The sequence below is a fragment of the Tyto alba genome, unplaced genomic scaffold (genome assembly GCF_018691265.1).
Source record: "Tyto alba isolate M040663 unplaced genomic scaffold, T.alba_DEE_v4.0 Super-Scaffold_100000100046, whole genome shotgun sequence".
Lineage (NCBI taxonomy): Eukaryota > Metazoa > Chordata > Aves > Strigiformes > Tytonidae > Tyto > Tyto alba.
The window spans coordinates 14,487-86,575 of NW_024881263.1; positions in this window are offsets into that span (position 1 = coordinate 14,487).

The window sequence follows — 72,089 nt, forward strand, 5'->3', positions numbered from 1 at the left end:
ACAGTACAAGCTATGTTAGGCCGGGGGTTACTGTTAGTCAGGTACGACCAAGTATCATTGAGTGGTGGTGTCCTGTTTTTACATGCACAACCCAGCCGTAATAACTTTGCCGCACGTTAGAGCCTCTGTATTTCTGGATCTGTAGAGTTGCAAGTAAAGATCTTTCTACAGTCCCAGTTCCTGTTTACCTTACCTCCTGGAATATTGTTTAAGTTTATATTCCCGTATCTGACTGGCACTTGTAGAGGGTCTTCAGGCCATCCAAGCAGTCCTTCAGATCTCAGGCACCATTTTATGTCCTCAATATGATCCCATTTTCACTTCTGAGGCCCTTTCCAGATTGATGGAAGCTGACAACCCCATGGTGTATTTGTATGTTCATCTTTCACAGGACGGCAAGTGATTTCCTTTGTCCATGGTGTAGGGGATTTAGTTATGTTACAGTCCGCAGTAGTACCGTTTACTCTTTTGAAATTTGCCTTCCTGATTGTTTCACTTGAGACTGCTCACTTTCCCTTGCCACATACGCTGCTATGTAGCAGTAAGGTTAGTAGTAAGAATTTCCCGAGGGACTGGATTTTGTGCTGATTTAGGGAACAGTAAACCGGCAGTTACTGATGACACATTCTGAATCTGCCCAAAGCCCTGCATTAATTTTAAAATCAGATTATCGTCAAGTGTCTCAGATCTATTCACACAACATGTAACCAACAACTTTATTTTAACAATGTCCTGCATAGCTTCTGACGTCATATTTTCAGCTTCAGTGGTCCTGAAGATTCAAATGTCCGTTGCTGACTAGGAGCCTTCTTTATCCGGGAGTAATGAATCCAAGCAGGTTGTTCTTTGACCTTGATTGCAGTGAAGGTAGCCAGCAGTACCTGGTACGGTCCATTCCACTTCTCCTATAGCGGATCACATGAAAAATTCTTAACATAAACCCAGTCCCCCGGGTTGAAAGGATAGGTAGGATGGTCCAGTCCTTTACTCTAACTCCCAGTACGCTTTTGTTAATTTGTTCCAATTGTTTCCCCAATGCTATAAGATAAGCTTGCAGATAAAGATTTCCTAATTCATCAGGCCTATCCTGGAGTATGAGCTACTGTGATTCCAGGGAAAGCCAAGAATGCACCTCCTATAGTAACAGAACTTGTCTTAGTTGGTCAGGCAGCATATATCCACCGTGTGTTCCTCATGCGGTGTTGAGGGGGCTCTCGAGATAGACAACAATTAAAATAAAATTTATTTAAATACAGTCAGTTGGCACTCTGGCAATCATTCACAAAGGGCAGATCTGAGTGTCAGGGAGAGGAAAAGCTATTGCTGCACAAACTCCTGGGATTTAACGACAATCCAAAGCGCTTGGTCACTCACCTAAAAAGCGAGGGCTCTCAACCGTGGGGAATTTCTTCGGGCGGCATCCCGACCCAAGGGGGGAACCTCAAGGAGTTTCCTTGGGCAGCGTCCCGACCCAAGGGGACGGTCCTCGACCTCAGCTGTGCTGCTCCAGGGGGGACTAGCTCAAAATGGCTCCCCCCGGGGGCTCCGTTTCTACCCTCGACAAATCTGATCTGTGGTCAATAATCAGCCCTTATTGGCTGAGGGCCCCAATTCCCATAAAGCCCTGAGAACAAGGGCACCAAAAAAAAAAAAAAAAAAATCAATGGCCACTATATTTCAGCAGCCAGGAAGCCCCATTTCCAGCAGGTGGGTGCACCTGCCACACGTGGTTTCCTTTTGCATGTCAAATAATTTAAGAGAATTTTTGCCTGTTTTATCGATTGACTTTGCTCTGTGAGGACCCTGACAGAAAGTATTCCCTTCAATTACACATGAAGAGGAAATGGAAAAGTGAAAACTTCATCTTTGCCCTAAACCCAAAGTGACCCATTAGCCCTGGTTAGTGCCTGGTTAGTGCCAAAGGGGGCTCCAGCCTGGAAGCTGACTCCGGGAGGGCATCTTGCACTTGCCTCGAGACTGAAATCCCTCGCTCCATCAGCATCATCCTGAGCTGTTGGTAACAGCACCCGAGGAGGTCAGAAATCCCTTGCCTGCGGTTTCCTCCTCTTCGGGGGGACTGGGAGCTCCTCGCTGCCCCTGTGACAGTGCCCGGAAAGCAGGGCAGAGCTGTGGGCTCAGCCCCGGGTGGGACTGTGTCCCAGCCCTTGGACGGAGCTGCCCGAGGGGACGTGTTCCCCTCTCCGGGAGGGCAGCTCCCCCGCCTGCGCTCCAGCGGCTCTCCACGAGCGCCCTGAGAGACGTTCCCACGCAGCCTCGGCCCGGCTGTGAGGTCACAGTGGGGCTGTGAGGTCACAGAGCCCTGTCATGTCACGACGGCCACAAATACGGATTGCTCAGCCCCCGGACCCCACTGCAGCACCAGCAGCGGCAGCGGCAGCAGCGGCAGCAGCGGCAGCAGCAGCAGCACGGTGCAAGCACAGGGCCATGGTCCCCACCCACCGCCTCCTCCTCATCCTCCTGCTCCTGGTGGCCCTGCATGCCAGGGCTGCCGGGACGGCTCTGTGGAAAGCGTGGGGAACAGGTAAGTGGGGGACGGCTCGTGCAGCCTTTCACGGGCCAGAGGGCTCTTCTCCCCAGGAAGCGTGGAGGATGACTTTCTCCCTCCGGTGCTTTAGCACCGGCTTCCTCTCTCTGTGTGTGAGCTCTCCCGGTCAGAAAGCCCCGAGGGGCCGTATGTTGGTCCATCTGCTCCTAGAGGTGCTGCACATGGCCTGGAAGGAGCAGCTACCTTTTAACTTTTTCTTTCCGTGTGAAATGCAAGTTGCTCGTTCTGCGGCCGACGCGCAGACGTGCAGAAGAGCAGAGAGGGAAAGGGTCGGGCTGAGTGCCGTGCCCCAGGGCGCTTTCCCTTGCGAAGCTCTTTGCCGGCCCCTGGGAGCCTGAGCTGCTCCCTCCCGGTGCCAGCTGCCAAGCCAGTGGGCTTCTTGGCGCTGACTTCAGAGCTGGTGCGAGCTCCAGGGAGTCCTTTCTCCCAGCGGCTCCACGCGTGGTTCATTTTGTCCCAGCGTGGTGCCACTGCAGGCACACGGTAACTCTTTGCACCAAGCTCCTGAGCGGAGGGGAGAGAGGAGTGCCGTGGAGTAATCCCGTCTTTGCCCGGCGCTCCTGAGCTGCCACTCCGATCTGAGGAAGTATCCTGGACTGTGTCACCGGAGCCGTTCTGTCCTGTGCTTCTTTGCAGAAGGTGATGCAGCTTTGCAGCTGGGTTCCGGGTCGGCGACTGCGGGAGATGGCACGGGTACGTCCTGGCTTTTCCCTCCCCTTCAGAGCTGCCCACTCACAGCCCAAAGGTCAGCCGGCCGGGCGCCTCTGCAGGTGGGAGGACGGAGACCTGCCCGTGGGTGCCCTCTCCTTGCGTGACCCCCTCACCGCTCCTGCGATTCGCGTCTGCCAGTGTAGATGACGGGAGCTTCTCTGGGTGATTAATAATTACAGGTGTTCCCGACGGGAGGACTTTTCCAGCTCCTCGGCTGGATCCGGCGCAAGAGTCTGGCTGGCATCCCAGGGGTGAGTATTCTGTCCTCTGCTCACCTCACAGGCTGTGCACTGGTTTTCTGCAATTTATTCATGTGGAATCGTACCAAATACGTTCTGTTAAGGTCCTCCAAGAGCTGAAGGAGGAAAAAACTCCGGGAGCCATCAGAAGTCATTTAGCAAATACTAGAGGAGCTGGAGAGAACACAGGGTGGGTATACTTCACTCTGCCTTAGCCGTGAGATTCATCAACTGGAGCTCTTAGATCCGTGTCCAGACACGCCGTCGCCTGCCCAGCAGGCAGGGGTCGAGCAGAGCCTCGCAGCAGCGATGCTGGGTCTCACGCCTTGCAGGCGCTGGCGAGCCACAGAGATGGGGCAGAGCCTCTGCTGCCAGTTGTGGCTCAAGCCAAGTGCCAAGGGCAGCTGGTGCCCCCGTTTTACCATCACGGCTCACAGCTGGCTTGTGCAGATGTCGGCAGGCAGATTTATTTATCTAAACCTTACCGATGTCTTTGAGAAGCGTTGCCTCCTGGAGGTGCCACCGCCCTGATGGGGAACGGTTCCACCTGACCCAGCTGTCCCATTTTCTTTTTCAAGAGACCGACGCAGTGGACTGTGCAGGAGTCGGCGTTTCCAGGAGGAAGCAGTGGCTCACTGCCTGCCTCTGCCTCAGCAAGGGAGGCGATGCAAGCAGCGGAGTAAGAGCAAAGAGTCAGTGATTTTCCCCCCACTGCTCCCTTGCATGGCTGCTCGTGGGCCGTGCTCTGGAGAGGAGTCCCTGTGTCCATCCTGCAGCCGAGTGCCTCAGCGTCCTCCTCTCTCCACAGACATGCCCCTGCACCTTGGGGACACCGGCTGGAAACCGGCGGGTACCCCTTGCGCCCGGTCAGCCCCACCAGCCACCCCGGCATCCCTGACAGCTGGGACCAACACCAGCAGCCGCAGCCCCCGCCTGAAACACCGGCACGTCCACCCTCCATGGCCCCCACTGCCCCTGGTTCCCCCAGCCCAGGCCCCATCTGAAAAGGCACCCCTAACTCCCGAGCCCGCTGGTCCGGCCCTCTGCCAAGGGCTGGAGGCGGCCCCGCCAGGGTAGGGGTTGAAGGTGGGGAGACAGAGCCCCCCACCCACAGCTTCGGGGGGCAGCCCTTTCACCCCCCATGAAGAGGGAGAGGCTACTCTTTTAGTGCCAGCTTCCCAACAGTTACTAATTTGTGGTGGGACAATAAATCGTGCAGCAGACCATATGTACTACTTGCCTCTCATTCTGTTTACCTTTCAATGTGGCTTTCTGTTGTTTGACAGAATATATAGGCAGCACGTATGGCTGGGAAAGGAAGGCTGAACGTCAGGAGATAGTGCTGTCATTTATTCTGTCAGCAAATCTGTGAAATCTAAATTTTCACTAATGCTAGTGTTTGCATTAGTGCTGCAATGCGGGGGAGGGTGGCTGCATTTTCAAAGTGATCTTTGTTGATGTCGTTTGCATTCTCCAGTTGCTGCAGTTCTTGTTTGCGGACGTGGCGATCGGGACTCTCATCTGAAAAAAACAAAGGCATTGGACATTCTGAGTGATGTGTTTGGCTAGGTTGGTGGTACTTGAAAGCGTCTCCTGGCACGCAGTAGAGAGGTGATCCTTGATATTATTTCCTCTGACGAGCTTTTCAAACTACTGTTGCATTCACACGTTACGTTTTGGTGGGTCCTGATTAGAGGCTCTGCCTTTTAGTTCTCATTTCTCTCTTTCCCTTAAGCCTTCTGTCCTCCTGTGGAAATTGTACCAAATTTTCGTGCTGTTCCAGGAGGGATTCTGTTGGTGCCCACTGAGATCAGGTCATTGAAGCCGTGCAGATGAAACCTTGAGGAGATTGTAGCATGACTGAAAAGGGGCAGCATTTGCAATCCCAGAGGGTAATTCCCAAATGCCCCTGCTATTGCACACCCAGAAAGAGTGAGCTGCCAAACTTGTTACTTCCTCCTTCTTCTTTCTTTTTCCTGCCTTGCCCTGGTGCTGCCCCGTTGTGCCACAAAAGCTTTGCTGCCCTGCTCCCACCTTCCACACAAACCCCGGCCTCCCACTGCCTGCCTCATGACCCTTGCTCCTCGGGCATGACTAATTCCTGCTGCCCTGACTCAAGGGAAAAGACTAACTCACTGAGATGGTGAGTGATGGCTGTTGCCATCCTCACGGCATGGCAGGGGCGATGGTCCCCATTCACATGGCCACTGGGATAAACCTCACAGTGGCTGCAATAGCCTTTTGCCCAGAAAACCTTTCCCTGCCAACAGGTCCCTGTCTGAAAGATGTATCCCTCCGAGATAGCACTTGTTTGAGAGGATGTGTAGGATTAAGAGAAAAGGTCATGATTGTTTCTTTTAGGAAGGATGGGACAGAGGTGAGAATGGTGTAAATCATCTCACCAGAGGCCTTCAGGAGGAGCTAGGCAATGCAGATCTGGCCTCAGGGCGGTGGTATGAACAGAAACCTCTCCAGCTCCCTTCTCCAACTGCCTATGTCTCAGCTATTTCTGTTTAAGTCGCTCTGTGCCTGGAGCTACAAATGAATTTTGTAATTAATGGTCTCCAAGGTCTTCATCTGGGGCATTTGAGAAGCGCTTGGAGGAGAGGTGGTGCCTGCTGTAAATGCTCCTGCTTGTCAAATGTCACTCGATACACAAAAACAAAAGGAAAAGGCTCAGTTCCTCAGAGGACTGAAAATCTGCATGTTTTTGTTAATGCCATTGCAGAGTCACTAAGAGGTTTCTCTTAACCTCAAAGTGTTCTCTGTGTGCAGAGGAATCCCAAGTTCAGGGGACAGCCAGCAGAAGCTTTCTGCGTTTTTAGGAACACCTCTCTCTGTAAACTCCCATTGTTTGTTTACATCTTGACTCCACAGTTGTAGAAAACACTCTAAGTGTAGCATTAAATAAGAATCAATTGTTTGCACGTTCTTGATTGCTCTAAGAAAAAACCTGAAAAGCACACTCAAATAAGGGAGATGAGAAACATTTGAAAAGATTTCTGAAAACAAATCAAGCCCTTTCATACTTTGCAAAATGCTGTGCTTTTTCAAATTAATTTTTTTTATGACATTCTTGACCAAAAAATTTTACAGTCTTCATCAGTTTATATTACCATGTTTTTAATGGCAGTTATTTTTCATGACCGTTTTTAATTCTACAGCGAATAACAGAATTAATTCAGGTACTTTCCTATCAATCTTCCTATGTTTTGAATTCACTTAGTTGATTAATAGTCAAAGTATCATTATTAGTCATGCTATCATTATTCATGTTATGCAAGGCTTACATTTTTGAGTGTTCAGTATAATGTGACTTCAACAAAGGGTCACAATTATTTTAATAATGACAGTATAATCAGTAAAATTGTGATTTATTAGAAATGATAATTCAAAGTTCACTACATTTTAATAACCTTTTTTAATGAAAATCAAGGATTGAGCTAACATCATATATAAAGGATATTACTTAAGATTATGATCTGGGGAATGATACAGGTCAGATTCTTATCTGTTGTAGTCCTGGTTACAGGTCATAGAGTAATGCCGAATTATTTGAACTGAGAAACTGGCACACAATTAGAAACTGTGCTCTGGATTTATGGATCTGGAAACAGAAAGGGACCTAATTTCTCTCAAAAGTTTCTGTGGTGATTAATTTTGACTGATTCATTAGCTGCTATTATGATCTGCTATTATGATTATATTACGGTAGATTTTTCAGTGCTTATATCCTATTTGAGGCTTCCTACTGTTGTCTTATGAACAATATTAATCCTCTGTTGAGTCAATGTTTAGATCACCCTGTTATCTTTTTTCCTGAATACATGTAACATTTATAACAAAGAGGTTAGTATTCCTATTACTCACTAGTTTGCAGTAGTGCACAATCATCAGAGTATTTATCTGATATTTCAAGGTAAAGGAAATACTAGAGATGCCTTGAATAATCTTTGTGTCATGTATGTATTGTCTGATAGTCTGAGTTATCCTACCCTAGAGCACCCTCTGTAGTGTACCTAATCCTAACATCAGTTCCATGCAGACAGCCTGTGGTCGTGCCAGGACAATGCATAGGAAGACCAACTGCAGAAACTGGGACAAGGGGAGAGGAAGCTGGTATGGGAGAGGTTCCAAAACATCCACTGCAAGACCTAATGATTCTTTTCTCAAGACTCTCGTTGCAGGAGCCTGAGATGAAGATGGCCCCTGCAAAAGTCTGTTATGTATATGTGTGTATATCTATATATAATGAGTTCCATAATATTTATGAGTTCCTCAATGCACATCTGTTTGCCATACAAACTATTGCTGGTTGCTTACTGATCAGGAGCTATAACTGGGTTTGGACTACCCAGAGCTATTTTCTCTACATGAAAAGTACTGAGGTTGGTAAAAAGTAATTATATTTCTCCTTGGTAGTGTTCAGAAGCACAAAATACTACATTGCTGCCCCAACCCTTGTGTCCAAGTCATCTATACCCAAGGCTGCGTTATGCAAATTTGCATGAAAAACTGCAGACTAGATTATTTCCCTTTAGGCTGTCTTTTAGAAGGGTTTCTCTGAGATATGTGAACATGATATCACACTAGTTGTTGATAAGTGTCACTAAATCTGGGAGGGAAAGGTCCAGGGTCAGTCCTGGGACTTTCACAGCTCTGAAGCAGTTTGTAATTGAATTTTAGCAGAAAGGAAAGTAGGAAGATATATTATGCAGGACAAGTGAGGGTTGGGTCTGGTGCATTCTTCTCCATGAGTGATACTACTGGCACTTCTCCATGTGTCCTTGCAGCCTGCTTTGGGTGCAAATGGATTAAGAATTTCTTGCTACTTCAGATACCATATCCCTCATTAATAAAACAGCCTAGATCACAACATTGGTGTTGGAGAATGGCTAAGGGAAAAGGGACATGGATCTAGAGATCCTCTTTGCGACGAGAGTCTCTTTTAAGTTAGCATGAGTAGGCCTCAGTCAGCAAGAGTGAACAACAGCAAGAGTGAATCCCGTGGGAAAGTACTGACTAAGGTTTTGAGCTGAAACATTCTCTATCTCGTCAAGGTTGGGAAACATTCCTTGTTCTTCTTTAATCAGTGGAGGATGGAGAAATGAGCATTCTTTGTTTCTCCTAAACTAACTTATCTGGGTCTTTCCCAGGGCTTGGGCCAACAAGCCCTGGCACGGCTTGCTTGTATTTTACCCAATCAATGATTGACTAGTAGGCATAATTAAGCAGAAGGATTATAAAAGGCTGTAATGAAAATCAATAAACTGAAGTATGCTTTATCACTCATATTGAGTCGGCTGCGTTCTTCCTCCTTAGCCTGGATCCTCGGCTCGCCCAGCCCAGCATTTGGCGCCCGAACAGGGACCCTCGAGAAAAAGGGTCAGCCAGGAACAAAGGGACTCTCGAGAAAAAAGGGACCCTCGTGAGGCGAGAGCAAAGGGAACCTCGAGTAAAAGGGACCCTCGTGAAAAAAGGACCTGGCTGAAGGAAAGGAGCAGTGCGCCGGGAGCAGCGACCGGCGGGCAAAAAGAGCGACCAGAACATCGCGTCCTGTGGTGTGTCGTCTCCGGCCTGAACCGATTGAAGTTCACCACTGCAGGGGCTACCAGCTGAGGGCTGCAAGGATATCGTAACAGGCATTAAGGTACATGGAATTTGAGGTAGCCCTAGATTTATTACAGAGCTTTTTAGAAAAGCGTGGGATTGATAGTAGTTGCATTAAACAGCTAGCTGGTCTAGTAGCAACGGGGAAAACAAAGGGGTGTTTTAAGAACTCTGATTTGTTGTTTGATGAAGAGGAGTGGAGGAGATATGGAGATATATTATGGGATATGGTAATAGATGAGGATAAACTTGCTAAGAAATTAATGAAACCTTGGAGGGAGGTAATCAATAACATTAAGCGCCATAAGGTTGAAAAGAACATGGCTGCTGTGGCTTCTCAGAAATTAGGACACTCAGAGCCATCTGCCCCACCGCTAAACGCGGGAGTATCTAGTTTTTTGAGCGAACCTGCCGCGCCAAAACCGGAGAATGATTTGTTGTTTAGTACAAGCAGGGTACCAGCGCCACCTTTCTGGCAGTCCGTACGCGTTACAGAGAATTTCGCGGAAGAAGTAAAAGGGACCGGTGAACAGATAGAAGCAGAAACTGTTAAGGAGCAAGTGATGTCGGAAGATGTCGGAGGGGAGCATAGTAAGAGTGTTGGTGGTAGACGAGTTACAAGAGTGAATTGGAGAAAGGTTATGGAAGATGCCGTTGATGCGGGGGATTTTTCTCCCTCTGCATTTCCAGTCATGTTTAACAGAGATGAACATGGTGATCTGCAGGGGCAGTATAATCCTATTAGTTGGAAATTGTTGTCGCAGTTAAGACAGACAGTATCGGAATCAGGCTTGCATGGAGAACCTGCAAAGCAGTTTTTGAATTACATTTGGGGTAGTACGGTTCTATGTCCTGAGGATATTAAGGTCATTATGCGAATGATTATGACTCAGTCGCAGTTATTGTTGTGGCAAGCACATTGGCAACGGTTTTGTGAAGTGTCAGTTCAACAGCCAAGGAATCCGAATGACCCCTTACAGGGCAGTCACGGTAGAGCAATTGATGGGATCAGGACCTTTTGTGGAAGTACGAGCACAGTTGCAATTAGGTCCTGAACGGTGCATAGAGGCAATGCGAACTGCTAGGGAAGCCTTAGAACATGTAAAAATGTCACAGCCATCTCCTTCTTATATGAGTGTAAAACAAGGAAGGGAGGAGTCGTTTGCAAATTTTGTGGATCGCATTACGGCGGCCATAGAACAGTCAGATGTACAGCCTTGGATGAGGGCTGCTTTGTTAAGACAATGTGTAATTCAGAATTCCAATAGAGTTACGCGGGGAATTTTAATAACAGTACCCGCAGATGCCACGATTGAATTGATGTTGGACAGAATGAGTCGAGTCCCTGTAGGACCTCAGGCTATGTTAGTAGAAGCAATGAATAAGTTAGGGAGTGATATCCTTCAGGCTCAGCAACAAGCCTTTGCAGTGCAACAACGTGCACAACAGCAAGTTTTTGCCGCGTTGGCGCCTCTTCGAGCTGGCGTTGTAGAATCAGACGGACGAGCGAGGGCCAGTGACGGCAGAAGGAGCATCAAGTGTTACCGATGTGGCCGAGAGGGGCACTTACGCCGCGACTGTCGTGTGAAACGAGTCTGGTGTGAGACCTGCAATTCCAACAGCCATAACACTGAGGTTTGTCCAAAAATCGGAAAACGGGAGAATGAGCGCGTCCAGCCGCCGTGCTCTGACAAAAGTAGCAGCCCCAGCCGTCGAGGAGCACCTGTCTCCAGTGACAACGGCCTCCAACCTGCAACCGTCGGCAGCCTCGGATTGGATGTGGCAACAGCAATAAGTATTACCTTACTCGACCAAAAGCCACAAAAGGTCCCTACCAGGATAAGAGGGCCACTGATTATAAATGGGCAATCACATGGAGCATTATTAATAGGAAGAGCCTCCAGCAGTATAAAAGGACTGAACATTATACCAGGACTTATTGATGCTGATTTCACAGGAATTGTCCAACTTATCCTGCAAACATTGTTTCCACCTTTGCATATTCCGGAAGGAAGTAAGGTTGCTCAGCTGGTACCGTTGAATCAACTGACCTGTGGTATAACTCCAGCTACGTCCAGAACCAGAGACGACTGAGGTTTTAGTTCCACAGGACCAGCTGTAATGCTGACAATGTCAATGAATCGCAGGCCAATGGCAACTGTATGGCTTGAAGCAAGAGGACATTTTCTAACATTAATCATGTTATTAGATACAGGAGCCGATCTGACACTTGTGGATGAAGCAGTATGGCCTACTGCCTGGCCGGTCAAACCAATGGCTAAAGGAGTCGAAGGAGTGGGAGGTCATTCTGCAATACAGTGCAGTATCGATCGTATTTGGCTGACCATAGATGGAAAAAGAGTATCTATTCATGTTACCGTTATGCGTCTGCCTTCAGGAGTGAATGGCCTTGTTGGTCGTGATGTGCTGGATCAGCTTGGGGTTGTACTTACAACGGACAAGCCTTTTTAGGAACGGTCACTGCAGGATGGGCTTTCCCGATTCCACTTCGATGGACATCTAATGATCCGGTGTGGATCGAGCAGTGGCCGTTGAAACTGGAGAGCCTTACAGTCGCCCATCAGTTAGTACAGGAACAGCTCGACCAAGGACACCTGAAATTGTCCACGAGTCTGTGGAATACTCCTGTTTTTGTAATAAAAAAGAAGTCTGGTAAACATAGACTGTTGCATGACTTAAGGGCCGTAAATGCACAAATGCAGCCAATGGGAGCGTTGCAGCCAGGTCTACCTAATCCATCAATGCTACCTGAACATTGAAAGCTTCTAATAATTGACTTAAAGGACTGCTTTTCACTATAAAACTACATCACCAAGATACACAGAGATTTGCTTTCACTTTGCCTGCCATAAACAAAGAGGCACCAGCACAACGCTTTGAATGGGTGGTGCTACCGCAAGGAATGAACAATAGTCCAACGTTGTGCCAACTGTTTGTAGACAGCGCTCTGCGCCCCTTGCGGACTGCATGGCAACAGGTGTTCATTTATCACTATATGGACGACATTCTCTTGGCACAAGAGCAGGACTTTATGAATCAACAGGTTCAACAACTGCACGATCAGCTACAGAGCGCGGGACTTATTATAGCCACAGAAAAGGTACAACAGCGCAGCCCTTGGTCGTACCTGGGATGGAAGATAACAGATTCCGCGATTAGTCCACAAAAGCCGCAGATAACAACAGAAATAAAAACTCTGAATGATGCTCAGAAATTGATGGGGGACATTCAATGGCTCCGACCAGTGACGGGAATAACCAACAAACAGCTTGATGTGCTGCGACCATTACTACGAGGGACAGATCCAGCATTGCCCGTCTATCCAACAGCAGAGCAGCAAGAAATGATTCAGATCATAGCAGACCAGATCACCTCTCGCTACTGTGATCGACGGGATCCCGACCTCCTCATTGATCTTTCTATATTTCTTACAGGAGAACATTTGTTAGGAGCATTGACTCAATCCAAAAAGAAAAACGGGGAGGATAAGGACCTCAAAATACTAGAGTGGATCTTTCCCAAAATTCAGCCAAAGAAATCAATACAACCCAGAATAGACACGTTAGCAGAATTAATACGAAAAGGTCAAAAAGGGTTTGGCAGGTCACAGGGCAAGAGCTAAGTCAGATATACGTCCCTATGCAGAAAAACACAATAGACTGGTACCTTATGAATAGTCAAGAACTATGTGAATGTTTGCTTTCTACAGATGTTAATATCTCTGTACTGCCACACAAGGCACCAATAATACAGTGGATAAGTCACAATGAATGGATCCGGAGGCCTCTGTACAGTGAAGTACCTTGAAAGAAGCCCAAACAGGTTTCACTGACGCAGGCAAGAAGTCCAAACAAGCTGCGATCACATGGACTGCCAATGACGAATGGCACCACCATTTGTTAGAGGCAGTTCCAGGTGACTCGTTGCAAACGTTGGAATTATCTGCGGTCGTATGGGTTTTCGGTACTTGGAACGAGGAACGGATCAATGTAGTGACTGATTCCTTGTATGTGGCAGGAGTAGTTCAACGCATAGAAGATGCCCAGATTAAAGATACCAGAAATCTTAGGCTAGGACAGCTGTTTAGACAGCTAAGGTCCTTACTACAGATGAGGCAACACCCTTATGCTATCATTCACATCAGAAGTCATATGTGGAATCATGGTTTGGGAGAAGGAAATCAAAGAGCAGATGAATTGGTAATGATGTCAGCCCCAGTCAGTGATTTTGTAAAGGCAAGGGAGTCTCACAGTAATTTTCATCAAAATGCTCGAGGGCTAAGAACGCAATTTAACCTGAATGCAGAAGAAGCGAACGGTATAGTGAGAGCATGCCCTCAATGCAGCCATCATGGGCCAGGACTGGGTGCCGGGGTAAATCCCAGAGGTTTAAGTTCAAATGAAATATGGCAGATGGATGTTACACATGTTCCTGCCCTGGGTAGGCTGAAATATCTGCATGTTACGGTAGATACCCATAGTCATTTTGTTTGGGCCACTCCACAAACGGGGGAAAAGGCAGGTCATGTAACCCGTCATTTGACAAGTTGTTTTGCAGTAATGGGGGTGCCGCAACAAATCAAAACTGACAATGGGCCAGCCTATCGCAGTGAAAAGATGCGGAAGTTCTGCCAATTGTGGGGAATTCAGCATGTTACCGGTGTCCCGCATTCCCCAACAGGACAAGCGATAGTAGAAAGAATGAATCAGACTGTAAAGGACTATCTCAAGAAGTTTGAGGACATTACAGATGCAGTAGAGAGGGTAGCAAAAACACTGTCTGTATTAAATTACCTGTGTCTGTTGGGTCCAATGAGGAACCTCCTGCAAGAATACATGCAGGTATAGGAGCAAAGAAGCCAATACAAATGAGGGTCATGTATCGAGATCCAGAATCAGGGCAATGGTTGGGGTCCGCAGAGGTACAGTATATCGGTAAAGGGTATATGTGTGTACTTACCCCTGCAGGACCAAAATGGATACCAGCGAAATGGACACGCGCAGCCCTCGGAGAGTGATTCTACTTCTTTTCGGACTCGTGACGACCTGCTGCGCTAATCCTCACCATTTGATGAAAGACACCAACATATGGCTTACCTGGGCAAATTAAACCGGTCACACCGATTTCTGTTTAAGCCTTGCATCCGCTGCGGATCCATTCAAAACTTGTCTTGTCGGGATACCGTTATCTGTAAATGAAACTGTAGACAAGCTTGATGGGTATTATAATGTTACTCAGTGGGGAAAATGTAACTGTTCTAATGTGTTTGAAGAGAAGAGAAATAGTGGGGAATGTATAGCTAACTTGCCATTTGCATTTGAATCTTGCCGGCTTCAATGTTTAATCATTGCTCTAAATGCTTCCGCTATTGCTCCAATTCAAGAGTTAGATCTAATGGCTTCTATGGGGCCAGCTAGTATTGCAAACGTCACTCATATAACCAACTGTTCTAACATGTCTTCCGCATATCAAGCAGAGAATGGGACAGGTGCAGTCTCTTTTGGGGATGATGGACATTACTTTAATATATCAAACAAAGAACCTCTATGGCAGCAGTTCATGAATGTTACAGCAAAAATGAACTGGTGGAATCTGACCGCGACAGGTGGAGGGGTATGGCCAGTAAATGTCACAGGGGAAAAAAGCCTGCCGCCAGGTTTCTTTCTGATTTGTGGGGATCGCGCCTGGCCAGGAATCCCCTGGAGACCAGTGGGAGGGCCATGTTATATAGGTCAGTTAACCATCTTTGCACCAAGTAAAGCACAGATGATCGGGAAGTTCAACCGAACAAGACAAAAAAGAAGTATTTTAAATGAAAAATGTGATGATAATGTCCACCTTCCTTCTAGAACAGAGGCTTTTTTCGCATCATTCCTTACACTTGGAGTCATGGCCGCATGGAATGCAGCCAATCTAAAGAAATTGGCATGTTGGGCAGCCAAACAGTCTAATTTGACCTCAGCCATTCTGTCAGAATTAACAACCGATGTTGAAAGTATTCGCCATGCTGTTCTACAAAATCGTGCCGCAATTGATTTCCTGCTTTTAGCGCAGGGACATGGGTGTGATGAATTTGGTGGTATGTGTTGCTTTAACCTTTCTGATCACAGCAATAGTATCCACAAACAGCTTGAACACTTGCGAGACAACCTTAACAAATTAAAAGTAGATAATGATCCTTTTGCAGAATGGTGGAAGTCCTTGGGATTCCCATCTTGGCTCTTAGGATTTATTAAGCCAATTTTGGTAGGATTTCTTTTTATAATAGTATTACTTGGCATTGTATTATGTTGTTTTTCATGTATTCAGTGCCTCTGTCTGAAAATTTTTGAAACCAGCATCAATAGGAGCATCTTGTTGGCCCAAAAAGAAAAAGGGGGAATTGTTGGAGAATGGCTAAGGGAGAAGGGACATGGATCTAGAGATCCTCTTTGCGACGAGAGTCTCTTTTAAGTTAGCATGAGTAGGCCTCAGTCAGCAAGATGAACAACAGCAAGAGTGAATCCCGTGGGAAAGTACTGACTAAGGTTTTGAGCTGAAACATTCTCTATCTCGTCAAGGTTGGGAAACATTCCTTGTTCTTCTTTAATCAGTGGAGGATGGAGAAATGAGCATTCTTTGTTTCTCCTAAACTAACTTATCAGGGCTTGGGCCAACAAGCCCTGGCACGGCTTGCTTGTATTTTATCCAATCAATGATTGACTAGTAGGCATAATTAAGCAGAAGGATTATAAAAGGCTGTAATGAAAATCAATAAACTGAAGCATGCTTTATCACTCATATTGAGTCGGCTGCGTTCTTCCTCCTTAGCCTGGGTCCTCGGCTCGCCGTGCCCGACAAGCTTTAATACATTACAAAAAATGAAGGTTTCCCGAAAACTTGCTATTTTTTTAATTCACAACAGACTTTACATTCACAGGAAACCACTTCTAAAATGCACCAGATTGCAATATTTTCTGTGTCAGCTATTTAAAGTGTTCCCAAGAGCTTTCCTTTTGCTTACCCTCCAAGTGTCCTTCTCCCAGTTCAGCCCTGAACTCCATTAAAATTGAGCTGATCCAGTTTTTGCGCAAACCACTTTCACCACTGGCAGTCACTAGCCTCATATGAAATAACTTTGTGAAGTTGACAAAAACTGGAATTTGATCTCCTATGCAGGTCCGTTCTTTCCAAACACATTCTGGTAAAAGTAGGAAAGATTGCATCATTAAAAACTGAAGTCAATTCAAAAACTTTTCTCAGCTCTGCATCACATTTTGTGACTTCGCAAAGAAGCATTCAGAAATTTCACACACGGTACAGCCCAAAAGTTGCCCATTTCCTTCATCATCATAGGGTGGAATTAAAAACTTTTGGCCTGGATGCATAATAGGCAGCTGCTTGCAATTAACTGGAGTGTTACATCCATTTCTTAACTAACTTCATAACTGGATAACTACAGTATGAGCAATATACCATGAAAATTTGACAGCATGTTTAACTTATCTGCATTTCTGGTGGTTTCTGTACCTTGCCCTTATTTTTCCAGTCTGCTCTCATATTCTCTGACTCCTAGCATTCCCACCCTGTTGTAATATGGCTGCTCAAAGATTTAAGCAAGATTTTTGTCAGTCTTTACGTAGATGTGCAGCTCTGTGACAAGACATAGGTTGCAAAACTAACGCATTTGATCTTTCTAAAAATAGCATTAGCGTCTGAGCAGAAAGCCAGTGGTATCATGTTTTTATATACTGCACTTTCATTTCCCTTGCTAAACTGAGGTTAAGTCCCACTCATCTCGCTCACACGAATAGTCTTACTGACGTGGTTTTGCGCAGAAAATTAAGAAACCATTTTCACTCTTTCTTCCAAGAGCAGAAACAAAGTGAACAGTACTTCTGAAGAAGCATTTGCATTTGCTACCCCTTAAAAAAATATGTCACAAATTAAGAGACAGAATATGACTTTTCTCAAAGCATTTGTAACAGAAACACATCTAAGTTCAAAAGCTATAAATTTTGCAAATGTATGGGTACTAAAAAATATAATATAGATTCCTGCTTCCCATTTGTTACTCTGCTCTACTGGAAGGCACCAATATCCATAGATATATCAAGGACCATAGTATTAATGCAACTGGTCTTAAGGCCACTTCAAAGAGCAATAAGATGTATGAGAATCTATCGTGTTCAACCTGTGAAAATCCATTTGCTGAATTTCCTTTCCCTGTCTAAAATAAACAGTTTGGGCCCTGACAATTTTACTATCTGCAGAAGAACAAAGTGGGAAAATGTATCATACAGACCAAGGACAGGGTGAAGGGTGGCAAATATCTCATTCCTTCTGCGGACTCGAGGAAAGCACTGGAGGGTGTCATTTAAGGAGGACAGGGGGACCAGTTTGATATGACAGTTGAGGTAAGGTGAAGGCGGAAGGACAACACAATAAACTGGGGTAGAACAAGCAGATAAAAGGTAGAGCAAGTTACTCTGAGACACCAGGCAACAAACCCTGGAGTGTTCGTGTGTACTGTGGGTTCCCCCCGTGGATTCTTGCTGTCTCCACAGCTGTTTTACAGGGAAAATTGCTGAGCAACAGCCCTACAGAGGCAATGACCATGAGGGCTTCTTCTCACTCTGACAGATCTGTCCAAATGATCACATGAAATACCAGGATTTTTTGTCTAATCGCAGGCAGCAGCTCCCCCAGTGATATGGGCTCGTATAAGTTGGGGAGAAAGAGATAGAAGACAGTGGACTTTGTAAACCCTTCCCAGCGTTAGGGAAAAACATCTGAAGTTTTCAATGGGGATTAATAAGGGAAGCATATTCAGTGTGGTGCTGGGACAGGAAAGCATGCACTTAAAAACAAGCTGATACTCCTTATATTAATAACGTTTAGACTTTATTAACATTTCTCAAAACTACTCAAAATCAGAAATTTAAGTCTACCTTGACATCTCACCTTCTGACCAAACTCACAAGCCAAGAACAGCTGATACATTCAGAGTGTAAAACGTGTTTCTGGGTCTGTGTGTGGAAAAGAGGGGGGGAGATAATCAAGGCTATGAGCATTTACTGATCTCTCATTCTTAATTTTGTAGTTTACAGAACTGTCTTTTCAAAGATGGGCTTCCTAAAACCCACACGTTTAAATTATATCTTTAACCAAGGATTTCAAATACAGGTTCAAAATTTCATAAACTAGATAGTTTCCAGATTTCAAAGAATTTACTCTCTGGTATCCAAACTGTCATCTAATTAAAGTCACTGATAAGCTTGTGCTGACAACAATGGGAACAGGAATTAGTTTTTCTAAGACAAAAGGGTCAAAGAAGCTATCTTAAAAGAGCTAACTTCAAAGGAAGGAGGCCAAATAAACTGCTGTCATATAACACATCATTACATGGGCATTCTCCTTGGCTCTTGAATTTAGACTTTGCAGAGAGGATAAGGATACTAAAAACTAAGGTCTTGGAGTTTCCACTTCCTATTGGTAACTGTGCTTTACTGGAAGGAATTCATATCTATAGCTGTGTCATGGGATGCAATATTACTGATGTTTTCAGTTGGGAAGAACCATCGCATGTCTTTTCCCTCTCCCATCCCTACACATATACTCTGTGACACAGGGTTTTCTTTCTTTTCCCAAGAGCACATCCCCTTTCAGAGCCTATTTGTTAACTAAGAAAATCCCAGCCTTCAGACAGAAAATCATGCTGTATCAAAAAGCTTTCAAAAGCGCATTCAAAATCCCTAGCCAACATAGAAAACAGAACAAGTTTCCTTCAGACAGCCTACCATGACCCACCCCTGAAAGTTTTGGTTGCCTTGACATAATCATGCAAAATTAGTACCAGAGGCAATCTCAGAGGTGATTTTATGTGGCCAAAATGGAAATAAATCAGTTTGAATATACTTCTGTGCCACATGAGATCTGTATTTTTAGCACTTTAGTCTCCCTCATCAGATTGCATCTCCCATAGTGTCCCACGTCCGTGGCCATCCTGCACCTCAGGAGCAGTGGTCCGGCTTTTCAGCAGCATCAACCTTTCCTGTAAAGGAGCATAAGACACGTAAGGTTATAGCCACAATAAGCATGTCGGATGCCCAAGTTTGCTACCAACTAATTGCCCGGTGCGTTGTCTATCATGTGCTCCCTTGGTTTCCTAAATTTGATGTCTGGTTTGCCTGCTCCGCACCAACGACATGGTGGCTCAGAGAATCCCTTCGCAGCCCATACATCCAAAGTGTCAGAACCAATGCCCAGACACGCTCCTGTCACCTACACAAAATCCTGGAGGAGGGAAGGAAGCCATTTGTTATGCCCATTCCCACCTTTTTTAATATCACAGGCTCACTGTTAGAGCACAGATATAGACTGCTGGGGATGGACACTGTGTTGCAATCCCTCTTCCAGGGACTTAAATTTGTTCAAAGCAAGTGCCTAAATGGAGTTTGCAAGGCCACTATCACATCATGGTCTGACGAAATCGCATTCAGGTGAAAGTGCCACAAGAAAAATAAAAATATTTCAATGCATAACTTTAGCCTTTGTTATTGGTAACCTAAGTAATTTTCTCACCTAACCTGCTGTGGGTTATGAATCCTACCTGTGCACGATGCAAGGCAGCTTATGTATCTAATGCCTTATTGCAGTCTTATCCAGGGAGTCTCTTGAGCTTTTTTTTTTCTTTTCCTCCCCTCCTTAAATATATGTTCTGATATTAATATAGTGGACTATGAGGACTCCTAAGCTTTGGTGTGGAAACCATTATTGTAGAACACACAAGCAGGGACCTATTAGCAAGCATCCACTGTTAATATGCCAGCCAACTGGCCAGGTTTCAGAGAGGTTTCTCTCTATAGTGTGAAAAAGAAAATGTGCAAAGCAGCTACGAGAGAAGGAAAGCCAAAGTCAAGGCAGTTCCCAGGAGCTCTACCCATTTACAAATATGGAGTAAGCTTGCAAAAAGCTGGAATGAAGTTAGTCTAAACATATGTTAATGTAACTGAGATTGGAAACTGTCTCTGTATGCACCTCTGTAGAGATACCATACTTCTAGGACAAATGTGAGAAAAAATGTCCTTTGATAATTATCATCTCATTGTTAGGCAGCAGATTTTACCACAAAACGTTCGATGTTTGTCACTGGCAAGAAGGTTTTATCCTTCTCACATGATGTGACACAGTCTCTGGCCCCAGACTCAGAATATATCAGCCGATGTCAACACTTTCTCCTTCCACTTTCTAAATATTGCTGATCAGGCCAAGTTTCATTTCACTCAAAAGGCCACTTTCTTTCCTGGCTGGGTGGAAGAAAGGGTTCAGACATGGCAGCTGCACCTCTGTCAGTTTAGACTGCAACCTCTGCATGCTTCAGCTGAAAACTACCCTAGATCGCAAGCGTACAAGGCAGCAAAAGGTGAATTTGCTGTTGGGGTACAGGCGCTTGGGATGTTCTTAACGGCACTGCCTCTTCTGTGACCGCCCCTTGCTTGGGACCATTCTGCCAAAAGAGGTACTCCTGGGAAGTGCTGCAAGAGTGAAAGCAGAAATCTTTATAAGCATTTTGCTGAACTAAAAAATAAATTTCAAGATGCCATGCCCACCTTCTTTATGTCAGGTTTGTAAAAGCATTGAGTGGAAGTTTATGCTAAACACATCATTAGGATAAACATTTTTTTTTGAGTTGAAGCTGAAACAGAGCTCTGCCATAGCAATCGATGATGTTAGGTGCTAATGATACAACAGGGTGTCTGACAACCACTGGCTTCTGTCTTCTCTGGCCCTATCTAACACACATGGTATCCACCCCAGAGTATTCAGCCCATACTTATTTGGTTTCGTTCAGTGTCTTTCTACACAGCTGTTCACACACTTATTTTGTCCTTTATCTCTTCTTTATCAACGAGTCTAAACCAAAAGATCTCCAGGAAAAATCAGCAAGTACTTTCCATGCGTATGAAGCTGTCTGTCATCGGCAGTGTTTCCACTTGAAATTCACATTTTTCATGTTCTATGAGTGCCTCCTTCACATGTCCTCCTCCATCTCTCCATCTTTCCTACCTCATGCTTCGTGTTCTGTCATGTCCTCAGGAATTGCTGCCACTATGCTAACAAAATCTTATTTTTTTTAACTTGGGACATTAAAAACATTGTGTTCCTTCTCATGAAAAGATAATTTGAAAAGAGAGAAAAGTATGTCCAGAGAGTCAAAAGCGATGGCCCTGATAATGCACTGGCTACACTGAAGAGTTAAAATGGCTTTGGTTGCAGAAATGGTAGCCTGCTCCAAGAATATTTCTGTCCAAATAAAAAAAACTTTAAAGCACAGCAAAACATTTGAAATTGCAAGATGCTTCAATGGAAAGTCCCTTTGGTGGATAGAGGACATCCAATTCTACTTTCTTATTCAATTAAGCTCTTTATTTGGGGCCAAACAGCAAATATGATTTCACTCAGGGAATTTCAAGCTGGTCCTTTGGAGAGTTATAGGCATGCTCTGCTCTTGACAAAAACAAACAAGGGGGTGGAGAAATGGGATAGTGTAAAATGGTAAAAAACAGTTTTGTGTTGTTTCCAGAAGCAAATGTCAGATACTCTGGAGTGGCAGGTAAGCCACAGTCGCTTTCGGTTTAGACCCCATGCTTGCCTGGGATGTTATCTGGATGTAACCAAATCCCTTTCCCTCACTGTGAATGCCGTGTAACTCAGTAGGGCTCTAAAATATGTCAAAGTAGGAGAACAGAGCCAGAGGACTCGGCAGGGACAGAGCAGGGAGAGAAGGAGAGAGAAGGTGCAAGGAGGTGGCCATGGGGTATGAGCGTGGAAAGGGGCACGAGAAAACAGCAGACAGAGTGTGGTCACAGACATTTAAGCTCGGTCTGGTGCTATGGGATGGGTGAAAGGGCCTCCTGGCTGGGCTAGTCTGGATCATCCAGTGACTGAGGCTTACTAATAAAGGGAAAAGTCTCCACGGTAAAGGAGGCCTTCCACTGGGGAATTCCCTAAATGTCTGCTCTGCCCAAAGCTTCCCTTTTCTCAAGGTGCCAAAAAAAAGAAGGGAGGGGGAAGGGAAACACAGACTTTCATTATTTCAGTCATCATTAAGGACTGAAATGCAATATACAAATTTTGTTCTCCTTTCCAGTTCCCACACCTTTTTTGATTGCCAGATAGAAACTTCAGGCTTTGGTGCTACCAGTAGACTTTCTCATCACCTGATACAGGCTTAAGGTTTCACAGTTTGTAAAAATCAATGGAAGTTCTCCCCTCGCCAGCGGCCCGGGCCAGTTTAATGAGTACCCAAACAGAGAGGCGGCCTGCCGAAGGGGCAGTCACCTTTCGCCGGGCAGGAGGAGCTGCGAGGGCCGGGACACTGGAGCACATTGTGTCCCCGTGCGAAGGCCTTAACCAGCAGTGACGAGATTTCTTCTCTGGGTCCAGCTTCCCGGCCCCCGCCCAGCCTGACTGTAACCCAGAGGGGAACCTGCGAGGGGACGGCCGACTTCTGCCGCAGGGTGCAGTTGCCGGGGGTGAGGGGACTTCACGTTTCCTGTAAATGGCTTTCTCCTCTCTCCCTAGGACAAGCACTTCGCAGGGAAACTCCAAGCAGCTGCTGGGCAATTTCCTTTCAGCTCTGTCCCAACATTGCTGTTTGCAGTTTTATGAAGGCAGCTCCGACTGCCCCTTCTCCTCCTCTCCTCCCACTTGTTCAAGTTTGGCGATACCCGATCCATGAACATTTGTTTCCTCCTTCCCTGGAGGAGTTTTGCGCTCCGCTGGCCTCAAGTTCAGCCCCGGAGAGGCTGGCAGGAGGGCTCAGCTGGCTCTCGTTTCCCCACTTGCTGCAGTCCCTGGTGTTGGACAAGCAAAACCAGTGTAATTCAAGCAGGGGGAACCCTTCCCTTGCCAGCTCCTCACACCGCCCCCAGCTCTGGTGCTGGGAAAAAGTTCACCCGCCCCGGTCCCAGCGCAGGGAGGTGAACCCCCCTCCATGGCTCCATCCACGGAGGCCACGGGTGCTGGGGGTGTACAGGCAGGTCCGGCCCCTCGCCCCTGCTCCGGCTGCCTGTAGCTCTCTTCCCTGGTCTGCGCCGCTCCATGCTGCTCCGCACCGCTCACTGCACCGCTCACCGCTCACCGCACCACTCACCTCACCGCACTGCACCGCTCACCGCACCGCTCACCGCACCGCACTGCACCGCACGCCTGCGGCCTCACCGCACCTTCCCCAGGTGGGTCCCAACCTCGAGGCGCTGCTGTGGGTGCACGGGGGTGAAGCACTGGGGGATGGCAGTGGGATGGACAGACGGATGGATGGATGGATGGATGGACGGACAGAGGGACGGCCGTATCCCTCCCCTCACAGCTTGATCTCCAGGTGTTTCCCCTCCCACCCTGTATCAATACCCTTCAGCATCAGACCTCTCTTGCCTCACCTTCCCCCCCCCCCCCCCCCCCCACTTCCCTCTTTTCAGCAGTGACAAAGCCTTTTTCTTTAACCCGTTCAGGCTGTCCGCTGCAATTCCCCCGAAGATGGATTGAGGAGGGGGGTTCAGAGGTCGGGGCTTTCTGTCTGTCACCAGCTGAGCGCTGCTCCGCGGGCGGGCAGCGGCGCGGAACCCCCACGGAAAGCGGAGCACGGGGGGGGGGGGGGGGCAGGGATTTCCCCCCAACTCACCCGCGGATAAATGAGCCCGGCTCTCCCACGGCGCCCGCGGAGGGGGCGCGCAGGCCGGGAATGGGCGGCGAGACGGGCTCGCTGGCCGCGCAGCGCAGCTCCGCGCTCGCCTCCGCAGCCCGGCGCGGAGAACCGCGCTGTTTACCCCCGCGCGGAGCCATTTCGGCGCCGGCCCCACGGCACTCGGGAACCGCTGCCCCTCCGGTGGCTCCTTCTGCGCCACCGGCCACCCAAATGTTTAGGAAACGCCGGCATTCGTTGCTTTCTAATTAGCGGCGCCCGAATCCGTCTGCTTTGTCTTGTTCTTCAAGACGTTGCTGCTACGCGAGCGCACATCAAACAAGGAAAACAGTACCTACATTTTAATTAAATTCCCTCGCCCCGCTCGCGGGGAAAAAAAACCCAAACCACACATTCTGGGAGATAATCTCTACTTTCTGCTCTCCTCTGCCCGCTTTGCCCACGGTTATTCATTCCGGTTGTCGCGGTTATTTACTTGCGTGTATTCGCAGTAAAGCTGTTTACACAAACTACAGCAAGGGAACCGAGGCAAAAAGATTTTGGGAAGGATGTGAAAATGAATGTGGTTTGATAGTGCCAGGACTACGGCGAAGCTCACATTTAAATAGCATTCTTCACCCAAGCGCTTTGGATGTGCGTAAAAAAAAAAAAAAAAAAAAAAAGGAAAAAACCACACTCTCCTCGGAATAATGTACTTTTTTTTTTTTTCCTCCCTGCTGCCGAGGGGCGGATGGTGGAAACCTGCCCGGGTTTGCTCCGCGCCGGCCCGGGGAAAGCAGAGCCCCGGTGCCGGCAGCTCCCGCCGAGGCCGCTCAGGTGCGCGGAGCGGCGCGGAGCGGCGGGTGGGGCCGGGTCGGGCCGGTCCCCCCGCGGACTGGGGCCGCGGCGAGGCCTCTTTAAAGAAGAAGCGGTGCGAAGGCAGAGAGATCATTAACGCGGCGCTAATTGATCCGCTCCTGCGCGCCCGTCCCCTCTCTCCGCCGCTGCGGCGCGGCACCATCGGGGCACATCTCGCAGGTGGGGTGCGGGGTCTCGGGGAGCCCCTCCGGCCCCCCCTCAGCGTCCCCGCGGCCGGGCCGGGCCGCTGCCTCCACCCCAAACCCCACCGGGCTGCTGTGTCCCCCCCCCCCAACCCGCCCCCCCCCCAGCCGTGGGGCTGCCCGGCCGCGGCTGCCGCGGAGCCCTGGCCGGGAGCTGCGACAAGCGGAGCGGTCGCTGGCGCGCTTTGCCACCGCCCAGCCCGATCTGGGGCTGGTTTTAATTTTTTTTTTTTTTGCCTTCGCACGGCCCCTGGTGCAATAACCGTGCGCCTCCCCCGGCACAGCCGAGGGCTTCGGTGGGGAGCGAATCCCGCACCACGGCCAGGGAACTTCTCGGTGGTTCCTGTGCCGGAGGGTGAATCAGCCCCCGGGGGGCAAGTCCTGATGCTCAGGAAACGCACACGGGCCGGTGTCGGGAAGGAGAGTGGGCATCTTTTTTTTTTTTTTTTTTTTTTCTTGCTCTTCTTCCCGCAGGTTTATGTGAAAGGGAAAAAAAAAATCCCTTTAAAGTGCATGATTTTATGATAAAACAGGAAGTCCTCGGCAAAGGTTTAGGTTCAGTCCGAAAAGTTAACTCGTTCCTCCGCGCCGCGATGCCGGGAGCGGGAGGGGCGGGAGGTGAGCCGAGCCGAGCCGAGCCGAGCCGAGCCAGCCGAGCCGAGCCGAGCCGAGCCGAACCGACCCGAGCCCAGCCCAGCCGAGCCGAGCCAGCCGAGCCGAGCCCAGCCGAACCGACCCGAGCCGAGCCCAGCCGAGCCAGCCCAGCCGAGCCGAGCCGAGCCCAGCCGAGCCGAGCCGAGCCCAGCCGAGCCGAACCGACCCGAGCCCAGCCCAGCCGAGCCGAGCCCAGCCGAGCCGAGCCGAGCCCAGCCGAACCGACCGAGCCAGCCCAGCCGAGCCGAGCCCAGCCGAGCCGAGCCGAGCCGAGCCGAACCGACCCGAGCCCAGCCCAGCCGAGCCGAGCCCAGCCGAGCCGAGCCGAGCCGAACCGACCCGAGCCGAGCCGAGCCGAGCCCAGCCGAGCCGAGCCGAGCCCAGCCGAGCCGAACCGAGCCGAGCCCAGCCCAGCCGAGCCGAGCCCAGCCGAGCGAGCCGAGCCGAGCCGAGCCAGCCGAGCCCAGCCAGCCGAGACGAGCCGAACCGACCCGAGCCCAGCCCAGCCGAGCCCAGCCCAGCCGAGCCGAGCCGAGCCCAGCCCAGCCCAGCCCAGCCCAGCCCAGTCGCTCCTCACCGGCTCCACCGCGCTGGCACTCACTCGCCGGGGCTACCTCAAATGTGTCCCTTCATACACGGTTTATAAAAACCGATTCCATCGGCGAGCCGCTCCTGGGAAGTTAAATGACCTGTTACTATCGGCTGCCTGAGTTTACCACTCGCCTTCGGGGTAAAGCAACGGTAACCTTCTAACAATGAACTTACCCGGGGCTGCAAATGAGATTTCGATGTCTTCCTTGTATTGTCCTAAATGTAACATTTTGCATTGTCTGTAGTGGCTTTATCTTTTTCTTGCTTATCTTCATTCTGGAGCTCAATTATAACGACCACATTGGCATGCCATGAATCACAGAAGCAGAACACAAATCAATGTAACTGGTACTCTTATTTATAGCAGATGTTACAGAGAACAGAGCTAGCGAAAATCATGAACAATTTCCAAAAAGGAGGTGAGAAGAAAAGAGGGGCAGGCACATTTTCCTTCTAAAGACCTTTACCCAGTATGGGAAATTTTGTAATAACCTTTTCTCAAGCTTGAGATTAAACTATTGTCCTTTACAGCTCATTGACTAGGGATGGATTTTGATGAAAAATCGTTAATAATAATAATAGTGCTTAATTAATTTTGGATGGGATTGATTCCAGATGAGATAGAGGAATCCAAGTCCCAAACCAAAAATGGCCTTGAAGTGATGCTCAGGAGTAAGTACACCTGTAGTCCCTTTGGATACCACTGGTACTATGCAGATGATGTCAGTTAAAAAACATTTCAAGATTGATTACCATTGGATGAGAGGTAAGGTAAAGAACTACTTAATATTAGATCAGACTTTAACCCTTCACTGGAATGGTTCTGAACAGCCTCGGTGAAGTTGATAATATAATCCTCCAGTATAAGACCATGCTTTATTACCTTACTGAGTGAGTTGCTGACAGTATAAGTGGAAAAGAAGTATGGTTTTCAAAAGGAATGCTGAGTTGATAAAATAGATAAATTATTTCCTTCTTATTCTCTCACCTCCTGGAACAGTGGGAGAATTTTTGAACAAAATTGTTGTCATTTTTACTTTTACTTGTACAAAGTGAAATTTAAATCTTTTTATTTGGGTGGTAAAAAACCAAAATTCCTCTGCACACTCAGAAACCCAGCTTAACTTTTCCAAGAACCAGTCAAACACTTTTATTACATTTCTCAAGTCTCCTTAAAATAATTGATTAGACAATAAATATAAGAAGTACATTAATTATGTGAGAAAAATTTACCTCCACCACCAACTTGACATGTTTTTCTTCAACAAAAGCTGTTAAATTGCTATGAAACAATTTGATACTGCTTGTAATAAATTTCTGAACCTAAGCTGTGTAGATATAAAATGAGAATTTAACTGCATTTATATTAAAGCAATTTTCCGCCCATCAGAGAGATGAGAAAATTAGTATGTAAACTATTAACTTATAGTCAGAAACGCTGTGCACTGCAACTGAAATAAGGATTTTTTGATGTTACCACTTACATTTTACTGCTTTCTCAAAAGGAAAATGCTTACCAAAAATTACAATCACTGCATTTAAAGGAGGCACATTAGAAGAATATATACTTTGAGGGAAATCATCCATGAATTATGGAGCAGTCATGTTTACAAACTCTTAATCCCCTCCCCTCCCCCCCCCCCCCCCCAATTTGTTTCACTAGCATGCAAGCAGTTCAGTGCATTTCCAGTGCAGCAGTCAGCAAACACTGGTACACAGTGGTGTAATTCTCTGTGATGACCCTCGCTGTTGACCAAAATAAAGCTGATGTGGAAAAATTAAACAGTTTAAAAGCCTGATGTGTTCATCTTTCTGCAAAAAAAGCAGGTTTGTTCATTCTCTGTGTCAACCCCCCTCAGCCTTCGTCCCTTCTCCATTCCAGGGCATTATAATTGGCCTTAGTTTTCTCTTGGGTCTCATGGATGCAGGACCACCTTCCTGAGGAGCTCGACTTGATTCCTAAATGAATCAGAATCCCTTGCCTTGAGCATCTGGCAGCCTAGTTTAGGTCCCAGGGCTGCAACTGTAGATCATTATGACTTTCGCACCCTGTTTCACTCATAAAGAAAGATCCAGCCTTTCCTGGCCTTCCTAACTACACACCTGCCCTCCCTCTAGCAGTTTTTGTTGCCACTTCAGCGTGGTGGCAGGGAAGCAATCACCCGTCTGGGAGGTAGGCAGGGTACACCATCCACCCAGGAGCCAGTTTTAAACTGGTCCCATGTATAGTAAAGCTGCCCCTAGGTCTACTGCAACTTAATCTAATCAGAAGTTTAGAACCAGAACGATGCCCCTGAACTCTGGTATCTTCTCTGTGAAGATAACTTCTCATCCTTGTGTCCTCTCACTCTGCTGCCCACTGTCAGTGGTGATTCTTTTCTCTTCCTTGTAGAGAAATCCATCTTACTCTGCTCAACTGCTCTCTTATCTGTCCAAACCAGAAAGGAAAATAATGTTTTAAATCTCTGTGAACACATCCACTGCTCTGCTACAAAGTATGCTTACAGCTAGTCAGCATTAATCTGTCTCCATTGCCAAGTGTTTTCGCTTCTCCGCCTCTACTTTGTTTATTCCAGATACTACTCCCTGCCTTTTAACTACAGAGCATCTACTACAGAAGTAGTCACCAGCTACGGAATAGATGGCATCCTACAATACTAAGGGACAATATGTCACTGAAGAGCTTCAAAGGCATAAGAACAAGTTACCACATTTCCTTCTCAGCTCACCTGAGGAAGATGCTTCTTTGTGGAGAAGGTTCTTTTCCTCAAAATAGCACTTAGATGTTCTGCACAGCAGGTGAATTGTAGAATCATAGAAAGGTTTAGGTGGAAGGGATCTTTAAAGATCAACTAGTCCAACCCTTCTGCCATTGGCAGGGACACTTTCCACTAGTTCGGGTTGCTCAAAGCCCCGTCCAACCTGGCCTTCAACATTTCCAGGGACAGGACATCCACAACTTCTCTGGGAAATTTGTTCCAGTGTCTCACTACCCTCATCATAAAAAAATTCTTCTTTATAACCAATCTAAACCTACACTCTTTCAGTTTAAAACCTTTTTCCTTGTCCTGTCACTGCAGACCCTGGTAAAAACTCTTTCTCCATCTTTCTTGTAAGACCCCTTTATATATTGAAAGGCTGCAATAAGGTGTCCAAGGAGTCGGTGGTCCTCACAGGCATTCTGCAACTGATGGCCACAGAGGATAGACAGCAAGAAGATAGAACCTCTCCTTTCATCCCCCATGGCTGAGATTTGACATCACTCTGTACAGGTAAGCTTTTTCACATTAAACAAGACTAGGCTTGAAAATGGTGGATAGGTGAAAATTTAGGCACTATCATGGAATAACAACTCATTTGCTTTTAAGTCATTCTTGTCTCACATCTGAATATTTTTGCCTTTACTGCAATAATACATAACTCCTATCTCAGTCTGGGAAGCCAAACTAAAGAATAGAAAAGTTGTGTACAATTCCCTAGTCAGATATCATTTATGTAGTGCTTTCTTAGCTAGGAAAATATGCAAAATATACCACTTTTTTTAACAAGAAGCTTTAGTTCTAAAACATACAGCCATAGGCTGAGTCTCACCTTCTCATTGTTTGCAGCCTGATTAATGATCTCTAGATTTTCCATGTACAGATTATAAAGCCACTGCACTGTCCAAGTGTGTGCATTCTTTATTGAAGCATTTAATGGAAAAAACCCCAAAATTATATATTTAGATCTGTCAAAAAGGCCACATTTACCCATTCACTTTCTCATGAAATACCCCTTGGCACAAAGGTAAATTAACAACCCCATACATACTTGTGCGAAATGTTTCTTACACTAATCAGTTGGGGCATTGATCTACTTTAGGGTCGGAGGAATAGGAATTCCAGCAGGATTAAGTGAAGCTTTCTTTTAGACAAGGAATTATAAATGTGTATTGTCTTGTTCATCAAGACTTTGAAATACTGCAGCTGTGTCTAAATCTAAATTCTCTTCTGTTGTAACACATGGGCACTGAAAAGTACAAACCAGAAAGTACAAACCAGAAAGGTTGGTTTTGGCTTTGCTTTGTTTTGTTTTTTTTTTTTTTGGGGGGGGGTTGTTTGTTTTTTGTTGTTGTTGTTTTGGGTTTTTTTTGTTTTGTTTTGTTTTTTTTTTTTGTTTGTTTGTTTGTTTGTTTTTGTTTGTTTGTTTTTTTTTTTTTCTGGTGCTTAGGGGTACATAGACTTGGACTAGCCCTCGAAAGGTGGTAAACTCCTGTGATTCACATGGTTTTCCTGTCCTTGGGCCATTTTTTTTGGATCCATTGTTTGCAGTACACAATATTACCCATGCCTTTGAAGTTCTCTTGAGTGTATTTCAACATGCTTAAAGTAAAAACAGTGGGCTTCTCTCTTATTTTGCTGCTATTGCTGCACCTGAGCTGAGTAAAGGGTTGTATTCTCATTGACTAAATTGAATACAGAATCACAGAAGTGCAAAATGACAAACCACTAACGAAAGTGATTTCATATCAGTTGAATGACTTTGCTTGATTTGAATTACAGCTGCTGATCTGATGATCTGGCTCTTCTCTCAGTTGCCAACTTCAGCCATCCTAGAAGGTCTTTCTCTGACTTCCCCATCAGATTCCACTGTTAACACAACACTTGTCTGCAAGTCACAAAGTTTTGGTAATTTCTTTGGTAATTTTTTTTTAGTTCAAGGCTGTTTTTAACTTAAAAAAATCCCCATAGCTTTTGTTAAAAATGCACTAACTAAAATCCTATTACACAAATTACTTTAGTTCTTCATAGAGAAGGCCTGTGTTGTGCCCCAAACATGTTTTGTGAATGTTGGGGTCCTGTCCACAAAAGCACAAGTATCCTCATCTATCTGCTGGGGAGTCTTAGCTCCTAGGGCCACTGCTGTCATGGCCTTATCAATGTTACCTCAATATAACTTTGTAGCATTGACAGAGAGTTAGAAATTACAAGTAGCTGGTGGAATAAATCCTCACTGCAGGGTAAACTAAAAAGCCCTGCTAATACCACCCTTTTTTACACCAGTTGGATGTGAGATGCCTGAATGGGAGAGAGAAGAAAGGATCAGTGCCTTAGCAGACCCCTATCAAACAGCATGTCCATTACTCCCTACAAACTTAATCAAGTCCTGTGGCAATACTTTACCTACCTGCAAACATGATCCCCACAATAGGCTATTCAGTGTGTGTGGTAGCTGCAAACTATCCCACTATTTACATTGAATTGCAGAACTGCGAAGCAGAGCAGAGGAGCTTGACATAGAAGATAGATGAGTTATATGAATATGATTTCTCCCCCCCACAAATGAAGGCAGCAAATTCAGCTGCAATATGCAGCATCAGGATATTTATTGCTTGCAGGTGTTCATGAAAATATATGAGAATCCCATGAGGTTCACAGATTTTAGAAGGAATTATTGTGCACCTGGAAATTTGTCCTGCAAAGTGTGGTATTTGTTTCCTGTTGCTATTTGCTGTCCATTCTTTTATAGTCGCCGTGCATTATTCATGGTTGTACTTGTAGCAGAGCCAAATTCTACAGATATTCTTCATCAACAAGAGGGAACAATTCAGATAGCAAATCCTCCTTGGGAAAGAATGACTTGTTTGTTTAAGAGATCCAGTACAGAGTGAATTTACCTTCTTGAGCTTTTCTTTTAAAGCTAAATTTCTGTAACCTACCTCCAGAAAAAAAAAAAAAAAAACAAAACAAAAAAAAACCAAACCAAAACAGTAGCTTTAATATCTTTTCCATGCGGAACATAAAGCTGCCTATCTACTAGGTCTATTGTGCTAAGCCAACCCTCTTGTAAAGACTTCAGGAACCTGTGTACAATTCCTTTACCTTGGAAGTTTCTGAGAAAAGTACAAACTCCTTTATGCAAAGTGCATACTTCCCTCTCTTTTTGCCAAGGAAGTAGAAGCAGGGGAAAGCATGCCCAAGAGAGCCCTTCCTCACACATCAAGGATCCAAACGATTCAAAAAACCACACAAGCCAGTTCTGTTAGCATAACACACTGTGGGGAAGGTCATGAGGCTTATTATAAGACACTGAAATGGCAAAAGCTATGGCAAAAAGGCTGACAATATAAAGATGGTCGCCTTGACATGCCTTTTAGTCAGATTAAAGGGTTCACAACAGATCCTCAGGAGTGTGCAAGAGGTGCAACTGTTAGTGTAGTCAGAGGGATGTCTATCACATGCCTGCATTTTGGCTGAGGGATAAACATATTATTCACACAATTAATTTGGCATGCATGAACTCCCTTCAGCCTTTAGGAAAAGAGGTGATGATGCTCTTTCAATTGCTTGGACAGCCAGAATGAAATCAATTTTGCAAATATTTAAGAATCACAAATCCTTTCCTGAAAACAGGACAAATGAAAAAAGTATCTGTAAATAGGAGGAAAAAAAAATTAGATACCATTCTATACATTGCTAAGCTAGTTGACATCACCAAAATATTGAGACTGACACAATTTCTGTCAAGTTGCATTTTCAGAGAAAAAATATTAGAGCTCAAAATATTAATAAAACATTTCAGGTTTTTTTTGTTTCTTTTTGTTTGTTTGTTTGTTTTTCTTTTAGTACTATCCAGTGCTGAAAGATTAGCTTTTGAAATGTAATCAAAAATTGAAAATTTTGTGTGAAATAATGTGCATTTTCTTACTGCTTCTGTAAAATGCTTTGCTGCTCTCTTCAATCATATCTAATAGTTCATTTTATTGGGTTTGCGTGGCAATGTTTTGGTAGCAGGGGGGCTTCTGTGAGAAGCTGCTAGAAGCTTTCCCCATGTCTGATAAAGTCAATGTCAGCCAGCTCCAAGATGGACCCACTGCTGGCCAAGGCCAAGCCTATCAACGATGGTGATAGTGCCTCTGGGATAACATATTTAAGAAGGGGAAAAAAACCCTGTGCAACTGCATCCGGAGAGCGGAGTGAGAATATGTGAGAGAAACAACCCTGCAGACCCATCGAGGTACGGCAGAAGCTGGGGGAGGAGATGGTCCGGGTGCAGGAGCAGAGATCCCCCTGCAGCCCCTGGTGAAGACCGCGGTGAGGCAGGCTGTGCCTCTGACGCCCAGGGATGTCCACTGTGGAGCAGATCTCTGCCTGCAGCCTGTGGGAGACCCCATTCCAGAGCAAGTGGATGCCCGGAGGAGGCTGTGACCCTGTGGGGAGCCCGTGCTGGGACAGGGTCCTGGCAGGACCTGTGGCCCCATGGAGAGAGGACCCCACGCTGGATCAGGTTTGCCGGCAGGATTTGTGACTCTGTCGGGGACCCACGCTGGAGCAGTCTGTTCCTGAGAGACTGAACCTATTGGAAGGGACCCATGCTGGAGCAGTTAGTGAAGAACTGCATCCCATGTGAAGGATTCGTGTTGGAATTCGTGGGAGACTATCTCCTGTGGGGTGGACCCCACACTGGAACATGGGAAGAGTGTGAGGTGTCCTCCCCCTGAAGAGGGAGGAACAGCAGAAACAGCATGTGATGAGCTGACCACAACCTCCATTCCCCATCTCCCTGTGACACTGAAGGGAGAGGAGGTAGAGAAAAACAGGAGTGAAGTTGAGCCAGGGAAGAATGAAGGGGTGGGGGGAAGGTGTTTTAAGATTTGGTTTTGTTTTCTCATTATCCTACTCTGATTTGATTGGTAATAAATTAAATTATTTTTTTCCCAAGTCAAGTCTGTTTTGCCTGTGTCAGTAATTGGCAAGTGATATCTCCCTGTTCTTATCTCGACTCATGACCCTTTTGTTATATTTTCTCTCCCCTGTCCAATTGAGGAGGGGAGTGATAGAGCTGCTTTGGTGGGAATCTGGTGTCCAGCCAGAGTCAACCCACCACAGTTGTTAATGAATCAGTGAACTGTCTAGAGTCATTGCTAAAACTGGACTATAGAAGACAGAGAAAATTCTGTATTTCTAACAAAACATTGCCTTTTTAGCATAATAGTAAAGTTGTTATAACTACAAAATAGAGCTCTTTCACTCTCTTACAGCACAAGAGAAACAAGACAGCTTGACATAATGAAGGCAAATTATTAATGAAGGAATATAAAGAATTTTGTACATGCTGGCCTGACCCAGGGAACAGTGGAAAATCAATCAGAAAACCAAGTAAAATTGCAACCAAGGAGCCAAATTTCTCTGTTTAGCTTCTGTGTTTTCATTCAAGTTTATTTACCATACCATTTTCTTTGAAATGTTATGTTGTTAACTGTTCAGGCTTCATCTAAATAAATCTCAGATCCGCAGAGGAGATGGTCAGAAACCCTCTGAATTTTTCTACAATAATTCTGCATGGCTCAGCCTGCCCTCCTGTTTCTCTTCCTATTGTTTTCATCCCAGGTGTAAAATCTCCTTCCATTTCACTTTTGGGTTAGACGGGCTGAGTCTGCCAGCATCTTACCCACCTTCTCCTGGATGAGGGAGAACATTTAAATTCTCTAAAATTCAACTCCCATTTTCATACACCAGTTTCTCAACTCCTATCTCCTCTCCTCTTTCATAACTCATGAGAAAAATAATTGTTCTATGACAACACTTCTGTCATTAGCACAGCAAAATGGATTGGAGACCTGTTCACAATTTGGTTTTCTTTCTGTTCAGGAGGGAAAGTTAAGACCGCACCTATCTGAGAACACATGGCAAAGTGACAGCTTTAATATTAAATGCTTTACACCTTTAGCAGCAGTGCCTTAGCAGGTATCAGAAAATAATTATCTAGTGGAAGTTTCTTTTTAAAATTTATGTTAGAAAAAATCCTTTAACACCAGCCCCCAAATTTTCCTCTTGGAATTGCTGGTCTCTGCTAAATGACCATCATGCACTGTTAAAAATGTCTCCTTCTCTCTGCTGTTATTCTTCCTATTTAGACTGGGTGATAACAGTCCCTCTATATAGCTTTGCTCTCCTGTCTGGAGAAACAAGCCCAGGCCTCCATACTTTGAAACAAATAATACTTGGACTGACTCAGCCTTGAAGCACACTAGAGGAATTAGATTAATTAGGAAATCAACGGCTTTTGAAAAGCTTGCAGTAGAAACCTTTGCCACCACCTCCATCCCATGACAAAACCCACAATACACCCAGAAGCTTTGCTGCATTTGAATGTATGTTTATTAGCAAGAATAGAGTATTTCCTTAGCATGCAAATTGAAATTAGGACTGTACTGTGGTAGGTGTAAACAGATTGTGGTGAAGATTTTCTAATTTTAATAGACCAAACAAAGGGTGAAAAACCATCCAGAATTCAGGAGCACAGAGGCTCACTTAAAACACAAGTCAGGAACAATCTCAGATGTTTAGGCTCCCAGTACACTTATTCTGCTCAATCCTTATTTCACCTTTAATCTTTTAGACAGAAAATAATAATAGTAATAATAATAATTTTCCACAACATCACATAATTTCTCATTCCATTTATTTACATGACTGGCCTGATATTTGCATAGCTAAAAACCTCTGCCCTCATAAACACTTTATTTCACATGCCTAACTAAGAATTATTTTGTGATAAAATTGTCTAAACTTCCTCATCATTAACTTCTTTAAATTATATTGTCGGAAGATGTTTATGGATTAACTAAGTAATCTACTGTGGAGCACAAACTGAAAACCAAAGTGAAATTGCGTTCCCAACTGACTGAGAAGGTAATTAATGATTTAACTGCACAACTGTTAGCAGATCTATAATGCAACTTAAAAGCTAATTGAGAACTGTACAGCCAAAGGAAAGAGGAAAGCATAGAGCAGCCACAATATTCCTTTGAGTAGTATTTGGTCAGCCTGCTGTCAGAGTGGAAAAATAGCTATCCTTACCTCATATAAAAATAAAGACACTATACAGAAATATGTGCTAGCTTTGGGGAACTGGCATTTTACAATCACCTCATTAAGAGGGCAAGTTTCTAGCAGAACACTGAATCCCACAACTTCCCCTTCCCTGGTCGGTAGCATTAACATACTCCATTTCTTTCCCCACTCATAATGCATCAAAACCCACCCCAACAAACCAGCTACCCAGAAGTGCCGCGATTGAGAGACGGAGACCCAGCTCGATGCAAGTCAGGATCTACTTTATTGAACACAACAACCGATTTTATATTCCAAACAGACAAAGAGAGACATGTGTTTTAAGCTGATTGGCACAATGGTTAATCACCTAATACATATTACAAAAGTTGAGCTCATGATTGGTCAGCTTGACTTTTTCTGCAGTTAATTTTCTGCTAGCTCACAGCATTCTTCTCCTTAACAACTTCTACTCCTGTTTCTATAGCACATGCTTATCTCTAGTTACGAAACCAGCCCTCCTGGAAGAAATCGTCCTTAGCCCCAGGGGTGTAACAGTTTGCTTACAGCTTATGCAAATTACGAGACGCCAAGTTGAGCAGGTCCTTGCTGCTAGAAGGAGAGACCAGGCTGCCCCCGACATCTCCCCCTTCTTGTTGCACAATAAGGACCCTTTTCACTGAACTGGCTATCAGGTTCTGCACACACTGCAAAAAACAGGGTAAACAAAGTAACAAAAGAATAAAAACGACTAAAGCATACACAATCATTTTTACAAGGCTTCTCAACCATCCTGATAGGCCCCAACCTCCAAACAGTTTATCCAGCCAATCCCAACTATCGTCTTGGTGAAGTTTGGAAACCCCCTCTTTGGGTTGCTGTATAAGAGACCAGACAGTGCCTGACTTGTAGCGTTAGTTTGTTTTGCAAGCCAGCAGCCTAGTTTGTCTAGAGTTGCTAAAGCTCTGCCAGCAGCAGCTCCGGGCAGGAACAATGAGGCTGCAAAACGCTGACTGAAAGACCAAAAATCCACTTTTTCGCACAAGTATAACATTCACACAAAACCCAAGGGTCACAATTTTCACATGAACCACAGGTAATTTCTGCAATGGACAGTTCTCGATACTTATTCATGTAATTCCTTCTTCAGTTGTGATGTTTCTGGGCAGTTCTTCTGTCTGCTGTCCAAAATTCTGATTGGAGCACTCCGGTCCGACTCCAGTTGGTTGTGGCAGGGGTTCACGAAAAGGTCGTACGCTCTTCGCGGGAATCCATCTAGGCCCTTTCTCTGTAGAAACACAAGCATAGCCTCTACCCCATGTAATAAGGGGATAAGGTCCCATGACTGTACCTGTTTCTGGATCTCGGATCAGCACGGGCGGCTTGATTTGCAGTTCGAGCGAAGCATTCGTATTAAAATGACGGACTATGGGAGGATTACTGTCTATCAAAGAACAATTCAGAAAATTAAAAACATATAAAGCTTTCTGAAGACGTTCCTCGGGGGTAACGGTCCCTATTCCCCCTTTTTGTTGTTGCAATAAGCGTTTCAGAGACTGATGAGAGCGTTCAATTAAGGATTGGCCCGTGGGGGAATGAGGGATACCCGTAATGTGGTTGATCCCCCAAGAACTCAAAAACTTTTTAATTGCAGTTGAAATATATGCAGGGCCATTGTCAGTTTTAATTTGAGAAGGTATGCCTAAAGTGGCAAAAGCACGCAGCAGATGTCGTTGAACATCGCGCGCCTTTTCGCCAGTATGACAAGAGGCAAATAATGCCCCAGAAAAGGTATCAATAGAGGAGTGAATATATTTTAAGTGACCAAACTCCGAAAAATGAGTGACGTCGGTTTGCCAAAGTTGCAAACTTTGCAATCCTCTAGGATTAACTCCTCCTGCTATTGTAGGAAATGAGTGCCTTTGACAATCGGGACACACAGCAACTATACTGGTTGCCTGCTGAGTAGTAAGGCCAAATTGTCGCTTAAGCCCACCAGCATTTTGGTGAAAGAAAGCGTGGCTGAGTTTTGCTTGTGCTATGCGGTCTGGCAGTACCTGTACCGGTAATGTAAGCAGGTCAGCTTGCCGGTTCCCTTCCGCTATAAAGCCAGGTAAGGAAGTGTGAGATCTGACATGCATAATGAAATAGGAATGAATGCGAGAATCTAAAAGAAAAATAAGCTCCTGTAACAAAGCAAATAATGCAAAATGTGAGACATTTCGTAACACAGACGCCTCAGCTCGTTCAACAATCCCTGCAACATAAGCTGAATCAGTGATGATATTAAGCGGTGTAGACCATTTTCTAAAGGCTCGGACGACGGCAGTCAGTTCCACGATTTGGGGGGAACCCGGCACTGTCTTTATATCCGATTCCCATTGTTTGCGCTGGTCGTCCCACCAGAGGATAACAGATTTATGGGACTTCCCAGATCCATCGTTACTGTGTGGCTGGTTGCCAGGTCCAGCCCGGCGCTCCCAGCTGTGGCTGGGTGAAGGCTTGAGGCACTGTCGTATCCCTCTGCGGCAGCGGAGGTGTTAACTGCGGAACTTGTGTCTGCACGCGCCGCCGTCCCGCGCTCCGCGATCGGTTTCCCTGTATCGGTTGCCCCTGGGAGTCATACTTAGAGCGACATTGGTTAGCATAATGGCGCCCCTTCCTGCACCTAGGGCAAATCCCCGGTGCCTGGGGCTTGGCTCCAGATGTAGCAGCCATACAATTCTTTTTCAAATGGCCAGGTTTGCCACAGCCATAACAAACCCCGGGGCCAGCTGTGCCACGCATGGCAGCAAAAGCAGCGGCCATCGCTTCAAATTTATGATCTACGGTGCCAATTCTATTACAGGCTTCCACCATTTCCACCGCTAACTTTAACAACAGAATTTCCCGCGCTTCCACATTATCTATCTGGCGCTCTAAGGCTTGTTTTAATCTGTCAATAAATTGCATATAAGGCTCCCGAGGTTCCTGAGTAATGGTAGTAAAAGCCTTTTGTGGCTTTTGAGAGTCAGGTATTTTAAGCAGAGCCTTCTTTGCTTCATTCCGCGTGGCGTCAAGCGCTTCCCGCGGAATATCCCTCGCCTGAGCCACCGGGTCCGTGTGCTGGCCAGTACCCGTAAGATGCTCAATAGTCAATGCAGCAAGAGCAGGATTATTATGGCCCACATAGGTTAGTAAAAGCGTTTGGAGTCCCCTCCCCCATTGCGACTCCCATACCGAATACTGTGTGGGGGTTAACAGCAACTGTGCGAGAGATTTGAGATCATGCGGAGTCATGACATAAGTATCTAAGACAGAAGATAACAAACTCGCGAAATATGGGGAAGAGAGGCCATGCTCGGTAACAGTACGGCGCAACTCCTTCACCACAGGGAAGGATAATGCCTCCCATTGAGCCCCCCTCCCCTGATAGATAACAGGAGCGACTATTTTTTTCGCAAGTTGCAAGTCCCCCTCTTTCAGAGCTTGTCGTTTAATATTTGCCCATACGTCCTGGGGATCGGGAGGGTAGAGATCTGGCTCCTCCTCTGGGTCCACGGGTCCTGGATCAAAAGGATCATCCTCTGGGGGGTACTTGGCGGCACCCACCTCAAGAGGCTCCGAGGTCTTCTTATCGACCGGGAGACCTTTCCTGTCTTTAGTGTCTTTATTCTTAACGGTCTCCTGAGCCTTCAGAGTTTCAAAGATAGTCCTCCACCACGGGAGCATGCGCTGTGCTTCAGCATTCCCTGTTGTAGCCGCGTCCCACAGCTTAATCCCCACGTCATCCCAAAGCTCAGTCATTAATATACTGGAAGCAGTTACAGTGGGGATTTTCACTTGTACCCACTTGAGCATAACCTTAAGATCTTGCCCAGAGAGATTCTTTTCATATTTTTCAAGAAGGGCTTTCATAAGTTCGTACACGTCCCTCTCTGGGGAAGACACCTGACTTCCCATGTCTCCCACAGCTCACCTCACAACTCCGGAGGGATTCTTAATGCCGGCTCCTGCTTCCTTTCAGCAGCTCATTCAAAGTTCTGTGGGACTCGCAGCATGCCACGCAGATAGGTGGTTCTTAATCCCGAATCACGTCGGGGTCACCAATTTGCCGCGATTGAGAGACGGAGACCCAGCTCGATGCAAGTCAGGATCTACTTTATTGAACACAACAACCGATTTTATATTCCAAACAGACAAAGAGAGACATGTGTTTTAAGCTGATTGGCACAATGGTTAATCACCTAATACATATTACAAAAGTTGAGCTCATGATTGGTCAGCTTGACTTTTTCTGCAGTTAATTTTCTGCTAGCTCACAGCATTCTTCTCCTTAACAACTTCTACTCCTGTTTCTATAGCACATGCTTATCTCTAGTTACGAAACCAGCCCTCCTGGAAGAAATCGTCCTTAGCCCCAGGGGTGTAACAGTTTGCTTACAGCTTATGCAAATTACGAGACGCCAAGTTGAGCAGGTCCTTGCTGCTAGAAGGAGAGACCAGGCTGCCCCCGACACAGAAGAGCCAGGAAATGCTTTCTGCTGCCATTTTATAGCCCCGTTATCTTAATTAGTCCCAGCTGACTGAGGAAGCCCAGAAATAAGGCAATAGATAGGGTTGTGTTTTTACCTGGAGGAACTTTTCCAGATTCGTGGCAGCTGCTAAAGAATTTTTAAGGACCAACAGCTCTTCTGCCACCTTATGTCTGAGCAAGTGTTAATCATTTCCCAGTACATGTGAGTATTTAGCACTCTACCACATCCAAGGAAGTGAATAATGATTTAAGATGCACAAGGATTTGCTCCGCTCCAGCAATGTGCAATGTGGAAGGAAGGCCATAGATTAGATTTACCAGGGAAAGTGCATGCCTAAATCTCACTGTCATAGACCTCAAGCCCTATAATGTACATAGCATCCCAGATCCTGACTTTTTAGAGTAATAATTATTAGTAAATGTGCCAAGGCCAAACTGTGTAAAACTTGGCAGCACAAAAGCCTATGTATTTTTCAGTCTGAGGCACTCCTTTCAGGGACAAGTCGGCTAGCACACATTTTCCACACCTATTTAATAGTTTGGACAGCACTACACAAGGTATTTCAGAAGGACACGTCAATGTTCCCTTTTGTCATGCAGTTATGCGGTTAAAGGGTCACCCAGACATGATAGAGATCTGCTGTCACTCCAGTTCTCTCTCTGAACAGACATGAACTGCATCATCAGCTATCGCCAAGGCAGCTGCCATAACCTGTACCTCACAAGTTGTTCTAAGAGTTAATCTGGGAAAGTGATAATATATATATGTACTATCATTTCCTCCAGTAGAAAAAGGATTTTAGCTTGGATCAATACACTTGGGGTAGCTGTACTACCCAACCTCCCCGTGTCAATCACTGCAGCTTTCTCTCACCATATTTTATAGCCAGTGTGGGTGCAAGTGCATCAGTACAAGAAATGGACCACAGACTTGGTTCCTTTTTGAATGTTGCTGTCTCCCCATAGATCAGAAAAGGCATATGAGAGCAACTCTTCACTAAAGATCCTGTTACTGATTTGTTAGTGTGAAATACAAGAGAGACCATTATGTCTTTTAGATATGACAAATACGTAGCTTTCCTCAAATCTCTCTTAATTTGAAGCAAAAATTTTGGCTTAAGTTCTTCCAAATGAAAGTCCAGTTGAATGAAATGAGTGTCAAAGAGATTAGATGCTATAGGGAATTATTAGTTTTTTATAACCACAACGTCAGTGAGAACTGGAACTGAGTCTGCATCTTAGGTATTTGTATTACCCCTTAATCTTCTTTAATGTCCCTGAATATCCTTTAAATATTTTGCTAACCAAATGGCAGGGGGTTCTGTATCTGATCTGCATTTGATCCTAGATCATAACACAATCAAGTGCTATCTGTAGACAGTCGTACACAGTGTCTAGTATGTATTTGCTTACTGGTTTCTTCCTCTTGAAACAGATATGGGGCAGAACTGGCTTTCTGCAATTAGGAACATATTTAAATACTTGTCCCTAGCCAGGTGACAACTTCTGTGAAGTTGCAGGAGAGAGAACTGCCTGCCTGATATATTTGGTGGAAATTTATCAATAAGTTCAAAAGGTACTGGGGGCAATGATTCATTTAAAAAATAACCCCAAAATGAAACAATATGAATAGAAAATACAGCCTTTGAATATCTAAGCTAAAACACCGACTGAAACACTACTGGATTGAAATCTTGGCCTTGCTGAAGTCAAAGGTGATTATATTTCAGTCCTGACAGTGTTTCACCTTACATGTTCCATGAGCCAGCCTATGGAATTGTATATCAAAAAGACAGCTGTTTGTTGGTAATAAAATAAAAAGAAGATACTAGTAAATCCATCAATGTTCTTCCCCTCCCTGATGAATATATTCTCCACAGTCCCTGCCTCTGAAAGGTTGGCTGTGCCCTAAAGGTAGGAGCAATGAAATCACAGCATTCAGGTCCCTGCCTTTCTGTTTCACATAAAACTGGCTTATGTGTCGGAAAAGGATCCTACATTTCCTAAAATCAGTACTTAGTTTTGTACTTGAGCCCCACAGTTATAGGTAATCACAACAGGTCTTTTCTTAGACCTTAAAGTTTTCAAGCAGTCTTTTTTGTTCTATGTCAATACACTGCCTGACATAATGAAGCCAAAGGCTTTCCATGATCTAACACTGTGCATCAGTCAATAAATAAAAATTATATTAACAAAATGTCCTATGCAGAACAGTTGAAGAATCAGAGCAATAGTGGTTTTCTTTTTCCCTTGTTTCAGTACATTTTGTAAGCCAGAATTAAATGGCTGAACAGAATGCAGAGAGGGCCTGTGAACAGACAGAATGGATAAAGGGACAGGTTGTTAATCCTCTAGAAATGGCCTGTTACCACAGTTAAATCCCTCTCTTCAGAAAAAAAAAAAAAAAAAAAAAAGAGAATGAGAGAGTAACCCCTGTGCTTATGTTTCTGTTAATTTATTGTTGCTTAATTGTCAGAAGTAATACTTTCTACCCAGGACATTCTCAGGATAAAAAAGGCTCTTCACTTCCCCCTGGTCCCTTATGATCTGTGTCTTGACCAGAGTTGCTGAAATGTAACAGGTTTTTAAATAAATCAGTTTTAATTTTCATGCAGCTTCTTCAAACCTTAGAAATGCTGTTGCTACTGCACAGGTGGAAGGAGAGCTAGGAAGATACAGTCTAGTCAGAAATATTCCCTTTTGTACTTTCCCTGTTGGCAGTGTGATTTTTAGATAAGAAATCTTGCTTGCTCTTTTGGAGCAAGGCCATTGAAGAGAAGGAGGAATGTTCTGCAGATCTCCGTCAAGAGAATAAGAAACAGTTTCACATCTGCAAACTCTGAGTCCCTCTAAACAGTAGAGGTGAGGGTTTGCAGTAGCGATATACTACCAAAGGCATGTTATGGGATCTTAGAGCTATTAGCACATACAGATGAATGTAACAACACCTGTAGAAAATATCAGAGGTGTTTATATAAGACAGTAGTTTTGAGAAAGATAATGATGTGTCAGACTGTTCATTAATTGTGTACTAAACTGTCTATGCTGAATTTAAGATTTCACTGAGTACTTACAACCCTCTACTTAATGTGAAGTGTGGAGGGATAGTATGCATAAATGGCATCTGTACATTGACAACAGAATTGAGATGATGTTCGCAGTGAATTGGGATCTCAGTGTATGAGATACTCAACCTTATTGGATGTCTTAAACATACTTAGATCACAGTTCAGCAACTGAAATTGTCTTCCACACCCTGACAAGTCCTGGCTCTTATTTGTAATCTTCAATGTACCCAAATATCAATACAGTGTTTGTAGTTACTCTAGGAAAGCTGTGTGCAACACTTGGTCATGCTGGGTCAGAGAATGTTATTAAACAATCAGAAGCAAAACACTGGCAAAAGAAAATCGACTTTCTCATGTACTGTTAATGCCTCAGCTCAGAGGAAACCCAGTTAAAATGTCCATTTCAATTAAACCGCTATGTACATAACTACTTTGCTAAAGAGGAATAAATACAGGCACGTGCCTTGGCAGTTTTGTGAATCCAGGCCTGATATAGCATTTCTCCATTTAAGCAGGCATTGGGAACAATATGTCCTTACGATATTAACATAACCCATCTGCCAGTTGCATAAAGGCTGGCAAATTACCTCATTGCTTTTCATCCTACATTACAAGAAAAAAAGTGAAAAAGAATCCCACCCCCAGTATTACTGGGTTGCGGCAAAGCTGTGGAAGAAAAACTTGATGGTTTCAGAGCAACCCTTGTCATGCTCTGAGCACAGATCTGCACTTCTAATTAAATGTACAAGTAATCCCAGAATATCCAAAAGTCATAATAAGCAAACCGGTGCGGGCATCAGTGGTGACAGTCACAACCATATTCTTGCTGTGCCTGGCTGTTCTCTTGGAAACTAGAGCAGAGATTCCTCTTGGCCCTAAGAGTAACCTGCAGTTTACGTTACCCAGGGAGTGAGGTATTCCCACAACTGCGATAGCCACAACACATCATAACTTCTTCCTATGCAGATTTTTCTATATCCCAGTATGAAGGCTACTCTATTCAGCCCTCTGTAAGGGCACTAGTGGTAGAGCTGCACTGGTAAATGGGGATAAATAAAAAGTAAGCTCTATGTTTGTAATCCTGGGACTAAAAGTGTAAGAAGAGTCCATTCAAATCATCAAACATACAGAACTACATCTCTAAGGGCTAATTAGGTCAGGTACAGCACTATATTAATATGCTGAGTTTAGATTCAAACAGGTAATTTCATATGAACTAACTTAGATACTCTGCTGTGATAAGTGTCTCTAAATCATGCTCCATTTTGACCTTGGTCAGAAAAGCCAGTTTTTTCCCTTTTGATATCAGGTTTTCTTGGGGAGAACAATCCTATTCATCTTCTACATTGCTGTGCCCCAGGGACAGAGAATGACTCTGTTGTGCTTGCAGTTGTAAACAAATCTGAAGTGGTACCCAAATTTTGTTCTGCTTCAATAAACATGCAATGACTGAAGCAATGTTTTGAAATTTGATTCTCCAAAACTGAATGAAGCTAGCAAGGAAAGGACTGTTTCATATTATTCCTCGCATGGGTTTATGTATTATCCTACTATTGATCTAAATAATCTTGAAAAAGCAATGCTGAAATATAACAGAAAATTGTATTTTAATTATATGCATATATTCCATTTATGAAGAAGATTTACACAAGAACATTAGTTAGTATCAAACATAAACTAATCAGTTTTCAAGGTGAAAACAAATCATAAATGTTAATCTTGGCTGACTGCCTACAGAGTACAAGCCAAAGGCCCTTACACATTTACAACTAGACCCATAGTTTTTTGTCTGAGCTAAATGTTAAGAAAATATATTCAAGTCAGATACCTAGTCCTGATGAAAATATACACAAATAGAAATCTTATAAATGACATACTGGGTCATTCCAGTGCTTAATTTTCCTGACGTAAAAATAATGACTTAAAATCATTCATTTCAGTAGATCTAAACCATATATTACCAGCTGTGCTTTTGGCTTTGCTTCGTATTTGATACGAGTAGTTCTATTTATTTGTACCAGTTTCACCATTGCTTTCATTACAAAGGTGTGAATCCAGTGCAACAATTCTAGAGACAGGATCTCAATATAGAAGACTACTTAGAAAAACAGGTAATAAACTTCTTTCATAGGACTTACACAAACCTGCAATAAAACAAGCAATAACAGTGTTTATGAATATTTTTATTAGCTTTTGTTTTATTTTCTTCCAGGAATTGTTTAAAACTTGAATCACAATCATTCATACCGTGGCTCAAAAAGGAACGGTATCATGGTGAGTGAGAACTGGCTAAAGGATCATAAACAGGAGGTAAGAATAAATAATCATGCATTAAGATGAGACACTGTATTCAGCAGGAAGAAAGGGACTGGTGTTAGGCCTGCTTTTACTTAACAACATTATTAATGGTCTTGAAGAAGAAACAAACAGGACATTAATTAAAGTCTGTGGATCCAACTGAATTGAGATGTTTTGCAAACACTATTGAGAAAAGGGAAAATTACACAAAGGGAAAGAGACAGGTTAGAAAAATGAGCAGGGATCAGCATAGGCTTCACCTTGATCAAATGCAGGTAATGAGATGAGAGAAAGCAAATTTATATACACATTTTTAGTGGATGGAAATTCCCAGAAAGAAAATATCAACATAGACATGATAGATAAAGTGAAATAGAAACAAAAATATATTGCAACAGGATGTTAAGAAACAAAACAAAAAGACAATCTGAAAAAGGATGTGGCAGTAAGGCCCTGTCTCAGGAAAACATCCAGCCTTAGCCATGGCTATTGGCAGAGGGAAAAATTCTGTCTTGGATCCACAGTTGTTTGCTTTGCATGAATAAGGGCTTCATGTGACAGACCAAAGTAACACATCTGAGACTGATCTGGAATAATACTACTTTCAGATGCAGAGATATATGAAGTAAAAAAACAGAAGGGAATTTGTGGGAAAATACAAAATAAGTCTCTAGCTGTCATTTAAAAAAGAGGTTAAATCACAGAGCTGCCTGTGCTTATTTTTAATCTCACATCAGTCTGCAACAAGTACAGCACATTCCTTTAGATAATGTATCTTCTTTATTGGCTTATCATTACAATTAATAGTTCCTCCTGGTATCTGATAGACATATAGCCTCCATGCCAATCACACTTTGAAATGAGACTAATTCCTTACCTCTTACTGCAAACAGGCAATACCTACAAAACATAGGAAGATCTAGAAATAGAAAAATACCAAGATCTTGCAACAATTAAAAGGGGTTAATTGCCAAGTATGAAAGGCATTAGAGACCCAAAGCAAGTAGGTAATTATTGTAATTTTGACTTTGCTGGTGAATCTCTCTGACATTTTGATTAACTCTTTGTGAGCACGTAACTGGCTCAGCTTAGAGATCCAGATCAGACTTATGACCCCATGAGGTTAAACATTATATATTCAAGTAAGAATGAATGTTTGTATATGATCAGTGCAAAATCTGTGGAACACTGAAAGGCAATTTTTAATGAACCCTTTAGCTGATCTACCACTAAAACCAAACCAGGCCTTTCCTGTGGTCCTGCACGCCCTTTTCTATGTTTACTGCAGGCTTGACTTATTTCTCTAGGATAGATTGGCTAATGTAAATATTCATAGGTCCATTGCTATTTCTTAAAGTTATGCCATTTTACACCAAGTGAAAAAGATTGTGTAGACAGTGAGGCAAAGCAGTTCTTTGGTGTGCTCTACAATCTCTGTCATGTTGATCCATGATGTGACACGTACACACCAACCAAATAGCAGGGACACAGATACTCGGTCCTGCTCTGCCAAAATAGAATGAATGAACTTGGATAAACTGCAGATGTATTGCACACCTACAGCTGAATTAGTAGACCAGAACCTTCATTTTTGTGCACCTTTGGTAAATCAGAATATATCTATGAGGATTGAGAATAATTAAAATTTGGTTATTTGTCACTACTGAAAGCCAGAACACATCCTAGTTAATAAACTTGAAATTACATTCACTCTGATGTCTAGGCAATCCACATAAAAGCTAGAAATAGAATTAAAGGAATTACATACAGAAAAGAAGCATTTAAGATGAGTAACAAGAAAAGTCGTAGGTGGCAGATCCATTAGACTGGAGAGCAGTCTCCATTCTACAGGGAGTGAAAGGAACCCTCAGTGCATAGGTCATTTAAAACTACACTCAACAAAGCATAGGGAAATATACATGGAGGAACAACGACTGTTTAGTTGGAGACGTTATGGCAGTGCAACTACCCGATTTCTTCTTTCTGTAGTTTTTAGGATTGACTGGTATCTCTAAATGTTGTTAGTTTCTGATTTTTAAAATTCTGCCAGGTGAGTACATTTGTTAATCACCATACAACACAAAATCAATACATACAGAAGGCAAGAAAAAAAGAAGAGTGAGGAGAATAGCTTAAAAATTTTAAAAGCACTGAATGAAATCTGAAGGATTTTCTTTTCTACCATTACATGTGAACACTTTAACTTTCGTAAATCACAATCGACAACTAGTTTAACAGAAAAAATCTACTGTGACTAACCATAAATGTGCTGGTAAGAGCAACACATTAATATACAAACAGTAAATATGTATTAGATACCTCTCTGTTTAGCAGCTAGTAACTCCAAATGGCATGAAAATCATAGTGGGAGGTTGAATCACATTCTTTTTATGCCCTCTTGATGTAAATCTGGAATAACTCCATGCAATTCACTGCGAAACCTCTGTGTTTAGTGTGGTACAAGTGTTGAATTTCTAAAACTCTGCTGTGACTGGTTGAAGTTTTTAAGTTTCTCAGCTGAGCACAGAAAAACCCTGTATTCATTTAAATGCAAGTCAAGATAGATTTACAGCTTAAGGAAATGAGTATTAGCTTTGAGAGTAATGCAAAACAAGGAAAAAAACAAAAATCAAAGGTAAATTTAAAATGAGTACAGCCTTGTGTTTTACACTCCTTGCCAGGAAACAATGACTTGCCTGAGATCTTGTGAGTGATAAAGTGTTCTTGTGTTAGTTTGCCCTGAGTAAAGAAGGAAAACTAATATAACACTAGCACTGGGTGTAAAGGAAAGGATGTCACTGGTAAGATTTTGAAGAGGTCCATTCTGTTAAATACATCTAATGATGATCTGGGAAAGAAAGGGATCTGTGAGGTGATAAAGGTTTGCTGATCTCTCGGAAATTTTCAGGATAGGAAAGATGAAGGCTGATGGTGAAAAACAGAGAAGAACCTAATGAGACTGGATGATTAAGAAATAAAATGGTAGATATAATTCAGTGTAAATAAATGTAAAGTGATGCACTTTATAAAGTGGGGCATAAATCTTACCTTTACATATAAAAAAGACATCTCTGTTCTAACTGTTACTACACAGAATTGAGATCTTGGTGGTGTAACAGATAATGATGAAAATATCATCTGTGTGCTCAGTAGTGATCGAAAAGCAAAAGAAGAAAGAACATAACATAGTATCATGATGACATTTTAAAAATCTCAATTACAACAGGAAGGTTTAATCTGCCATCTCTGAAAGAATATAGCAGCACTATGAAGGCATAGAAATATGATGCAAGAATGGTAAAAACTGGAACAGCCACCAAATAAGGAACAGCTGCATCCACTTGTCAGTCTAAAAAAGAGCTAACTAAGGAGAGAAGTGACAAAGGGCTACAAAATTTCAACTGAGGAGGACACATAGGAATACATTTTCACATTTTCTGCCAGTAAAGAATTAAAGGGTGTCAAACCAAGTTGGGGTACTGGGTTCAAAACAAACTAACAAAACCCAGGTAGATAATTATTCAGTGCATAGATAAATGTGATCCTCCTTACACAGAATATTTTCGATGCTAAACATTCTTTACAGCAGTTTAAGAGGTGATTGAACACCTTAATGGACCTGAAATCTATTGAGGGATATCAAACACAGCCAAGCCAAACATTCTTGGGGAGCAGGAGAATATTCTGAGAAATGTTTCTTTAATATTTTATGTCTTCATAGGTTTCACTTTTGCCAGTCACAGATGGATCTTTTGTCTTCTGTTCTTATGTTCTAAGGTCATATAAACATGGTTTTACCCATAGAGGAAAGCTGAATGATGGCAATTACTGGCTTTTTTTTTCTGGTGTTGTGACATGTGGTAATTTTTTTTTATTTAATGTCTGACAGAGCATTCCATATCATTGCTCAGCAAAGCATTTAAGCACACACTAATTTAAACCACAGGAACAGGATCTTCTGAGCATTTATTCAGAAAAATATGGATGTAAAGGAGACTACATAGAGATTAAAATTTTGGACAAGATTTCTTGAAGAACATCTTTTTATAGGGGAGTTCAACTACAGCTCTCAGAAAAAAAAGGAATTGAGGATGGCACAGGTTCTTTTTCATATGTGAAGGCAATCAATTCTTGTAAATGCTTGATCAACTTCCCTTCTCCCAATATATTAGAGAATGCCTTCATTATCTTTAACAGTCATGGGATCAGATAGATTTGGATAATATATTTGCTGATGACTTTTGCTCTGAATAATACCAGGTTAAAGGTCTCTCAGGAACAAAAGTAGTCTGCTGGGCTATTATGGTAGAAATAAGCAAATTTCTTTTGTGGGTTGATGCTTCACAAGAGGTCAGATCACCCCATTAGACTCAATATTAACCACTTCCCTGAGACAGGGGATCAGATGCTCATTTAAAACATTTCCAGCTGAAGAAGGCTCTCAACATAAGTTCAAATGGGATGAAACTCAAATCTCTAGGTTTGTAACAAGATATCTTAATCGTTCTGTTACCAACTTTTTGTCTGCCTGGGGCTTTAGAAAAAATAATAAATATACCATTTCAAGGAGATCATAAAATGCACCAAGGTGTGTGGCTGTTACAAGATAATTACATACTCTAGTGGTATAATGAGGGCCATGTACCTTGGAGATATATGAAATGTGGGTACTTCAGCCGAGTACATTCCCTGGAATATATAATTCTGTGCTGAATATGGCATAATGGGCTCTTAAGTGGACAAAAACAGAGAGGCTAAGTGGTTCTGAGCTAAGTATTGTCCCATCAACACACAGATTGGGCTCTTAATTAGTCAGTTAAATTACTTTCTCTCTCCTTTTCATAGGCTTCTGTTAGATGTTGTTTCATCTGCAAGCACAATTTTAATTTTGCTGAGGTTGATCATAACCACAGAAGACTACAAGAACTCACAGTAGCCTAATGTAACCCCCTAAATAGCTGAGCACTATAACAAAAGCAATTAAGTGTTACTTTGCATCAACATCACTAAAATAATAAAAGCAACATCCTACCACAAAGGAATAATAAAAAAAAAAGACATTATCTGTAACACCAGAGTCATGTATCCATGGTAATAAAATAAAAATATCTATAATGATCTCAAGTATCAGATACCGTAATTATTCTCTCTATGTGGGACATCCCATCCGACAGTTCTTTTAATCCTCTATGATTCAACAGTCGAATTCTGATCTCACATGTGTCAGTACAATACACAACATGGCACCAGTAGTCTTACACCATCAGCAGAAGTAAAACAGAGAGTAAGAGAGTACCATTCCCATTGCTTCTCCTGCCACCAGCTGGCTCCTATCATCCGTTCCCTCTTTCTGTAAAGGCCTTTGAAAAAGTCCTCTGAGATCTTCACAGTAGTCTGGGGATTAAGATATTAAATTTGCTTGGATGGCTTATTCATCCCTTCAAGCACTCTGGCATCTAGATTTTCAGTCTCATTTTGTTCCTATAGTCTGATTAACTTTAACCAAATATTGGATAAAAAGAATCCTATTGATCAGAGCATATGCTTTTTATTCTACATTTTGCTAACACTTAAATATATGTACAACCCCAATTTGCCATACTACATGACATTCCCAAGATGCAAAACAATGTATTATATAAATTACACTTGAAAAACTCATTGTAAATACTGCTACTAATACTACTAATTTTTATGATGGTGTAAATGACATGTCCAGGCCAAACCCCAAAATTTTGCAACATTTGATCTCGCATAAAAACAGATGTTTTCTGCTCCTGCAAGTTAGCAATATATAAATAACAGAGGTCTTATTGGAGCCTTTGATGGGACCTGTCCCACATAATTTCACATTTCTTCTAGAGCTCAATACCATTTGCTGCGCTCAGCCAATGGATTCAACATATGTAGCACATACCTGTTTTGGGAATATACGTCTGGTTTGTGCCTCTCTATTCACTGATTGAAGAAGGATCCTAGACAACCAGCTCAAACTAAATGTGTAACTAGAAGTTAATGACTTATGTTGTGGTTAAATCTATAAGTTATTATTTGACAAGCACCATCAGCTCCTTAGACCTTTTCAACCATTAAGCTTCAATGAAAATGCCTAACTGTGCAGCTACATGAATTCTCACATACTTAGAGACCAAACTGAGCTCACAATGCCAGTACGCACTCCAAACTGAATGGACAGAGAAAGCAATATTCCCAAATTGTACTAGGTTGTAACATTTTTTTTTTTTTATAACTGGGCACAAATCAGTATATTTTTTAACAGGACTCCTGGAACAGTCTTCTAAGCTTAGCCATGTCAATAACCAGTGCTCAGGTGCTTCCCTCGATGCTGATCCCAGGGAGGGATCCCGGCACGCCATCTCTGCCGACACCCGAGCGACACTCCAGCACTTCGGGTCCGCCGGGGCCTGGGGGGAACAGACACACGGCGGGGTAGTTCTTAGCACGGTTAGCTAGCTACCTTCTGATTTTAATGCTCTCACCTCCCCAAATGACAAAGAGCCGTGCCCCGAGGGCCTGACAGATTCGGCTACTGGCAAGACAAATCTTCCTTCTGACTGCGTAAGGCTCGGGAGGGAGGGAGGGAGGGAGCCCTGTGTCTGCGCCGGATGCACAGCACTTCCACAGCAGACAGCAATCCCGGTTGCAAGGCCAAATATCTTTGCAGGATGTCAAAGAAAGTATTTAGCAAGGGAGACTGCAGATTAATGGACGTCTGCAAACAACAGATGGGGCAGCTATTTATGTGGACTTTTATGGCTAGTGAGGACAACGTCTCATCTCTCAAAGTGTTTGCTCAGGAGAGCAGACACTGTGATTTACTGCTGTCTCTTCTAGTACGGTATCTGTTGTCACGAACTAAAATACCAGCACCACCACATGTCACATAATACCATGTTTCAGTATCTAGCAGTACCTACTACTACCTTACTGACCCATCATCTTTCTTCAGTTCTCTGAAATCTTTTCCAAGACCAAGCGGTCTACAGAGAGGCAGGCCTTTGCTAATTATTAAATCATTATACAGAGTGAATAAGCAGAATCTCTCATCAAAACTTTCCAGATAACTAACGAAGAGAAAACTCCGGCCGTCATCCAGAGAGCTCTGGCGAAGCACAACCTGGAATCTGACACGGCTGAGGATTATGAGCTTGTACAAGTCATCTCTCGGGACAAAGGTAGGGAAGCAGAGTTCTGCTGCTGCTGGAAAAGTTCTGCTGGATTCGGAAGGGAAGAGTAAAATGTGAAGCAACGTTTCCAAAGGCCGCGGCCGTGCTGTCCCAGCCGCCAGTGCGAATCCCCCCCCTCGCTAACTGGGGCGCAGGGACGGTTTATCCCGGGCTGTCAGCAGGCGGCTTTACCGAGGCAGAGCTCCCTGGCAGAGCTCCGGGCGTGCAGGGCGCCCGCCGAGCCCTCGGGCCGGGCAAGCGCCGGGGCTTTCGGCACAGCCTCCTCCCGCCAGGCTGGAGGGGTGGGCTGGGTTTGGCCGCCTTCCTCCTCCCCTCTGCGGGCCTGCCGCCCCGTTTTTGCAGGACGGCTGCCGTGGGCACCCCTCGCTGCGGGCTTTGCCCGAGGAGGCACAGCAGGGCAAGGAGCCGGGGCCCAGCGGTGCCTGGCTGCGCGCACACCGGCCGCCACGGGCAGGGCTGCAAATCCACTCTGCAAAATGCTCTGGTCCCTCTCTTGCAGAACTGGTGATCCCAAGCAACGCCAACGTGTTCTACGCCATGAACAGCCGCGTGAGCTTCAATTTCCTCCTGCGGAAAAAATCTTCGGTCAACAAGCAGGTGAAAATGAGGAGCTGGTCCAGCCTGACGTTCCCCAGAACTGCCAAATGGGGGTGCCGGAGCAACCGGCCCAGCAAAATCACAGTGAGGGAGACGAGGCCACAGGGAGAACTGGTTGGAGGGCTACCTTTGCAACCATCCAGTATTATAGAATCACAGCAGATGAACATGTCAGTATTCAACTTGGAAAATATTTGAGGCTGAAATTCAAAGGTAGACCTACAACCAGAGCTATGGCTTTCCTCCCCTGTAGCTGGATATGGACAGTACGGACTGGAATCTTTTTGTTTTGTTTTGTTTTTGTTTTGTTTTGTTTTGCACATTAGCCTGGGAATGTGAAAGCCCCCGTTAGAGGGGAAAACAGGACTGCAACATTTGTCTTAAGAACACCATACAAGCCAACTCTTTTTGTGAGAAAACATTTTCCTTTGTGCCAGTATTACACAGAAGAAGAAGGTCTAAATTTATTTTTATAAAACTGGACAAGTCTCAATACAATTCTGCCTGAACCAAGGAGGGGGTCCCAGCCTGCTCCAGCTGACTGACGGGAGCACTAGTTTGCAGGAGGTGTGCGTGAGCCGAGTGCCACGAGCAGTTGCTGCCTCCAGGAGGGATTTGCCTTCATGCAAAAGCAGGGTGGGTACATCCCCAAAACGCTCAGCGCTGGAGACGGCAGCAACTGCCCGTGGGTGTATTGCTTTCACACAGCTGGCAAACTTCTTTTTCCACTTGTTCCACACCAGAAAATTACCTATTTTGGATTTTTTTCCCCAAAGAACTTCTTTTAAAAGAATGGACTGCACTTGCTTTTGGATGAATGTTGTGGTTTGTTCATGAACAAGGCAACCAAACAGTACTTGTCTGGATTTAGGTCTTGTCTTAATGCCACTACAGGGTGGTTCTTCTTTTCCTTTGCTAACCCATTGAACAGAAATCGATGCCTTTTGCATGTACTCGGAAATGACTGATGTACTTCTTTGTAATGTGCAGTCACTCTTCAAGAGCAGAACTTTTAACTCACCATTTTCATTCACGAGGGGCAACTACACGACCTTTCGTTTTAAACGTGCGTATTGAGAGGGGGTAGCCGGGTTTTAAGCGTTATCCCAAACAACCAGAGATTTTCATATACTTGTAGCATTATTATGCATAATCTACAGGCACCTCCCTTGCTCTTTATATACTTCTACTAAATGAATTTCCTGACATGGTACATCGTTTCAGCTGGAAGGAAGAATTCAGCTGGAATTTAATCATCTGTTCTCTGTGAAACTTCAAATAACAAGTCTTGAGTCTCTTCCCGGAACACAGCCTTCCTTGAAAGAATAGAGATTTTATTTTAAAAAGCCATAAGTGAGACATTGGATTGTAAGCAGCTTTTACTGAACAGGCTCTCTTTGAGACACATTACTGTTGGTTAAACTCAAATACTGAATTTTATACGTGCCTGGGTCTTTCCCACCAGTTCTGTAGCACAAATTTTGAAAACTGGGCTCAGGTGACATTAACGATTGGCGATAAACTCATGGCACAAACAGTGCTGGGTTGTGCCATGTTCTACACTACGTGAAGATTTATCACCTCTGTTTACAAGTAGCACCATGCAGGTCTTAGTCTGAACAGTTTAAGAACTCCCACCGTGTTTCTGTTGAGAGGGTGAAGGTGGTGAGTTTGTACCTGAGCCTTAACCTTTGCCCAGAGTTAGAGCAAGATTACCCTAGAAGTCAAGTTTTCTTTGTATTTCAGTGTAAGCAGGAACTGATGTTTGTATGGTTGTAAAACATAGTACAGCTCACTCTGAGGTTGCATGTCTGTGTTAAACTGAAAAGTGAATGTTCTTGATTTTAAAATTGCACTCTTCAAAAGGTTATATATGAAAAAGATTATTTATTTTTTAATTGTTTACTTGTAATCTTTATCCAATAAGTATATAAACTTTTTTCCACTAATATTTGCCTGGAGTTAATCTATTTTCTTCTCTTAGACTTTATTACTGCATGTCAGTTGTGGGTCTTTTTACACCTCACACCACTTCCCTCACTGCCCCTCTCTCCGACTTCATCACTGTTACTGTTTTAACCTTCTCCACTCCCAGCCCCCACTGCTCCTCTCCCCTGCCACCCAGACAACTCGAAGCACCACATTTCAGCCGTAACCCTTCAGCTGCAACCTTCCTAAACGTTGTTTTACTCTACTGTCATGCCTTTGCTTTTTAATTCCTCCCAAGTTTTTATGAGGACAGCTGCTGTGCTGCTTCAGCAGCTGCCAAGCAAACCACTCTCTCACCCGCGTTACCCGGGGAGGGGCAGCAGCTCCCGCCCAGCCCCGTGTCCTGCAGTCGCGCGCTGCGGGAGTGCAACGAGCTTGTTGAGAGCTACAGGTAAACGTCAGCAAAGCAAAGGCCACCCCAGGGCATTAGTCGTGCACACCAACCTGCCCTTGCGATGCAATATTTTGTGCTATTTTTTGAGCTTGCAGTTTAATGATTTCTGTTGTAACTAACTGGGTACCTTAGATTATATGCAAATTTTACAACTTCTTCATGAAATCATTCTCTTTTGGGTCACTGAATGATTTCTGCAGCAAGTTAATATAAAAAAAAAAAATATTGAGTGTTTCTATCTTTTCCTCCTTGTTGCCATCATGGTGTTTTTTCCTCCTGGCCTCACAGCATTAGCTTGTTGGGTTCTTCCCCCCTACACACAATAAAAATGTTTGGTGTTTACATCAGGGCTGCTGCTTCCACCTCCTAGCACAGTCCCGCCTCCCCTCAGCCAGGCTGGCGCTGCCCAAGTCCCAGTTCCCAGCACTGGGAGACTCCTACAGCTGCCAAAAGTCACACTGTGAGTCCCTGAACTGCGGCAGTTGCCTTTGTCACTGAAGGGCCTCTCCTGCTACAGTCACAAAGGCAAAAGAAAGATGACCCTGAATGTAAGCTGCCTCCTGCTTTTCTTTTTTTTTTTTTTTTTTTTCCCCCCTCTCCCCTACTTAAACTACCTTGGGAGACAGAATGGAACAACACAACCTTACTCGATTTCCCTCAGGATAAATAGAATCTATTTGTGAACAAGAAATTTCATATTGCCATACTGAGCGTACAACAGCACTTTTCCTTTCTGAAACAAAAGCAAAGACAGAGTTGTTTGTTAGGTTACAGCCTTATTGCAGCTAATCATTTTTAGGGCCTGTCACCGCAAACTTTCTTGTGAACACGCTGCTTTTCCAGCTGGTGTGCTACCTGCACTTTGTAAAACCTGTTCCTAGCTTCCACTGGTCTGTCACCACACTCACGGTGGGAGGCACTGCTGGGTGTTTCTTCCATCAGCTGTGGGCTCCTGGGGCTTAGCTCTGATACTCCACAGCTGAGACACCAAAATGAGGGGGGAAAAAGGGAGAAGAAAGAAAAGGAGAAAAGCAGCATTCTGTGGTTCACGAAGCAGCCTGGCAAACAGCCCCCTCAGCCGGAGCTGGGAGGCTGGTTCAAACTGGTGCTCCTACCTGTGCTCAGTTTTGAAGCCCATTAGAGGAGTCCCCAAAAAAAGTAAGTAAGTACATGGAAAGTGGAAAAATATCAGAACAACACAGGAGTGTTTCAACTGGCTCCTACTTTTCCAAAACAGAGTTAATTCTGGCCAGGGCAAAGCCTGGGCAACACCTGCCAAGGAACTGAAAACCCCGACAGGGAAAAACAGCACTGGTCATAGCAGGTAGAACCGCTGGCCATCCACCACAGCCTGCATGTGTAAATAAATAGAAACTTGTGTATGTATATACACAAACACACATGCATATAGGTGAAAGAATGAGCTAGACTGAGATTATGTCTGCTCTGCAGTGGACACATTCATTTAATTACATTCATTTTTATTCTTAATTTGTTTCCCTCCTCCCCTGAAATTGCCACCAAACCCCTTGTACCTCTCACTCCCAGAGTCAACTACAAGAAAAAAACACACACAGAGAAAAAAAAAAAACAAAAAAACCCAAGCAACCCCCTTGCTGTTGTCAAGATGTCTGTAATAAACTGCTACTGCTCTACTTAAGGAAAGCAAAGCTAAAGAGAACCCAGCCTCCCCGAGCATCTGAACCACCCCCACGGCCAGCATCCAGCCCCACGGCCAGCATCCAGCCCCACGGCCAGCAACGTTTCCCGAGCGAGGGCGGGAGCCAGCCGAGGAGCAGCGGTCCCCCCCCAGGCTGGCTGTAAGGCTGGGGTAGCCCTGGGCCACCAACACAAAGGCCAGGCAGGTGATGCAGAGACTTTTTTTGAAAAAAAAAAAAGATTAAAATAAATCCATGCTGTATTTCCTTCAGGGCCAGTACAGCGATGCTTGCTGCCCCCCCTGGGGCAGCGCCCGAAGCGGGGGCGGCGAGGCTGTGCCACAGCCCCCATCCCCACCCCAAACCCGGCGTGCCCTGGGGAGCACCAGGGTCGTGTTCAGCTGAAGAGGGTCCCAATACAGAGAGTGGCCCGGTAACAACAATCACCCCGATGCAGCTACATGTTGTCCCCCTTTATTGCCCGAATCGCTGGGTTATATCCTTTGCACAGCAAGCACCCGCTGTTCACGCGCCCCATACCCCTTGATTATTGGTCATAAGCAACTTATCACGCACCCAAAGGGAAACTGTGATAGGCAAGCATCTTGCAGTTTGCTGCATACTTGTGCTTAGCTTAGCCAGATACATAGCTGGGAAAATTCCTCATTAACAGATACAGTTCCTCACAACACAGCCCTTCAAGGTCATCCTCATAACACAGGTGTTGTTAGCAGTCTGATCTCAGGCCTGGATTGTCCAAACCTTGCAACAAAATATCGTGGCCATTCTCTGTCAGAAATTCTACTACATATCCCCCTTTTTCTTTTTGGACAATCCAGACTTGATTCATGACCTTTGTCAGCCCTTTTCATATTCATGAAATACAAAGACAGACAGATAAAAATATAAGCAGACAGTAAATAAGCAAGCGAAGGCCTTCTCTTAATAAGCTAGCTACCCATCCACTGATTACAAGACATTGCTATGGTTGCTGATTTAAATCAAGTGTTAGAAACACATCATATCCTGTTGACCCAAAACCTGTGTCTCCTCAAATGTCGGAAGGACCATTCAGAAGTGATTGATGCAAGGGATGTTTTGACTCTAAAGCAACAATTTGAGCAATTTTACTACCTTTTGGAATGGTTACTGGTGGTTTTAATACATATGCCATAATTTGGATTTGACCTGCATCAATGACACCAGGGAGCACAACAACACCCTGCTTTCCCGTGGACGATTGACCAATTAATAACCCACCCACTGGGGAATCTCTAGAAAACAAAGGTCCATATGCTGTGGTTGGTATAAGTGTGTCGTGGTTTAGGCCTGATTGGCAGCCAACCACAACGCAGCACCTCTCTCTCCCTTCCCCTCCGGCAATGAGAAGGGACAGAGAACCAGGCTTGGGGTTCAAGATAGGACTGGGATGGGGGAAAATCCCCCTTTTATGATCACGAGCAAAAGGCAGACTCGTTAGGGGAAGAGAAAAAAAAAACATACATTTATTACAGACACTAACAACACATAACAGAGTAAGACAGTGAGAAGCATTGCCACATCTTGAGAACACCTTCCCCCCACCCCTCCCTTCTTCCCAGGCTCAGCTCTGCTCCCGATATCTCTACCTCCTCCCCCAGTGGCGCAGGGGCAGGGAATGGGGGGTGCAGTCAGTGCTGCCACTTCCTTCATGTTCGGTGAGGGGAGTGTCCAAAACTTGTTCCCCCCTGCTCCATCGTGGTCCCCCTCTCACAGGAGACAGTCCTCCACAAACTTTCTCCGACTTGAATTCCTCCCATTGGCCGCAGCGTTCCCCACACTGCTCCATCATGGGTCACTATCTTCCTCCGACTGGATTCTCTCCCACGGCTGCAGCCCTTCCCGAGCTGCTCCGGCGTGGGACTCCCCCGCGTGCTGCAATCCTCCCAGCGCTGAATTACAGCAGCTGGGCTACCTTTTCCCATGAGACCCCGGCCTTCTTCGGGCACAGAACCTTGATCAGCTGAGCAGGAACAACAGGCCACAAATCAATGTCTGCTCCACCGTAGATCTTCATGGGTGGCGGGGGGGGGGGGGGGGGGGGGGGGCGCCCTGCCGTCTCACCACAGGATACAGGGGGGTCTCTGCTCCTGCACACCTCCCCCCTCCTTTCTTCCTCCGTTCCTCCACTGACCTTGGTGTTCACGCAGCTGCAGCGACTCCTCCTCACAAGTCCGACTGCCCGTCACCACGTCCCTTCTTAAATACGTTATCGCAGAGGCGCAGCCGATTGGCTCAATTTCCCAAACAGAAGTGGAGCTGACGTGGAGCTGGGGGAGCTTCGAGAAGCTTCTCACAGGGGGCCGCCCCGATAGCCCCCTCCCCTGCCACCAAAAATCTCCACCACTCACTCAACGCAGGACAAAGTGTCACAGAAGTACTGGTTAATGTGGTCTCTACTGCTGTTGTCACATCCACTCCGAGGTTTCCTGGGGTCGCTGGTGTGTGGTCGAGTAGGAAACCTGGGGGTTTGAGACCTGGACTTGTGTCGTCGCGCGAGGTCCCTTCGCGCTGAGCCTGCCGTTTCCCAACTTTCTGCAGGCCATAGTTGCATGAGTATCTGTATTGCAGGTATGGCACCAAACAGGCTTGGTGCATCTGTGTTTCCAATGACCTGTCTCACCACAACGATAGCATGCACCCGTGGTCTGACTGCTTTTAGCCAGCTGCCTCTTTGGCTGTCCTCCACTACTTCTCAACGCAGCAGCCATTGCCGTTAATGGTTGATGAAAAGTTTCCTTCATGGCTGCCGAGAAAGCTGCAGCTTGGTTCGATTGGTCAGTCCGAGATGTTAACAGCAACATGTCATCTACCCCCGATCCTTGCGGGAGTGTGGCTATTAGGTGCTTGGTGGTTGCATTACCATTGTCAAAAGCTAGTGCACAGAACAACTGTGTCTGCATGCCCTCAGTGAGTTCTGGAGCATCTTTCAACGCCGCATGGAGTCGGTTGACGAATTGGCTAAATAGTTCAGTGGCCCCCTGTCGCACCGTTACATACGATGGTGCTTTCTTCTTATCTGGTACCACTAACAATGCACGATGAGCCAATGATTGTGACCGCTGGTGGACTGGAGTCGGCAGAGCTAATTGGGCAGCTGTTGTCAAATATTGTCCGTCCCCAGTTAGCATCTGAGCTGTCACTCCATACAGTGCATCTCCCTGTTGTTGGGGAACACTGGTTTCTGGTACCGCTAGTCTCTTCCACTCTCTTTCCCACAACAAGAATTGTGATGGTGATAGAAGCAGTGATGCTATCTGCTTACTATTATTTGGACATAAAACAGCTGTAAAAATGAACTGTATAATGTTTCTTGCTGCCTCAGATCGTAGCCCATAAGTGGTCACAGTTTGTTTGGCCTGGTTCAAGATCTTCCAATCATGAGGTTCCCAATTAGGTCCCCCATTCATTGTCACTACTGGGCAGGCCAACGCTCCAGCAGCATGCCAGTCCCCTTCTAACAAGGCATCACGAATCACCCTACTCCATCGGGACTGAGCTAAAATCAGAGCTGGTTCTGGTAAGGGTGACAGGAGTGGATGTGGTGGGGCTGACAGCAGCTCTTCCTTTTCCTGTAATTGTAAATGCAGAGTTCTGTTCTGTAGCTGAACTTCTGTAATTTTCTTTCAAGTTCTTGGATGTTGTCACTGTCCTTTTCCGATGTTTGACTCTCTTGCTTTAATTCGGACAGAGCCGCCGTCTCACTCTCTGAGCCAGGCGCTGTACCACGTTCCGCGGGCACTTCCCCTTGTTCTCCCGCGCCGCCTGATTTCTCTGCCGCTTCTTGCGCGGTGGAGCAAACAGGAATACTTGGTGACATGCCCTTAATAGAGCGGAGCTGTTGATTACACCCGAAGAAGGTGGCTAATCGTGACGGACGATTGGTTTCAGCAGGGACCGGTGGAGATGGTACAGCGCCGATAGCCGCCATAGCAGCAGCAGCTACTTCCTTTTCTGCTTGCATCTCCCCCAGAGCTTTTACGATCGTTCACCAGACCACCCCTTGCTGTCGTGCTTCACTGCCTTTATTGCCTCCAGTGATAGTCTCGTCCCACAATAAATCACCTACTTCGCGCCACTCCTGTTGGCTAAATATTAGTGAGGGGTCACTCATTCTGACCCGCTTTCTAGACCACTTAACCAGATCGTGGACATCTCCTTCTTTTTCACCTCTCTTAGAGAGCATACTAAGGAGCAGTCTTATTGCCGCGTCCGTTTCCATCGCGGTCTTACCTCCTGGCAAGGGTCAGTCGGCCAGCTGACTCAGTTGCTCGCATCTCCTTTTCGCAGCAACTCACTTGCTCACCACTCTCCAGCTCCCAAATCAAAAGTTCATTCGATGCTGCGGAGTCTTCAATCCGTATTTAAACGTCCGACTTCAGAGGCTATACAGCGTCCTAGTTAATCTGAGGGTCCCTGTTCAGGGCGCCAAATGAAGAGGGTCTCAATAATAATACGGAGAGTGGCCCGAGTAACGACAATCACCCCGATGCAGCTACATGTTGTCCCCCTTTATTGCCCGAATCGCTGGGTTATATCCTTTGCACAGCAAGCACCCGCTGTTCACGCGCCCCATACCCCTTGATTATTGGTCATAAGCAACTTATCACGCACCCAAAGGGAAACTGTGATAGGCAAGCATCTTGCAGTTTGCTGCATACTTGTGCTTAGCTTAGCCAGATACATAGCTGGGAAAATTCCTCATTAACAGATACAGTTCCTCACAACACAGCCCTTCAAGGTCATCCTCATAACACAGGTGTTGTTAGCAGTCTGATCTCAGGCCTGGATTGTCCAAACCTTGCAACAAAATATCGTGGCCATTCTCTGTCAGAAATTCTACTACATTCAGCCATGGTGTTTGTGGAGAAACCGCTTCGGCAGGGTCACGAAAGGCCAGAGGAGTAAGGGCTGGAAAAACCAGAGCTCTTGCTGACACAGGTAAATGGCTCCTATTGCGGGGGGAAAGAGCGGCCTCTCTCAGACACAGAAATGGGCCTTTCACAGAACAAAAAGCAAATGACGGTGGCAGAGAGACGCAGCGGTGATGTATATGAACACAGCGTAACGCTAACGAGCCTTTATGTGAAGGGGCAACCACAATGTCAGACCAGAGAAGTGACCCCAGGCCACAGGGACTCACCCACCCCAGCGCTGGCTCAGCCCCGCGGCTCCGCCAGAGCCAGATGCAGGCGCCGGTCCCGGTACCCCCAGTGCCACCTGACAGTGTGCGGGATGCTCACCAGTTCACCGAAGTCCGGCTGCTGACGGCCACACCACGCTCCTTAGCAGCATCTCTGGGCCTGCCGTCGTGCTTCAAACCGGTCAGACTTGCCACTCCTAAAGCAAGGCCTGAGGAGGAAAGGGGAGGGCTTGTCAGAGAGCGAGCGGGAGGGCCCAGGCTGCGCGTGGTGGCCCGTGGCAGACCCGCTCCCCATACTCACCGCATCCCGCGGGCACCTGCTCCAGCCCGGACAGCAGAAGGAACACGGCTTCCAGGCGGTAGCTGCAGAACAGGCACATCCATACGGCCAGGGAGTCCCAGGTGGAGTGACACAGCTGGAAAACTCTTGAGCTGGCCCTCCCTGGCTACTCCTGTTAGTGGTCGCAATCGCGAATAGAACTTACCTACACACAGCAGATAAGCAGGCACTTCTTTATTCCCACACTGGGGAACAAGGGGGATAACTCCGCCAAAGACGTGTTCATCGACAGGTACAAAGCACAACATATTTATACACTTTTTCAGCAGAGTCATAGTTACATAAGATCAATAAATTCATAACGCAAAAAAGCAACTGATCTGTGTGTCCTCAAACTGTCCTGAGAACTAAGCCTTCTATGTTCCATAAGTTACCCTATGAGATGAAGTTATTTTCTGTTTACTGTTTAGCTAATTTTAGCAATAAACAATTTCACTTTTATCAAGTATAGTGCTGCCAGTGAACCACTGCTTACCCCTTTATAAGGTCTTCCTAATAGTATCCAAAGTGATACGAGGATGACTGCATTAAAGACGGAGAGATACTGCAGTAATGGGCACATTTTAAATTTCTATCACAGATAGAAATTTTGGTTTTAAATTAGTAAGATATTTAGGTAGTCATTCCTTAAGTCAGTTGGTGTAGTGGCTAGTAGCTACAGATGGAATGCTGAAGGGCACAAAAAGAACCTCAGGGACTAATTCTTCATTTTTATAAACCATCACAAGGCCAAGATGTGAAAACAAGACTAATAGCTGTGAACTCACAGTATCCGTGAACATGACACTTCTGCTAATGAAAGAACAACCTGTTTTCCATGATAGATGAGAACTTGGTTTCTGCAATGTAACAGCTGATAGAGTTCCCAAGTATACTAAAGCTCGATATTTTTACAATGTACTTTTCCCTTTCTTTAAAAGAAAAAAAAAGGAAGACAACTTCATTCAGATAAGTAATTCTGTAAAGACATATGCTATCTTGAGAGTTTTACCTTCAAGGTCTTAACAACTGTTTGATTTTGAGATCATACTGTGTAAAGAATGTTAATTCAGTGACGCTAGAACATGAATAGAAAGTGGTAAGCTTGACATGGTTTAATGGAGAAAGATGTGGTATTCTTGAAAACACTGTTGCTTTTAAAGGATTTTTTTTTCATTTTGAAATAATTTGTTGTTAAAGTCACAGCTTCAGTCTGAACAGTAATATAAAATAGCCACTATAAAATAGACTTAAAATGAGCCTGAACAAATATTTCTCCCTCTTAGCGTAACTGTATTTGAGATGCTGAATAACAAAAGCCAAACACAAAATTATTTGATAAATATCACACTCTAAAGTCATCAAAATTTTAAAGAAATAAGAAAGAAAACAAACAGGCTATAAAATGAATGAGGTGGTGAGTTGGAAAAATCATGTTGGATATTCTTTAGAAGTATGGCAATATGAAAATTTTTTAGATGTCAAGGGACATCTTTTTCTGAAAAAGTGAGTTTACCAAGCACTGATGTTCAGCTGTTGATATAGGAGCATCAGGTGGAGACACAAAAAGGGTCTAGCCAAAACATTCTATATTTCTTAGAATCAAATATAGCAATTTAAACTGAGTAAGTGTCAAATGTGAAGGACAAGAACCAGGCTGGATTTAACTGTAATAATGCAAAAGCATGTAATCATATTGTTGTCTTTGGCACTAACTCTAACTCAGTGGACCAGCCTCTACAATAATCGAGCATAAAATGATTACAATAATTGAGTTCTGAGATTGCAGCAGCGTAAATTTTTACTAGATTGTCAGCAGATAACTCTGTGTCTGAACAGAGCTCCAAAACCTACAAAAATGCATTCAAAAATTAAGCACAACCAAAAGACCCTTTAACTTTTACTTAATCTGTTTCCCAGCCTTTCAGACAAGCTTTTTCTAACAGAGAAAGCAAGAAAGAATTATTTAATAAAAATAAACCTTGTCCATCCCATCAACCATGTTTTCATCTTCTTGAAGTGAATTAAATCTGCTGCCTCCAATTCAGTATCATTTGGACATTTTTCAATCTGGAAAGATCCAGCTGGCACAAACTATGTAACTGCTGATGGTACCCAACGTACTGATGTACCCAACCCTATGACATCCTCAGCAGCTTTGAAGATATGTCAAAATTTATCCATAAAATGATCATTGCCTAAGTTACAGCTTGGTCAGACACTAATCAGGAACTCATTGCCAATGATTTTCCAAAGCAGGATTAGGTGCTTCAGATGTATCAGCAATATCCATTAGTCTCTGGGAGAACAGAACATATGCGATTGTACCAAAAAGTATAACATAACCAAGTGTTACTACTCCCAGTCTGAACATAGTTCTACTGGCATCAGATGCATGGCTAGAAAGTGAAGCTGGAGAATGGGACAAACCTATCTACGGCACCATTTACAAGCATCCTCTGACTAAGACCTGCTCTCAGCTACTTTCCACCCACAAGTAAAACTTGACAAGAGATTATATAAACACCTCAGTGCAAATCATTTCTGAGTACCAGATAGACTCCAAATATTTCAGTGATTTCAGCACTGTTTCATTCCCAGTCAAGGGGCTTAAGCAATGTCAGGTCATAACTACACCTAGACAAAAAAAAAGATCTTATTTCACCTCTCCTGTTTAACAGCGGGCCTGTATTTTCCTTCCATTTCTACTTGTTGTTTACATACCTGAAGATACTTTTCTTGTAATTTTTGACATCTCTGGCCAATTTCAATTTAAGCTGAGCTTTTCCTTTTCTAACTGCATCTCTGCACACCCTGGCAATGCCCTTGTAGTTCTCAACAGGTATTTGTCCACTTTTCCATCTCTGGTTCATTTCCCTTTTGGTTTTGAGCAGACTCAGAAGCTCACAGTTAAGCCAGGGGGGTCTCTAGCTCCACTTGCTTCCCTTACCTTTAAAGGGGATGAACTGATTCTGTGCTGCCAGGAGAGCATTCTTGAAAAACTCCCAGCACTTGCTGGTTCCTTTATCCTCCATGGAAGCTTCCCATGGAATCCCTCCTAAATGAGCTCTGAGTGAGCTGAATTTCACTCTTCTAAAACCTAAAACTTTTGTTTTAATACTGACCCGCAGCATGCTCAGCAGGATCTCAAACTCCACAATACTGTGATCACTGCAGCCAGGACTATCACCAACAGAGATATTGCAAAGCAGGTTTCCTTGGTTTGTGTGTATCAAATCTAGCACAGCCTCATTCCTGTTTGGCACATCTGACATTTGTATGAGGAAGCAGTCCTCCATGCATTCCAGGAACTTGACAGTTGACGTGTGAGCTGCTGTATTGTGCTGCCAACAAATGTCTGCCTAGTTGAAGTCACCCATAAGAACCAAATTCTGTTGATCCTAAGCTTGCTTAAGTGACCTAAATGTTGCTTTGTTGGCCTTAACGTCTTGGTTTGGAGGTCAGTAGCAAACGCCTACCATAAGATCTGCCTTGGAGACAACCCCCCTGATCTTGACCTAGAGGCATATGATAGGGCTTCCACAATCACTGTATTTGACTTCTATGCATTCAAGGTTCTCCTTAAGATAGTGTGACTCCTCCACCTCTTCTTCCCTGCCTGTCACTACAAAACAACTTATAGTCATCCATTGTGATCCTCCAGTCATGTGAGTTGTCGCACCATGTTTCAGTCATTCTTATGATATCATAATTTTATGATTGGACATGGAGTTCCAGTTCCTCCTGTTTGTTCTCCAGGCTGCATGTGTTGGTATACCTACACTTGAGGTGGTTGGTCTTCCAGTTGTCATCTTGGGAGGCAGCTGAGGAACATTTGTCACTGCTCCGGTTGGCCTGCTTTATTTCCCAGTTGGTCACAACGGCATGAGTGTTACCACTTTGGACACCGCCCCCCAAGTCCCTCAGTTTAAATCCTACCTCACCATGTCGGCCAGCCTGCTGCCAAAGATTCCTAGATGTTTTTATTTATAGTGGATGAATATATATTTATGCTATAGCACAGGTAACTTCCAAGTCATCATACCCTCTGCAAGCTCATGATTTACTCCTGAATGTATTTGTCCCTTATCATGATCTCAAACAGAAAGCTAAACCAAACCCTGCCTTTTTAAAAACTTACTTATTCTGATTTTTTTTTTTTATGGTCCAATATTAAACTAAAAGAGCTGTTGAAATGAAAATAATTAAATCTATTCATTTTAGGAAGCTTTCTGTGAAAATTACAGACTTTCCGTGTCGATTTTGAGGGTATCATTAGTGTTTTGGAAATTCAGCTGCATCAATGATTTTTAAAGATAAATTGTGTCCTGAAGGATTGTTTATAAATATTTTTCTCAGATTATTTTATAACCTTGTGGATTCATGGTTTAAACTCCAGCTATCTGACAAAGATTTGTGACTCATTTTCTGCGTGTCTTTTTGGGTGTATAATCCAAGACTATTAGGAGAGCATATCTATCCTTCATTAACCTTGAAAACTAACTACTCTAATGAAACAAAAATGACACCAATAAGAACGATTTCTCTCTTTTATCTTTATTTTAATTGCATATTTGTGTGAAGTCATGCCACTTTCTTGCAAGTTACCTGAAGACTTGAATTGTTGATTTTGTTGATAATTTAGCACAGATTTTTTGAATTCTTACTGTGGCAAAAAAGTATTTTCTTAATCTCTGTGTTGGAAGTGAACCAGTTGCATGCAATTTGCAGTATCAGAATTTTATTTAGTTATTCTTACTAAGCTAAATTTTGGTCAGCATTCCTACATGTACAAATTTATATCCATTCACTGTTACCTTATTGCTCCAAATTAACCATTTTCCCCAAATAGCTGATGACACAAAAGAGCACCCAAATATTCCAGAATTTTTCCTAGTAAGCAATGATGCAAACCTGTCCTTCAAATAAAACTGCTTTCATGTCTTGCATAACTATAGAGCATTTTGTAAATATAAACAGGCTGTTTACATACTCTTTAAATAAACATATTTAAAACAGATGATTGCATGTGAGTCACTACACCATTTCTGACAGAAATATACATAATGCTTGGAGATGTTTATATGGTTCCCAGTCCAGTGTATATTCATGTCACTGGTTTAAAGGTTGTAATTTTCCTTACTGAATTGACGAAAAGGTATTGTGTTGGCAAAGCATTAAATTCAGCATATGGCCTAAATGAGTTCAGTTTTTTTCGTCCCCCAGGGAGCTTTTATATGACCTTTGATAAATACCTCTGTGCCATCTAAGAATCAGGGGTGATAAATGTGTCGTCTTCCGACTCCCTTTTTGCTGTTACCCATTCAGGCACTAAGCACTCTCAGACTATGTTCTGCTGCAAGAAGCACTGATCATGCACAGAGAGGGTATATTAGTTTCTGCAGTGATGCAAATGCTGGTAGCTATAGGTCATGTAAAAACTGCAACAGAAAAAATACAATTCGAGTAATGCAACACAACTTCAAAACTGTGGATATGAGTCCAGTTTGATTATTATGTCTTGCTTCAGGTCAAAACACTTACTTCTCACTAACATGCAAGAGTTTTGTCTTAAGAAAAAAGGAATTTCAAAACTTAGAAATGACAACAAATATGACAGGCAAAAATTTGTGATCTGTTTTCTTGCACTAAAAACTAGAGTATCATGCTGGGTAACCTGTTTGACTAGTGCATTCTAGATCTTTCATAGAGCAAGTGATTGCTATTCTCACTGCTGGACACTGACAATTTATGAAATAAAGTGTGTTGCAGAACATGCTGGTGTTTTCCTAAAAGCATGGGCCGCCTTTAAGTATCTATATTTTGTGCATACTAGCACATTACAGTGATTGCTTAAATATATCAATTTGAATATGTATGAATAAATAAATATCCATAATCTGGGTAAATGTTCCTTCTCAAAATATCTGCAGTTTTTATGCAGCTCTCAGAATTGTGCCCTCTGTACTCTGGTCAAAACCTTAATGTTGTCAGATAAGAAATGCAATGGATCAATCATGCAGCCTTCCATGTTCCTGCATTACTGTTGTCAACCCACATTACTTTCTTCCCCTTCTTGCCTGCCTGTATGAACTATTTCTCCTTACCTCTCTCTGAAGAATATTTTTTTCTTTGAATGTAGAAGATAGCCTTATCACCAGCATTTTTTTGGTAGATAACAAAAGGCATTTTAGAAGGTTAAACTATAGGAAACATGTAACCATAAATAAGATAAAAAATAGAAATTGATTCAAGAGAAACTACTTGCTGGTTTCAAATTCTCACCTTCTGTTATGCTAAAATGGTATCTGTAAGGAAACCACCCTGATCTCCCATTCATTGTAAAGGGACAGACACCTTGGGAACACTTATTTCCAAAAAATATAGCAAATTGTTAAAGTATATTCCTTCAGGTATGAGCTAACATACCCTTTTGATCACTTGTTACAATCTTGCTTCATCTGTTAAGATCACTTATCTTACCTGAATTCATCAAATTTTCCATTATTTTTCTTCTATGCAGGCTGTCCGTCAGAGTTGCACTTCCTCAAGTAACTGCCAATGCAGTTTGGCTAACTGTGTGGTAGTACTAAAAGCTAATAAATCTTTTCAGGAGGACAGGCAGTCCTCAGAATGCTCTGAATTTAAAGTCTGATTTATGTCCCTGACTCAGCAGAAACGTCCCCTCTGTAGGAACAAAGGCTCCAACACCTAAGTTGAGCTGAAAATTCCTGAAGTGGCAAAATATTACCTAAGTCTTGACTGAAGTTTAACCATGGACAATAAATTACAGCTGGGCATTGTCTGAGAACCTAAACCTTAAAATGGGGTATCGTTTACTTTAGGCTTTGAAATCTGATCTAACTGCTAATTCGATTTCTCTTTCCTGAGTAAAATAAAATTGCTGTTTGGAGTGAGATGTCATATTGGCCCGCTGAAAAAATCATTCAAATTACTGGAAGGCTAGAAATCAATAAAATAAAGTGTCAGTGAATAAAAAAACATTAAGGAAGGAGAAACCCATTTCTAACCCCTTTTTTTTTCTAAAATCTTTTTTAGATAGTCTGATAGAAAAGTTATTTTAGTAGGTTTAGAAATATTTTGTTGCATGTGTCTTTCCTTCTCCAGATCTGGATCATGTTTGAGCATCGAAGAAAGAATCATTATAATACCATGTGTGGTTTTTTGTAAGAAGAATCTTAAGTGCCTGTATTATTTTGTAGATTCACAGAGTAATTTAGATCGAGAGGAATATCCAGGGTCATTTAATCCAAAGCCCTACTGAAAGCAGGTCCAATTAGCTCAGGCTGCTCAGGAGTTTTTCAGTTGAGTTTTGAACACTTTATCCAGTCAAATTTCAAATATCCTCAGAAAGGGAGATATTAATATTTTCATTTTGTAGGCAACATATTCTGCTGTTTAAACACTTTAATTGTATTTTTTTTTTATTCTAAGGCCAATTGAAATTTCTCTTCATGCAACCTCTTATACTTTTTTCCTCATGACATTTTGACATGCCTCTACTTGGCTCTGTCTTCTCTATAACTACAGGTAATGTATCCAGTTGTCAGTATAGGATCTGGTAACTTCAGATAGCTATGTCTCCTCATCCTGTGGCTTTTCCACTTCTATTTGAAAGTGTAGTGTATATACCACAGTTACTGCACTTGTATATAACTTGTGGAAGCCAATAACAGAAGGGTGAGTCAGGACACAGAGCTACTCAGGAAAAGAGGCAACAATCCCCCAGTAATTTCTAACCACTGATGAGGGAATATCCCAAGTCTCATCAATTTTCTAATGATATTTGCCATTCTATGCTGCAGATCACTGGTTTCTAGCTTCTGGCTAGCAGTCAATATGTGTCCATAACTAGAAAAAGCTGTCAACAGTAGGAGAGTAAGACTAAAAGTTGATCTTTTTTTTTTTTCTGATATCTTGTTCCCTCTCAGGTATGGTTACTTACAGGACTGTGACCAGCAGTAAACACTGTTTTTCTTCCTTTTGGGGAGAATTTAAAGCACAGTAGAGACAGAGGTTCTGCAATTTATCACAAGGAGACTTCTCCAATGTACTGAAGAGGCATGGCTCAAACAGGAAATAAAACCATTACACGAATATTATATGTATTATTTTGACATCTAAATGTATTTAATCTGTTTTGCTGTATGAGCATTTTCAGATATTTATGAAAGTATTTCTTTCAATGGTAGTCTTTCTAAAGCTCAGACTTCTTGGACTCTCTGACACATAGTATCCTTTCTATTGATGAAATATGAGATTTAAAACAAACTGTAATATGTCTACCATTGTTCTTTACACTTTGATGAATGTTATGCTTACTCTTAAATTTATGAGAAAATGGAAAACTTGGTTGTTACAGAATAGAAAACAGAAAATAGTTTTCTCATTTTAATAACTTGAATTAAATTTTTCTATGTAATATAATTTTAAAAGTCACGAATAGGAATAGATACACTAGCAAGTAATAAATCAGCCTTGCCATTCTTCTGTTACTACTAACCATGAGTGAATGTTACAGATTTATGTTCTGGTCACTTTCCATCCATTATCCCATGGATAATTTGTTGTATTTATAATAACAGATTCTCAAACTCATTATATTAAATCCCCAGATACTAGAAAGTATTAAAATTGACGGTAAAAAAAAATCCTGAACATGCAATCTGCTGCTTTGATAAAATATGGATCCAAAGTTACAATTCTTTAATTTCAGAGGTAATAAAACAGTATTTACCTGCTCTATCAGAGTGATGGATGATGGTTAAAGTACTAACTAGAAGCATATTAAGAAGCAGAGATCAGCTAAAAACTACGAGCCCAGCCCTCCTAATGGTTGCTGCTTCAGCTTTCATCAACTTAACCACCTTAGTTCTACTTGGAATTGTTTGGTTTTTTTTATGTGA